Source organism: Prosopis cineraria, unplaced genomic scaffold (assembly GCF_029017545.1).
Source record: "Prosopis cineraria cultivar Desert tree isolate PC_DT_omini unplaced genomic scaffold, ASM2901754v1 PC3, whole genome shotgun sequence".
Classification (NCBI taxonomy): Eukaryota; Viridiplantae; Streptophyta; class Magnoliopsida; order Fabales; family Fabaceae; genus Prosopis; species Prosopis cineraria.
In genome coordinates, this window is record NW_026555334.1 from 45,502,571 (window position 1) to 45,572,935 (window position 70,365).

General features: G+C 33.3%; 7 protein-coding genes and 1 non-coding gene across 15 annotated transcripts in view; 5 read left to right on the top strand and 3 right to left on the bottom strand.

Annotated features, from left to right (window-relative positions):
- Positions 1–4,285: 4,285 nt before the first annotated feature.
- LOC129307047 (polygalacturonase At1g48100) lies at positions 4,286–6,550 on the bottom strand. The gene is made up of 6 exons (XM_054947905.1): positions 5,960–6,550; positions 5,703–5,870; positions 5,564–5,608; positions 5,268–5,475; positions 5,109–5,190; positions 4,286–5,020 (listed from the first exon to the last, which is right to left on the bottom strand). The coding sequence occupies exons 1-6, from the start codon at positions 6,344–6,346 to the stop codon at positions 4,519–4,521; spliced, it is 1,392 nt and encodes a 463-aa protein (XP_054803880.1). The 5' UTR covers positions 6,347–6,550; the 3' UTR covers positions 4,286–4,518.
- Positions 6,551–9,197: 2,647 nt separating this feature from the next.
- LOC129306453 (glycogen synthase kinase-3 homolog MsK-3-like) lies at positions 9,198–13,489 on the bottom strand. Its single transcript, XM_054947067.1, has 13 exons — positions 13,336–13,489; positions 12,462–12,716; positions 12,282–12,374; positions 12,092–12,151; positions 11,729–12,001; positions 11,520–11,594; positions 10,846–10,902; positions 10,616–10,756; positions 10,478–10,528; positions 10,190–10,285; positions 9,998–10,081; positions 9,558–9,660; positions 9,198–9,461 (listed from the first exon to the last, which is right to left on the bottom strand). The coding sequence occupies exons 2-13, from the start codon at positions 12,573–12,575 to the stop codon at positions 9,379–9,381; spliced, it is 1,230 nt and encodes a 409-aa protein (XP_054803042.1). The 5' UTR covers positions 12,576–12,716; positions 13,336–13,489; the 3' UTR covers positions 9,198–9,378.
- Positions 13,490–25,744: 12,255 nt separating this feature from the next.
- On the top strand, positions 25,745–29,085 carry LOC129306020 (probable protein phosphatase 2C 49). 3 transcript variants are annotated; one of them, XR_008592101.1, is made up of 6 exons: positions 25,745–26,083; positions 26,998–27,195; positions 27,287–27,522; positions 27,855–28,435; positions 28,725–28,863; positions 28,947–29,085. XR_008592101.1 is itself a non-coding variant. In XM_054946314.1 (5 exons), exons 1-4 carry the CDS (start codon positions 25,907–25,909, stop codon positions 28,429–28,431), a joined length of 1,188 nt encoding a protein of 395 aa, XP_054802289.1. In that variant the 5' UTR covers positions 25,745–25,906; the 3' UTR covers positions 28,432–28,435; positions 28,735–28,858. The 3 variants fall into 3 exon arrangements, 2 of the variants coding, with proteins under 2 accessions (XP_054802289.1, XP_054802288.1); XM_054946314.1 differs by lacking the exon at positions 28,947–29,085 and having other exon boundaries at positions 28,735–28,858; XM_054946313.1 differs by lacking the exons at positions 28,725–28,863; positions 28,947–29,085 and having other exon boundaries at positions 27,855–28,700.
- Positions 29,086–29,410: 325 nt separating this feature from the next.
- LOC129306021 (short-chain dehydrogenase reductase 3b-like) lies at positions 29,411–31,755 on the top strand. 2 transcript variants are annotated; one of them, XM_054946316.1, is made up of 3 exons: positions 29,411–29,548; positions 30,648–30,713; positions 30,803–31,755. In XM_054946316.1, exons 2-3 carry the CDS (start codon positions 30,673–30,675, stop codon positions 31,575–31,577), a joined length of 816 nt encoding a protein of 271 aa, XP_054802291.1. In that variant the 5' UTR covers positions 29,411–29,548; positions 30,648–30,672; the 3' UTR covers positions 31,578–31,755. The 2 variants fall into 2 exon arrangements, with proteins under 2 accessions (XP_054802291.1, XP_054802290.1); XM_054946315.1 differs by lacking the exon at positions 29,411–29,548 and having other exon boundaries at positions 30,575–30,713.
- Positions 31,756–34,754: 2,999 nt separating this feature from the next.
- On the bottom strand, positions 34,755–35,531 carry LOC129306384 (ubiquitin-40S ribosomal protein S27a). The gene has a single exon (XM_054946965.1). It carries the CDS (start codon positions 35,399–35,401, stop codon positions 34,931–34,933), a length of 471 nt encoding a protein of 156 aa, XP_054802940.1. The 5' UTR covers positions 35,402–35,531; the 3' UTR covers positions 34,755–34,930.
- A 14,353-nt stretch (positions 35,532–49,884) lies between these two features.
- On the top strand, positions 49,885–53,525 carry LOC129305999 (uncharacterized). 2 transcript variants are annotated; one of them, XM_054946279.1, is made up of 9 exons: positions 49,885–50,208; positions 50,295–50,360; positions 50,482–50,832; positions 50,903–51,152; positions 51,316–51,373; positions 52,393–52,479; positions 52,594–52,713; positions 52,844–52,982; positions 53,097–53,525. In XM_054946279.1, exons 1-9 carry the CDS (start codon positions 50,075–50,077, stop codon positions 53,323–53,325), a joined length of 1,434 nt encoding a protein of 477 aa, XP_054802254.1. In that variant the 5' UTR covers positions 49,885–50,074; the 3' UTR covers positions 53,326–53,525. The 2 variants fall into 2 exon arrangements, with proteins under 2 accessions (XP_054802254.1, XP_054802255.1); XM_054946280.1 differs by having other exon boundaries at positions 50,160–50,208; positions 50,487–50,832.
- Positions 53,526–67,458: 13,933 nt separating this feature from the next.
- On the top strand, positions 67,459–67,531 carry TRNAF-GAA (transfer RNA phenylalanine (anticodon GAA)). Its single transcript has one exon. It is a non-coding gene; the product is annotated as a tRNA-Phe (tRNA).
- An 80-nt stretch (positions 67,532–67,611) lies between these two features.
- The window catches only part of LOC129305854 (uncharacterized), a 9,100-nt gene continuing 6,346 nt past the window's right edge, over positions 67,612–70,365 (top strand). The window contains exons 1-7 of one of the 4 annotated variants that reach the window (XM_054946011.1): positions 67,612–68,070; positions 68,161–68,465; positions 68,590–68,710; positions 68,963–69,045; positions 69,293–69,516; positions 69,592–69,706; positions 70,102–70,184. In XM_054946011.1, the coding sequence (XP_054801986.1) occupies positions 67,950–68,070; positions 68,161–68,465; positions 68,590–68,710; positions 68,963–69,045; positions 69,293–69,516; positions 69,592–69,706; positions 70,102–70,184 (1,052 nt within the window). In that variant the 5' untranslated portion in view covers positions 67,612–67,949. Of the gene's footprint in view, positions 68,071–68,160; positions 68,466–68,589; positions 68,816–68,962; positions 69,046–69,292; positions 69,517–69,591; positions 69,707–70,101; positions 70,185–70,365 lie in introns of those variants that run through there. The other 3 variants (XM_054946010.1, XM_054946013.1, XM_054946014.1) reach the window with 3 other exon arrangements.

Sequence of the window (70,365 nt, forward strand, 5' to 3'; positions counted from 1 at the left end):
CAAGTGCTTGGCACTTTGTACAAGCTTTGTTTGACTTGTTTTACCGAAAAACTAAAAAAAAAATAGTCACTTCTCTTGTAGACAAGGGAAGGTTATGATTTTTTGTTCGGCCTGAGATAAGGGTTCCAGTTGGTGGGAATCAAGATAGGCATGGGCTCGCAGCAGAGAAATTAAATCCCAATTATTAGGTCCAATCCAGACGGAATGATGAAGCCTGACCCCGCCTTGACTGTTGCGGCTTTTCTGAAACTCCAGTGGTCTGATTGCCCAATTAAAGCCTAAAATAAAAAGAGTTGGGCCTCCTCATTGGGCTGGACTATAAAATCATCAGCAAATGGATCCACATCCATTACAATTCCATGCTTTGTATATATATTATGTTTGACCTGACCTGATTATACCTCTTTTGCATACATTTCAGGTATTGGATATATGTGGTTTTCGACCAAAAAAAAAATAGTGGTATATTATGAATTTAAAATCATTTCTGTTTAGGGCTTAATTTGGGAAGAGATTCCCAGTATAAGAATTGCAAAAACAAGAACATATACGGGGGTGAATGGGGTGCGTGCGAGCGAAGCCCATTCAATCAAATGCTGTAAGCACTATAACCCTTTTAGAATGCGTGAGGTTTTTGTTATATAAATAATAGAGTCACACTATGTTGCTTTTGATATGATTCTTCCATAGCCTGTCAATTTAAATAAAATAGATAAATAAACAGCTTGTAAACACTTAAGGGCCCTAGGTTTTGGGTCTTCGGCCTGTTGCGAACTAAAATATTTCGGGTTTAGATATTTTAGTAGATAGGCTTTTAATTTAAAGGAAGCCCACAGAAATCAGAATGGCGGAATTGTAAAAAGTTCAAAATCAAAGGTTACTGAAAAGGGAAGTTTTTTTTTTTTTTTAACAGAACTGAAAAGGGAAGGTTGAAGTGATTCAATTTGCAGAGATGGCCGGGTTGGACACGGGAGTCACAAGTACTTCACTTCGGCTCCCGTCTGCTTTGAATTTTGCCCTCCAACGGAACCTCCTCCCGTCTGTTTTCCATTTTTTCAACTGCGCTCTTACTTAGGAAACGTTACAACTTACAATTCCTCCGAACTCAGCCGCTGGAATGGAGAATCCCTAGGGAATTGGATTACACGCGTCATTCCCTAGGGAATTCTTCACCAGCAAATCACTCCATAACAAGATTCATGATAAATTACAAAATTGCCCAACCTATCTCCTTCGACAACGCGCTGTGCTTTTTTTTTTTTTTTTTTAAAAAAAATACCTTCACGGTCTTGTAATTTTGACGAGAGATGTTTCGCAAATCAATAAATATAAATATATGTGATAGATTAAAATAAAAATCAACTTTGACAAAGGCGCGGATATACCGTGGCTAGAGCCTAGATGCAATGGAAACCTGTCGAAGACTCGTCCATTTGTTCTTTTGAACGTGGCAACAATTGGACTTTATTTTTTAATTTTTCAACTTTTATCGTTATTTTGGTGGAAAAAAGAAACAAAAAGAAAATTTATTATTCGTGGGGAGTAATAAATATCGGACATGTCAAAAATATTGAATATCAATTGATAATAAAAAGAATCTCGAGCTCCCTTACACAGTTTACTCGAATGTAAAAAAATACAAGACTTTAGTAAAATAAGTGTTTAACTGAAATACGAAAAGTTACAAATCTAAATTGAAAAATTAACAGATAAAACTAAATGTTAAAAAGTATAAAATGTGAGTCTTTAATTGAGTGTTGATTGTCTTTCTTCTATATTTTTGTCTTTTATTTATAGTATTAGAGTAATGGTAACCTCTCCCTTAACACCTAGCACGTTTTGTCGAAGAATCAAGAATCTCGCAAAATTTATTGCACGGTCTTTATTTTGAGTTCTCCATTTTTAGTAATTAACCCGTCTCACAGAAATAGTTGAGCACGATGTCCATGGATTTAGGGATCACTCAAAATCTTGTCTTCTTGTTCCAACGATCCAATGTTTGTAATTGGCGGAATTTTGACATGTTTATTTTATCGTGGCCTTTTTTGGGTTTTGAGGTCAACCCTTTTGTTTTATATTGAGCCTAACTTTTTAGTTACTCAACTCAACTAGCGACCTATTTTAACTATATTTTATATTTTAGTCCAAAAACTTATAAAAAAAATATTAGCAGAATAAAATTATTTATTTTTAGAGATTATTTAAATTTTTAAATAATCTGAAATTAGAATTTGTGAATTTAAGCGAAAATTTTCTTTTTAAGAGAGAAGTAAAAACTTTTCGACATTATTTATGTCCACTCCTATCTCATTTTCGTCATTTTTTTGTACTTATTTTCATTTCATTTCATTAAAAATCTTTCCATTATACCAGCTCATATATTATCATTAATTATTACCACTTCAGTAACAGTAGAACTAAAATATACACTGTTAATCTTATAAAAATATATATATGCACGCACGCGCGCGCGCGCACAATGTTAAAGCCTAAAAGCTTTTCCCCAGCAATTTCGAAGGCTGCAAGTCGAAGGATGCTATTCAAGAAAAGTATTCTGGATATAATTTATTTATTAATATTTTCTAATTAGGTGCTAGGGGTAAAGAAGTGGCCTGGCGTGCATAAAGATGATCCAAGGCCTGATTTTGAGAACTGAGAACGGTAGAAAAAGCAGAGCAGAAGTACATGAACAAATGAAAAGCTAGTATTTATATATATATAGCAAAGCTGTTCATTTGTGGGCAAGCTATCTCTGTGTTGGTTGGTTGTTTTTATGCCCAGGAAGAGGAACAACCAGCCGGTGACCTGAAGCATCGTACCTAATGGATGAAGAAAGTGCAAATTGCTAGCTTTGCATGTTATTTTATGAGCATAAAGTAATAATAATTTACTATGCTGGGGCAAGAATCGGGTAGTGGATAAATGAGATGGCATTTAGTGGCCTAGATTCCCTTGTCTCTTTATCGTCAAGTCTGGACAGTCTTCCACACCCCATAATTCTTCATGCGACATTCTTCCATTAACCATTCAGCAGTAGGAGCTACACGCCTTTCTCTTTTTCCAACAAAAAGCACTCTTCCCTCTATCATCCGCTGTTCACCCACCACTCGCCTCTTTGATTCACCTTTTAATCACAACATGCATGGATAAACATGACGCAGTGATTTCAGTAACCGTCCCTTGCTTGTGCTGCAGAATATTGAATGGACAAGAAAGCATAGAAAAATGGGAACGACCCTTGAATATCTCATGAGTTCACAATGAAATGAGATGAAGTTGCTCAATTAAAAGGATTAGCGTATTAAGTGAAAGTATTTATGTTCTTAGTCTACGTAGTTGCAAGTTGTAACATTAATATATAGGGTAGATCAGAGAGAGAGAGAGAAAGGGAGATTGAAGAAGACGAACAGGCGCGGTTGGTGGGTTAGCATTTGGAACCGAGGTGGTGCGTGCACGACTGTTACTTTATAGTTTGTATATGGTGAGTGAGCTCATGAAGTGGAACACATATTTGGCGTCTTTTATTTTATGTATGCACAGTCTGACCCATCATTTCAGAGCGGCCACTGCACGTGCAGACCCTCAAATTAACTACTCCCTCCACTCCCTGCTTCGGAAAATCCTCTTCCAATTATCTCATCTGCACTGATTATTATGTCATTCTTTCATCCTCCTTTTCGTTTCCAGTTTCCCATCCTTTTCTATTTACGGGTATATTATACTTTATATCATTATCATCATCATCTCATAATCCTTGAAGACACCACGCATGCCAAGGAAATTATGGAATCTTACAACTTTCTGATGTTTCTAACAAATCAAATTATCATAATCTTTTGATGGCAGACAAAATTTATGTGCATTCTTTAAGCTCTCTCTTCTATAAACAAATTATAATCAAATTTGGCCAAGTATAGCTAGACTCAGTTTTGCTAAAACTGTGTCCCATGTCATCCTTGTAATAGAACAACTCAACAAAACAAAAACAAAAAAAATTCCATGTGAAAGAAACGGTTATGACCTAATGACATAGGTGCCAGTGATATAATCAATTATTGTCAGTGTCTCACAGGTCCACAAAATCTGAGAGGTAAATTTTGATTAGATCATGCTCTTTATTTCTTCAGTTTATATCATTATCATGATTTACATTTTTGTTTTGTATTTTCTTAGCAAAACGCTCCAAAACCAAATTGGTTTCTGAGTAATGGACAGACAAATGTTTACCAGCTATTTGGAGATACAGTTGTAGCAGTCACAGATAAAATTCAGTTTGACGGATAAGTTATGAACAAGCCCAAATTATAAGTTCCATTTCAAACCTGGGTAAGGGTGGGATACACAATTCACAATTAGGGAGGAGCATCTAAAACGCAAATCCTCCTCAACAATCACAACACAAGCTTCACGATGATGCTACATTATGAATCCCTGGATTACTTCCCTAGTAGTAAATTATTATGTACAGCATCAAACACACATTTTCTTTGTGGGATATGCCTAGCTGAATTATTGGACTTAGCAATGACCTATGTCATTGCCTTGCACGGACTGGGGAATTCCCTCCTGCAGGCAAGACATTGGTGGAATGGTTAGTGTTTGCAGATCTCCATAAGCATTCCAACAGTAAGGATCCAGAACCACATCTCCCTGAGCAGGAAGAAGCTCAATGTCTGAGAGCGTTAAGTTGGTACATGGGACAGAATCACTGCAGGCAAAGTGCATAGGTGGGCTCCTTATGTCATAGGTTCCTTTTATGTTTGTATAAAATATGTTCGATACTAACACTGCTGAGCTTTGGTTGGTGCAGTCCTTAGTGAGGCAGTAGAACTGGTCTATTATGATGGGGTTTCTCACTCTGTCCATGTGAATATTGCTGAAGGTTACTCCTGATACTGATCCTGATCCGCCTTGCCATGTCTTTATTCTGACCCCATTAGCTGTCACTTTTATCACCGAGTCTCTTACTGTTATGTTTGAAACACAGGCTTTGGAATTATGATTCCCCAGACTACCAATGCTGATCAGTTCATTGATAAGATGAGACTGTCATTGTTCTTGAGAATTAGTTAAAGTTCAGAAGCACAAGAAAGTTAGCTAGTAATTACCTAATGCCATGACCGGGCCCACATGTAATGTTCTTTATATCAACATCATAGCTACCGGACCCTATGGACACACAGTCATCACCTGGGGAAAAATTGAGCAAGTTAACAAGTTGGTGGCGTTGGTGAATTAATAAGCGAGAATTTGAGTTTGTGACTAACCATTCGAAACAACAGAGTTGTAAATCTTGACGTCGTTGGTATTCTCTATGTGAATTCCGTCAGTATTGGGACTTAGTGCTGGAGCTGTTATATAGATTGATTCTACGTGGACGTGTTTGCAGCCATCAAACCTGAAATGGAACTGGGGGCTATCCTTGATCCTGAGTCCTTGCACAGTTAAGTTGGAACTCATGAAAAACCTTATTGCCTGCATCATTTTCATGAACAACTATGTTCAATCATAAAGCAGATAGTCTAAGAACACAAGGTAGTAGAAGAGATTCTGAGGAGCTTACAATTGGGCTATCACAAGGTCCAGGCAATGTTGACCCATGAGGTCCCTGCAGTGCCATTGATCATGGGGATGAGCAGCTGTTCGGTTTTACTAAAATTGTTGTAACGATTTTTGATGAATTTTCAATTGACGATGAGTACCTTGCGAGGCTTACAGGGAAGGTCCCACCATTTTTGTCCCCTGCCATCAATTAAACCGCCTCCTTCCAGTGACATGCCGTCAATTCTGTAAAACACTAGCCATTGGCGTTTACTGTTGTTCTTTGGCCATGAGTCTGGCCCATCCGGTGGCATAACGGAGCCATCAACCTTCACCATGTTCAGTTCAACAGCAAAATATCAGCGAGCTTTACCTTACCCTTGCATAATCAAAAATTACAGCAGAGTTAGTACATTACCTTGAGTACCATGTCACCTTTACAAGGACCTGTGAATATAGTAGATTGAATCATGAAGGAGAAGCCACTGGGAACGAGGATGACATTTACTTCCTGATCACTCTGGCAGGCTGTGTCCCAAGCCATCTTGAAGGCCTCTGTGTCGTCTGATATCCCATCTCCAATGGCCCCAAATGTTCGCACATCAGAAAAACCAGAGGCATCGTATGGGGGTGTAGAAGGGGAGGGTGATGAAGCAGGAGGTAGAGAAATTTCAGATGACTTGTGAGAATGTGAGCACCTGTGTTTAGAATGGGAATGATGTCTGGCTTGGGCGCAAAGAAATAAAATGAGTAAAAATACATAGAATGCGGGTAGTGAAATATGGGAATGCTTCATCTTGAGCATTGTTTTAGTAGAATTGACACACAGAAAAAGAGGAGAATATGTGAACTTGTGGAGTTTAATTTCCACTGGCCAGAAACTAGAAAACCCGATGCCAAATGACTCTCTCACTGTCAACAACTATATGAAAAGACTTAATCAGTGGCCCTATATAGCTCCTTTTGAACAGACTGAATTAGGTTAGCTGAGTTTGGCAGTCGGAGTACATGCAAAATGAGAAAGCCCGAGGTGGTGTATATATATGGGTGAGCGTGTAGGACAAGTTATAGTGGAAGGCCTGCTAAAGTTTCATAGGGAATTATTTAACGGGGTTAAGAAGTGGGAATCGACAAATAGCACATAGGGAGTGAGCATGATTTGTTTAGAGAATAAGGAGCGAGCAAGTGACTGTTCTGTCCTCTGAAAAAGAGCAAGACGGAAGAACGAGAAAAAATGAGTATGACCGGTGTCCATTTCATAATCCTCCCATGTTCTTCCCGTCACTGGTCCCTCCTCTTGGTATTCCAACAGACCAACAAACACATGCATGTGTGTCAAAAACCTGACCGTGTTCGAGGCTCTTCCTGTCATGACTAAAACATATATTGCCCATTCCATCCTTAAATGAACATTCGAGTGGAATTTTGTTGAGAATTTCGCGTACATGGACACAGATTAGGTTGACAGTGCTGTGTAAATGTCCATGCGCTTATTTTGTCCGAATCTTTAATTTGCATGCGGTCTCCCATCCCATGTACTTAAATTCATTCACAAATGATTGTACTTAAATTCACGTGTGGTGATGACTGGTGATAATTCAGCTGTGCACTAGAGAGAGTTGGGGGTGGCAGGCGAAATAGAGCAAAAAAAAAAACAGAGAGAGAGAGAGGAAAAAGAGATGAGGAACCGTCCATCCACTGTGGCTTCCACCGCCCCAGGTTGAGGCCACCGTTCTCCCTCACTTTGTGGCCACTCATTCTCAGTTCATTCCTCCCTTCCCATTATTTTTTCATTTTAGATACCAACCAGTTCGTGTTAAAACCAGGCCGATCATTTTTTTATATTTTTCCTTCTTCGGATTTTATTATTTTCCACTTTTAAAACAAAGACAACTAAAACCGAGTCTTCTACATTTATATCAAGTTTCATCTTAGTTTCGATCAATAAAAGTCACTTGACTTGGTAAGCATTTAATTATAACCAACCCCCATGAAATTTGGCAAGCCCGCACTTGAGAGATCCAATTTTATTGACAATGTAAAATTTTTTTTGATAAATAGAGCCAAAAATTTAGACAAAATGTACTTATTCTGTCCGGGCTTGACAAAATCTAAATTTAATAAAAAAATTTATATAGTCAAAGCTTATGACCCAAATACTCTTAAACTTCAAATTTGTTTGGATAGTCCAAATACTCAAATTGTCATTTTTTCTCTATTTTTTCAGAAAAATCATTTTAATTTTAAAATTGATTATTTTTATTATTATAAAAAACATAAAATATAGTTTTTAGAATACTTAAAAAATGCAGAAGACTCAACTTTAAAAAAATTGTGGGTATTAAAATTTAAAAATAATATTAAAATATATTTTAAATATTATTTTAAGTTATTCCATAGATTAAAAAGATAAAAATATCAATATTTTAAATTTTCAACAAAAATATCTATCATCATATACTCAAATATATGGTCTCATAGTATAAAATAAGCTAAAAATTAAAAAAATTAATATTTAATATTTACTTTTAAAAAATGTAAATTACATTCAAGTATTCAGGCCAAGCCCAAATCTAATTAGACTTGGCCTGAACATAAAAAAGACAATTTTTTTAAGCTAGGCCTTAATATTTTTTTTAAACTTATTTAGAATCAACTTAAATTATAAGTTTTATAAATGGACAATCTGTAAATATCTTTATAAACATTCTTTAAGTTTGGAAATTGTCCTAGATGAGAGCCATGGACCCAACTTACTTAAATTTTTGTCTATAAAAAAGTTTTAGTTTTATTATTTTATATTTTATATTGATCTCAATTATTATTTTTAAAAAAATGTAAAATTTTAATTTACAATTTTTTTGAAACAAATATTAAAACCTGAATTAATTTTCAACAATTCAAATGACCGGAATCAGCACAAAATGTCAGACCAAAAAATAAAAATAAAAAATTAAAAGAATCAGCACCAAATGTCTAAATCCAATCCCCCTCGAGTGACCTGAATGCAGCAGCAGACATTCATCTATAATTAATTTAAATAATTGGGGCTTAATTTTTTTGATATAACGGAACAAAGTTTAAAATTCTTTAATCTCAGTTGCCACTGTGAAAATGGACTTATTAGGGTTTATTGTGTGACATGAGCCTCAGGATGGGGATGTCTGCTTCGGGAGGATTGGATCAATTTTTAATCTGGATGATGCTTTCGGCGTTTCTGCGCTCTCTTGTCTTCTTTTGGGCGGGCAAGTTGCTCCTTTGCTTTCACGCCATAAAACAGATTTACCAATTGTTGCCACATTTTACTGAAAAGAAAAATTCCAAACTGTTTAATAATGGAATCCATATCCCGTAATAGAGAAGAAAAGTGCATTCCCCAGAAAAAGCAGAGGGCACGCTTTGCATAATTTCTTCCCCACGTAGATAGATCTATAATGCTAGCCACCATCATTTCACCCCTCTCAGAAAACAGTAGTCGAAGATGACGATGCGATTTTCTTCCTTACAAACACGCATGCACCACTTCCTCCGAAGTGTCGACTACGCTGCAAAATGTTACCAGAACTAAGGGATAAGTGTCCATGAAGCGTCAACACTCTTACCCTCCTGGATCCATATCATGTGACATAATTACTACGATCTGCCAAACTTGAGGCTTAGTAAAACCATCGAATCGGAAAATCATATTATGGCGAAGATGAAGCTCCTCATCAGACAGCTTTTCACAGCTAGGGCCAATATTACATATTGAGGGGGACTAGAACAAATGAACAGAACGTGAACAATTTTTTTTTTTTTTTATTTTACAGATTTGAGATATCAACCACAGATGCTGCATCATGCCCCAAACAAAGCACATTGCTTTCTTGCATGTGGGGGAATAAGCTTCACCAGCATCTCAGCAGGCACTCCCTTGAGCTCTGCATCACAATAGCCGCAAGTACATCATAGCATTATTTGAGCCCCTTCTACACAAAAATAACACCACAAAATTCATCCGAGAACTAATTCTTTACCATTTGCCTTGAAGTTGAAGAGCGGGGGGAGGAAACGCCCGTTTGGCAACCGAGTGTTTGGGTCACGCAGCTCATCAAAGAATGGATGAACAAGAGCCTCGAACTGTATTCCATAAATCACAGTTAAAAATCTCTTACATATGGTTCAATTTCAATTGCAATGCCTAAGTTAACATGATCTGTAAAACGTCCACAAGAGAAGAGAAGAAATAAGCTGGGCCATAAATATTGATCACATGAAAATAGAACGCTTTGGTAACTTCCTCGAGGAAATTTTTAAAGCTAAGCGGGACACTGATAAACCAGCAACCATGCTTTGTAATAAAATCCAGAGAATGATGCATAGTTCTTATCCTATAAAAGTTTGAATACAATCACTTTTTTTATTCGTGGTGACAGAATGCAAGCACGTTTAGGTTGTCATGTATGCGTATACTCACAGCTGTGCTTCGAAGATTGGGAGAGTACTGTAGTAGTCTTGAGACAAGATCCACAGCATCAGATGGCATACGTTTGTGAAAGATCTAACGATGAAGGTTCACATGCGTTAATATTTTAGAATGAATTTATTTATCATAAATTTCTTTGAATAAATCTTTGTGAATAGATAGACCAAAATAACATTGCAGTACCTTGTGCCAAGGATGAGCTTTAATTTGCGGGAATTTGAATTCTGTGTAATTAGGATTCATGCACTTGATTTCTTCCCTTGTCGGTGTACCTAAAACCTACACAAAAATCCCACAGATTTTCGTCAGTGATGGAGGGCTATAAAGTAGCATCAAGAGGAAAGAATGAAATGAATAAACTTTATCAGGAAATAGACAAGATAGCGCTCATCATAAAGCCAGGATTCTATGTTTTAAAATGATAGCAATTCTCATCCAACAAAATTATTTATTCTCTATAACTCATCTAACCTTGATAATTTCAACAAGCTGATCTACTCCACTCTCGCCAGGAAAGAGAGGCTGCCAGAAATTACCAGTGTGTTTAGTGTCTGTATAGTTATGAACACTCAATTATCCAAATTAAACAGACATAAAGAAGCTAGATACCTGACCAAGCAATAGTTCACCAAGTACGCAACCAGCAGACCAGATATCAATGGCTGTAGAGTACTCAGTAGCGCCAAAGATGAGCTCAGGAGCTCTATAGTACCTAGAACAGATGTATGATATGTTCGGTTCCCCTTTTACCTGTCAAATTGATGCCAAATTCAATCATGAGAAAATATCAGATAGCCAATGACAACAAACAACATTGTTTTAGATTATAATATACAAACCAACACTTTTGCACTTCCAAAATCACATAGCTTCAGCTGCTGCGTGTGAGGATTAACCTGTTACAAGAAAACACATGGAAGGAGACATGCTCATATTAGTCTATCAGATAAGAAAGTAAGTTTAATGGACAAAACAAAGCCAAAAGGCCAGCAAAAAAACACTACAACTTCTGCGTATGTCCAAGTTGATGTGGATTTCATTTGAAAATTTCAAAAGTTGAATAATTGCGGAAGTCAAAGTGAACCTTAGCAGGTTCATATAAAGTTTCAAGATACAAACTCTTCACCGCGTTCAGGAATTACATTTGTATCCTCTACAACTTATCTGATCACAAGAAATCATTTCAGCATTCAAATATGCCCTCTGAAATCTGTTTCATCTGATTGACACCATAAAAGATAAACGCCAATTCGTTTGATTTCTTCTACAATAATATGGCAACTATGCACCCTTGCAATTTTGAATATTCCAAGTTGACATATTACATCCATCTCGACATCCAAATACATCTCCAAAGATGAAGCAGCATTATAAATTTAAAAAAAAAAAAAAACAAAGCCAATTTGTGATATCAATCTAGCCATATCATATTGATGGCTGAAGAATCGACAAGCTGGAAAAACCAAGGTAGATATTAAAGAACACTGATATGAGTTGCACTGCATAGACATACCAGTAGATTTTGAGGTTTTATGTCCCTGTGACAAACTCCAATACTGTTGTGAATGTAAGCAAGTGCTCTACATATCTATAAATTTGAAGAACGAAAAGGAGTTATCAGAACCACTACAATCTATATAGTTAGACACACACCTATAGATATATATATATATATATATATAAAGACACAAACCCGGTTTAATATATTACAAGGAAGTATACCTGGTAAAAATAAAGTTTGACATATATCAGCGGCATCCTTTGATTCATTTTATTATAGTGTCTGATGACCCGATGGAGAGTCTCAGGAACATACTCTAATACCAAGTTCAGGTAAAGTTCCTCTTTTTCAGTTGTTGAAAAGAAACAATGCTTCAAAGATACGATGTTAGGGTGGTCAAGAAGACGCATGGTTTGCAGTTCTCGGTTCTTGTACCTCTTGTCTTGAAGAACTTTTTTTATAGCCACAGTTTCACCCGTCTCTAAGCACTTCGCCTTCATAACAATGTCAAAACAGCAGATGTAACAAAGTTCCAATAATAGCCAATTACAAGCCGCCAAGAAACTGTAGAATAAAGGACCAACCTGGAAAACTACTCCAAAAGATCCATGCCCAATAACATGCTCAGCCATGTAGCTTATTGTCTTCAGTCAAGTGATGGTAAAAATGTAAGCATTATGTGTAATGAACGGAGTATGATTTTCCTCATATTCATTGAAGGTACAATAAAACTATGGAGCTGTCCAGTAGAACAGATCAAATGTCATGACTTACCTGCTTTGGCTGGCCATTTTTACCACCAATGGTGGTGACAATTATATGTCCTGTTTCAGTCCCGTTTCCATCTATAACAATTGCTTCCATTTCCTGAACATTTTGTTCATGTGAGTTTTAACATGTATAGAACGAATTATTACAGGAAGATAATTTAACTTTTTAGTCGTTTGTCTTTACCTTGTCGTCCCTAATTTTCATGTCATTCATCTCGGCAGGCAACCTATCAATGCCATTTGTTTTTGCGTTTACATCTATTAACTTAGAAGCATGTGCTGCACCCCCTGACGCCATCAACTTGAAAAAGAAGATCAGGTAGATTCTCTTGCTGATTCAACTGACTAGTGTATAGGTCATAGAGAACCTCTAAAGGGAAAATGACCAATAAGGAGCAACCTAAGGATTCAGCTGCAAGCTTCACTTTTCAAGTTTTACCTGTAATACATGAAAAATCATCAGTAGAATTGAAAGAAAATGAAACCGATGACAAGTTGGTCAGACAGAAACATACTTGAAGACGCAAACTCTTACTCAGCACAAAATTAGGGGGCCATGTAGCCAATATCCGAGAATACAAACTTTATGTGGCTTAATTACCATACGGAGAGGAATTCATGACACGTTAAAATGTAATTTCATAAAGCAGTGACCGATTAGATTGGTCGATGTTGAGCTATAAGTGAAAACATTCATTTACCCACTCAAGGCAGGGGAGAATCAGACTGCTCCTCACCCGCTTAGCCATCGAAAGGATAGGGTGAAAAACCGTCAATACAAAAATTCAGAATCGAGGAGTTTCATCGCTGCCACTGCACTTTCTAGACAACCAGTACAACTTTTTTTCTTTAAAAAAAAAAAATACAGCCTAATTAAGGACCTAGAATTCAGACATGAAAGTGAAAAGCCTGTTAAGCCCAAAATAGAGAAGCGAGAAAGCTCAGAAATAGCTAGACAAAGAGCAGGACAACAATGAAACCCTGTTGTATGGAATGCCAAGGAGATTCAGCCGAGAGAAAGAAAGAAATGGCCAGGAGAAGTCAGAAGAGAAACTCACCAGTGAAAGGGGGAATGCAGGGGAAGGGAGCGGAAATGGATCTACGGTGTTGAAGTGCTTGGGGTTAGTGAATCGAATCCTATCCTATCCCTGGGATTCAGAGAGCAGAGAGGAAGAGAAGGGACGAAGGCAAATAATGGACAGTGATGGTGTGTGTTGCTTCTTCTTTGGTTATATTTCGTATGGTGGAAGGTGCGTGATGTGATGAGGTGGCAGTCAACATAGGGGCCCAAACCTCTATGCATTTCTGCTGCTCCTCAATCATTCTTTCACTCTCTTTTTAACTTTCTACAGTCTCTTCTTTTTGACCGTTCAATCTCCTCCGTCCCATCTCCATGCTTTTGATTTCCTTTGTGCCTCTTTTATTTTACTTTTTATTTTAAAGGAATCACAACTAAGTATCTCATGATTAATGTCAAATCGATATCTTATCATAATCCTGTCCTTTAGTATTGAAAATCTTTATAACAAATTATTTGATATTATTTTTCAACGTTAAATCTTTAATTGTCACTCTCCTTGCTAATCATTAACCTGTGAGACTCGTGCGGTGACAAAACGATATAATCCATAGTAAATTATTGAGGAGCCTGAATAACCTCTGTAATCTATGAAAGAATTTCAATAAAAACCTTAGACTATAGTTATTTGAATTTAAAATATCTAAATTTTTAAAATTTCATTTCAAAATACTAATTTGATATTAAATTTTTTAAAAAATGATAAAATTATTCCTCATTTAAATTAATATAAAAAATATCATGTTTTACTCATTTATTTACTTACAAAATGTTATTAATTATCTTACTTCACTTATTCATTTTTCTAAAATGAAATCAAATAAAAGCCTGCTAATGACCAAGTAAAGTAGGACGATAAGTAGCAGTCTATAAGTAAATGAACAATATATAATATAAAAATTAATAAGTTGTCTTAAAATAATTTAAACATCTAAAATAAAAACAAGTTAGTTAGAGCAATGAACAACATTTTGCAAGTAAATTAATAAATAAAATATAAAATTTTTTTATTAATTTAAATGAGGGGCAATTTTGTTATTTTTATTAAAAATTTAATATCAAATTAATACATCTGATCTGCAATGAAATTTCATAAATTTAGAAGCTTCTAATTTAAATGAGTATGGTCCAAGTGTCTTTATTGAAATCCTACCATAATCATTTTTGAAAATTAAAATCATGGTTTTATAAAACTATATCCATAATCATTGCACTTGGATTTCAATTAGAAAAACTTGATATTAATACATGATGATGTTTTGATAATATTTTTAAAAAAAATTATTTTCCAAGTAGAGAAAAAAAAATTAATTTATGCAAAAGAAAGTTTTCAAGAACTAAATAAAGTTTGAGAAAATTGAGGGTGTTTAGTTAGCTTATGTGAAATTGAATTTGAGGAACCAAGTAGAGTTTAGGAAAATTGAGTGTGTTTAAATTTCAATGTTGTTTATATAGAAGTCTTTAATTATTTGGTCTAGAGAGTTATAATTTTTTTCTTAATATATTTCACATTATATATATTTGTTATGAACATATATCCTCCTATTAAAAGAATATTCAAGACATATATACATATTTTGTTATGAACAAATATCCTCTTATTAAAAGAATATTCAAGACAAGATCATGTATTAAATGTATGCATGTCTTCTAGTGGTGATTTAAATTTTATGAAAAATTAGCACGTTTTGTTACACCTAATCTCGTTGGTTGCAACATATATTTTTAGTTTTCACCCTTTATTATACTTTATTTGAATATAATTAACATTATATGATCGATGATAATTAAACATCCGCACTGCACATAGAATAATATGAAAAATATGTTTATTATTGCCTCCATTCAAAATGCAAGGTATTTTTTCATTGAATCTCACATCCACTTAATTAGTTAATTATTTTTAAACTAATTTTATATTTTTATATTTATTCTTATTCAATTAATAAAGTATTTCACTTAAGAATAAATATAAAATGGTTCATTTATCATGGAATTTTTAAAAAACCACATTAATTATATCTTAAAACACTAAAAATATTTCATATTTTTTAATATCAAACTTATAAAAAAATTAGTTTATATTTTTTAAGAAAGGAAGTACAGTTTATTGCTACATGACAGAGTTCTGTGAAAAAATTTGTCATGAATGATGGATGAGAAATATTTAAAAACTGTTGCACTAGTATATCACATATACTGAATCACAATAGTGCCGCACTAGTCGACATAGCAATAGAAAGAGCATTGGAGGATTCTGGCTGAGCTTGGTAAAAATAATATAAAAACCATTTGATGAAAGATAAAGTTGAAACTTGAAATAAAAGGATTTAAATTTAGTAACTATTTCGTACAGGCACTCTTAAGTTGTTGAAATTTAAATTAATAATTTAGATGAGTTCACTCGTTCATTAATCTCAAGTAAAATATAAATTTAAATTATTGATTTGAATTTCAATGGTTTAGATGATATAAACACTCAATGTATGTATTAAGTACAAGCATCAAATTCAAATCTTGAAGAGGAGGGTTAAGGGTCATTTTTATCCCCCAACTTTACCCGAAAGGTTATTAAGCACCCTAAACTTAATTTTGAGTTAATTTTATCTCTCAATGTTATAATTTTACTTCCTTAACACCCTAACCTTAATTATTCATTAGTAAGGCCTACATTTTTTAAATATTTTTTTAATAATAATGGGATTCACTTTATATTTTTTTAATTATATTTGCTCAGACCCAAGCTCTCTCTCACCTGGTCAATCGTTTAAACTTATTCATCTAACATTCCTTAATTGTTCAACCTCAAGTCCTCAACCTATCCTTACTAGTCACCACTGTCTAACATCTTTAATGATTCTTCTTCGTTGTTGCCATTATCCACTACACTCGTTGTAACATCTGAAGTTTTAATCTAGAATTTATTACTAATTAAATAAAAATTAGTTTAAAAAAAGTAATTAATTTGATCATGTTTTTTTATTGTTATTGATATTTTGGATCATTGGATAGCTCCAAAATTGAGCTAGGTCGAAGTTAGGTCAAATCAGGACAAGACAGCAAGATACAAGTGAGATTAGTCTCACTGTGTATTATGCCGCAACGTAATGCCCGGTTCTAAAAAAAAAAAGGTGCGTGAATCAATTTAGAATTTCATATGGGATTTTGTGAGAGTGGGGAGCACAAAGAGGGATCTTTAGTAGTTAAGCTAGGGCATTTAGGCAAGATTAGAACTTGATTTGGGTTCTTAATTATCTGGGTAAGCTTGCTAACTCCCTCTCTTCATTCTCTAGTCCATTTTTAAAGGGGTGAAAGATTTAAAAGTTTTGGGTTTGAGTCAGGGAAGATTATACCTAAACCTTAAGGATTGTATAGGATGATTGGAGCCTAATTAGAGTTTTCTTGAATTGGATAATTGTTAATATAAAGCCTAGTGTTATTTAGAATAAATTAGATGGAGCCCTGGTTAATTTATAAGATTTTAAATAATGACAAGTTGAGATATATAAGTTGTGATAGAGTTGGAGAGAAGCTTGAAGAAATGGTGTGAGCTAGTTGTAACCTTAACTAGCTTATTTGTTGAGGATAAGAGCGAGAAGTGTAACAGCCCTCACCCCACCCTCCATGAAGTCTTTTAGATTAGGTTCCAACACTCCTCACGGAGCCCGAACCAGCTTTTCCCAAAGTGATACTTAGGTTATTTCTCACCTCACCAAAGAGATCTTTTGGAGCATTTTCAGACTTAACCTCAACTTCTTTAAGGTAGTAGAGGTTGGAGGTTCAGGTCTTGGTTGGAGGATCAGTGGTATCACTTGGCTCAATGGTAACAGGTTTAGCCTCAACTTTATTAAGTATGAGAAGTTGGAGGATCAAACCTGAGAAGGCTCCCCTTATAATATTTATTGTAAGAGAATAATCTCACATACTACTGTAGGGAAGCCTTGTCTCTTGATGCTCTCTTAAGAGGGGTTGTCTCATGTGGATCCTAAGGAGAGGTGTGTCCAGCACAGCAAAAGTTTAGGGGAAGAGGCCCTTAGTAGGCTAGGGCTATTACAAAAAATGGGAGATTTAGGGCGATATAAGTAGTTAATAGGGTTCATGCTAATTAAAAATTAACATACAGTACTTATTGTTGTAAATTGAGGTGTGTGGAAAACTTATGGTAATCTAAGAGGAGATTTAGTACCATGAGGAATCCTTTTTGTAACAAAAGGGTTAAGATAACTGAATAATTTACATTATTTATTATATTGTATAAGTTATTCACAAGTTATTTTTGCATGATTAGTTGTATATACATTTATAAATTTTGTCAAAGCTAAGTATTTTAGAAACTACGTAAAGTGTTAATTTGTGAAGTTTTATGTTTTTAAAGTAAGTAGTAAGATTCATTATATTTGTTTAGAAAGTGTTTGCGCATGATTAAATGAAGATATATAGTGGAATGCGGGATGTTAGGGGATAAGACGTCACCCTAGTGAAATCAGTAGAGATTAAGTCCATATGGCACTGCTAGCACCTCAAGACGTCAGGTACAGATCATATTTCTCCTTAGTACTCAAAAAGGGTGTGGTGTTTGAGAGTTACTCTCCTAAATACCTAGAAGAGTACGGAGTTAGAGATTATGCTCCTTAATATTCGTAAGATGTGGTGTTGAAGTAACAACACCCCAATTACTTGTAATAGGGCAAACCTATAGTCTAAAAGTAATTTAAGATACTTTCACTGGATAGTCCTACCATGGATGGTGAGTTTATGGATCATACATATGGTTTGGTTTCGTGAAATAGCTTACCAGTTCGATTGAAAGTATTTAAAGATTGAATGATTAGCGATCATGTATTTTATTGTGGTGAATCATATATGGTGTGATTGTTATGCATATTTTAAAACTTGTTTATAACTTGGCATGTTAATCGATAATGTAGATTGTCTTAGTTACTGAGATTTTTATCTTACCTCGTGGTTATTATTTTACAGGTTCTGTCGCTGAGCTTGAGTAAATGAAGAAATCGGGTAAGGGCTAAAATATTTGATATGTTACAATTGCAATGCTCAATTTTGTTTTGAGTTGTGTGTATATAAAGTTAAATATATAAGAATATGAGTTGTCAACTAGGAATGAATAATATTTTGTTATTAGTACTTGTATTATAATATGTTATGTTGTATTCTAGCCCAATGTTGCATATGATATGAATATGTGATGATTTTTACGGTGAAGGACTAAAATACTAATATAAGTACAAGAAATATTGTATACATGCAGTGATAATGTATATGTGGTGTATTATATGGCAATAAAGGCCAAATAGTGTGTGATTATGATTTTATGTTTTTGGTTATATTGGGTGAAACTGGTCTTAAGTGACTTTAATTCATGTTTAATTTGTTATTGTGCGTTTAAATGCTTAACCAGATGTATATTAGCCCATTAGATTTGGTTTAAACCTCAAAATAGGTTAATGGTATAAGTTTTGAATTTTGGGTACTTGGATACTTGAAAATTGTTTTAAAATTTGACTTTTGCATTCGGATATCTAAAATTCTCATACAGTATCGGATCAAATGAAAGTTGTACCATTAGTTAACTTATCAAATAAGCTTTGCGTGAGCTCTTGAATCACTCTAATCAGACGTCAGATGTAAAAATGGTGCACGTCGAAAGTTCATCTTAAAAAGCTATTATGATAGCAAAATGTAACATCTCAATTTAAATTTTAATAGTTAATTTGGGTTAATAGAAATTTTGAAAAATATTTAGAGGTAAGCATATTAGTAGGAGATGATTATTAAATCTAACTTAGGATATAATTATAAATTATAAATTAAAAAATTAAAAAAATTAAATTAATTAAAAAATTTTAAAAAATAAAAAATTATTATTAAATTATTATTATTATTATGAAAAAAAGAGACAAGGGTATAAAAAATACAAACAAAACAAGAAGAACAAGAAAACTTTCGGCGTGCGTGTGTAATCATTATATTTATATAATAATAATAATAATAATAATAATAAAAGAAAGAAGAGAGAGGAAAGAGGAAAATAATTAAAAAAAATTGTGGGACCCACATTCATTTTTAAAAACCACCGTTCTCTTCTCATTTTTCCTTCATTTCTCTTCTCTTTCGTATGCGATCAGAGAGAGCGTCTGTGAGCCAGGTTGCCGGTGCGAAAGATCTAAATTTTTAAGGTGAGAGTTTTTGATAGGATATTTAGGGTGTGATTTTAAACTTTTCAAGACTAAGTATGTGTTCTAAAATTTTTTCTTAATCATCCTTTCTCTTTAGTTTTTGATTTTGTGGTAGTAAAAAATTTAGGATCTGGAAAAAGGGATGAATTTATGTTGAATAAATATGGTTTATGAGGTTGTTAGTAGTATAATAAATATTTTAGAGTATAAATTTATTGATGATTTTTGAATTTATGGCTTATGGATCAAATTCTAGACTAGATCTGAAAATATATGTTGATTTATTGAGGTTTATATGATTATTTGGGATGAGAAATGAATTATTATAGTTATAGGATTATGATTCTAAGCTGGAGGCTTAATTTTTAATTTTTGGATATTTTATGTATGAATTTATAAAATAAAAAGAAAATTTTGATAATAGAAATTAGTTTAAAATTTGATTTTTAGATTATTAATGTTTATTGATGAGTAAAAGAGGATTTAAAAATTTTACTTAATAGTGTTAACTCTAGATTTGTATTAAGATTGAGATTAGGAATTATGTTATATTCTTAATTCTATTATTAGAATTATTTTATTAGTTTCAAAAATTAAAACTAATATTTATAAATAATATGTTATTTGTAGATTGTATTATTGGTGAAGAATGTGGTGGGAGAGAAATTGTAAGGAATAATTTATTAAAAAAGCCACAAGGTAACCATACTTTTAATTTGTGATTAGTGTTATTTCATGTTAATTGGGTGATTATTGAGAAAATTATGAATTTTGTAATATTGTATAATTGTGTAATATTATTATGAATTTGTTTGATTATTGTGGGAGGTGTTGGGAGACTTGCTATTGTTGTTGTATTTATGTACCATGTGGTACACCCCTATTAGAGCTCAATAGGTGGCTTGTAAGGGCTCGAGCTAATCTACCTTTGGCTGGATAATTTAGCACCGAGTGAGGGCTACGGCTCGAGGTTAATGGAAGGATATAAGGATGGTTGTTTGTATGTATTGTAATATTTCTTATATTTGTTGGAATTATATTATTTTTAATTTTTACTTAATAAGCACACACTTAACTGTTTGTATACACTATCATAAATTGGCTTTGGTTACTGAGACTTTTGAGTCTCATTATGTGGTTAACAATTTTCAGGAGAAGAGCCACGAGTGACACGTGGAGGAGTCCCAAAGGCTTAGTGGCATAGATCCACTGTCTCTTTTGGGTATTTGATTTATGATTTATAATGTGTTATATTGCCAATATTAGGGCTTTTTTATTTTTTGTCAATTATATGAATATATAAATGTAATCATGCCTTTCAAACTGTTTCTATTTTTGGTACAATTTGGATGATTGTAATTTTAATATTTGGTTTACTTTGGATTGGTTAAAATGGCATGATTATAAGGACAAATAACTGGCTTGTGTTGAAAATTGACTAAATTGCTTATTTTACTTGTTGAGAGTATAAGGATAGATAAATGTGATTTAGTTTACTTGTTGGGAGTATAAAGATGGACAAATGTGATTTAGTTTAATGACATGTGGGAGGTAAAAATTTATCTAAAATGTTATATTGTGTGAGTTGAAGCCAATTATAAAATATTTTATATTGAAATTATTGATATAAAAATGTGTTGGGTGGCTGTAACCCAACTATGGTTAAGTTAAATTATTTTAAAAAAAAAATTTGGTGTGTTACACAAAATGCTATCATGATTTGGCATGTGCGCAACAGCATAAATTACATATGCCACGGCATATGGTACAGTAGTGAAATTGTGACGTATGGATCACATGCCATAGCACATGGAACACATGCTGCAGTATATGTACTAGAATGTACAAAAATAACATTTTTAGCCTTATTTTTAAGTGTTTCGCTTCCCAAACTTTTTCATGCTTCTCATATATTTAAAAATCATTAAGTTTAAGCTCAAACTACTTTTTTAGAGGGTTTTCTTAGGATCTTATATATTCTAAATTATATTTAAATACTTATTAGATTTAACCCTTGTGTGTTTGAGATGAGCTTATGAGTTGTCTAAAGCTCTTAATCACTATTTTTTATTGCGATTGTGTGATGAATATCAGTAATATCAAGATGAACATCACACTCATCCTCAATACTTCACTTCAAAGTTGTCTTATCCTCCATCCTCATAACAATCGTGCACTCTATAATCCATATCCTTATCTTCACTATGCCTCACCGTTATCGTTGTCACCCACCATCATTTATTGTCCTTAAATTAAAGGTGATGAGTATTTCTCCCATAACTTCGGAGACTAAAGCCTCGCTCAAAGGCATTATTGATCTAGTGAGTACCTAGAAAATAGGATTCTTGGTTGGTCTGTTCCAAGTTGAAGGAGGCATGTGATGGCAATCCAATTTAAATGCTTGATACTATACTCTCCTATTAAGCCCCTCGAAGCTTTTGTAAAGTACATTGCTAGACTTTCCATATTGGTTCCATAGGAGATCGCGACTGTTGCCTTACTCTCTTTCTCTTTATATGTAATAACTTTCACTTTTTGCTACACTCTTACTCTATTTCAAGAATCCAAAAAAGCCCTTTTCGCCACTAGTAATGTGAGCTTAAGCTTAAGCTCTCTTGTTTCTCACAAAAATGACAGGAACCAAATTCTCTAAGCAGAAAACCATCATAAGCAAGTTGGGTCATCAACAAAAGAGATGACACATATCATTCGTAGGGCTCCATCAATTTTTGCAGCTTATATGCCAATGACAATCATGCTAGGTACTACCTCCTTATCAAGCACCTTTATCCTTATAATGCTATTGATCATCCCTCATTCAGGTTCATACATGATTGTGTATCATAGTTCTTCAAACCAAATCTATGGCTAAAAAGTGCCTTTTTAATGTTCGCCCTCTTTCTTTTTAGAGTTTACCTCAGGATTGTTCACCCTCCCTCTTCTCAGAGTTTACATGGAGAAGAGGAAAGGTGAATAATGGCTAGAGCAATATGTGTATGAGTAAGGAGAGGGAGAGAAGTGAGCTAGGGAGAGCGAGAAGTAACATGGAGAAAGAGAGAGAGATGGGTAAAAAAAATAATAGGTGGGACTTATTAACATTAGAAGAGGGGGATTTAACATCAGATGCCAGAGATTTGAATTTTGAAAGTTGAGAGACGAAATTGACCTGTGATTGAATTTAGAGCATTTATCCATCTTTCGAATAAAGTTGAAGAATGAAAATGACCATTAAGATTTAAAAAAAATTGCAACAATTTAAACAATGTGTCGAAACATGTGTTTTGACCAACCCTTCCCACCACTTTTCTCTCTTTATGTCTCTCTTTATGTAGTATAATTACATGGTAAATGTAAAACACAAATCTAGGAACACTCTAGCATTTACTATAGTTTCTTAAGCCATAAATTTGGCACTTGTAATGATTTAATAGGATAAAAATAAAATAAAATAATTACAAATAGGTCTCAAAGAATAAACTTATTTACAAACAAATTCTATGAATTCATGAAACTACTATACAAATGTTAGGAACTTCAGTGTGAATAAACTCACATGCAAAATGTCCAAAATACCTTTCATCCACTCTATTTGACCAAGCATTGATTAGGTGTAAATTGATAAGCGGTGATGGTTTATCAAAAACGAGATTTATATTAATGACTTATTAGGACTACTGTTAGCAATGGCAATCCAACAACCAGCTCTCATCCAGTCAAATCTTGCTCACGAAGGTGGGGTGAGTGTTTTAGACATTTCACATGAGAATTTATTTACACTTAAATTCTAAGATATCTCACATTAGTTTTGTAAATTTGCAGGATTTACTTACAAGTAAGTTGTCTTCGATAATTTGTTTATAATTTTTATTACATAAAATTGCATGCAGTCCGAATCTTTTCAAGATTAATTATTTCTTTCTTGAATAGAAGGCTTCAATATAGATTTTTTTTTTGCCAACCCTAAATATAGAAAATTAACTGTTAAGATTTACTATTATTCAAGGTAAAAATTCAAAATCCTTAAATTTATTGGGCCCCAGCCTAATTGTCCATCCTCAGATATTTTTCATTTTTTTTGTAAAAAATTATAATGAAAGACTCGAAAAAAAAATAATATTTATTGGAGAGAATCTTAAAAATAATTATTATTTAGACTGACTAAATATCAAAACATAATTGCAAGAACATTACACTGCCTCTAATTATATTTCTTATATTTTTTCTAATAATATCCTGCCCTTTGTATTTAACAGTTACTAACAAAAACTCAATATTTGAGATAAAGCTGTTTTTTGTACAACAAGGAGAAGAAAAACAAGAAATTAAAACAAAGCTGACATTTTAAGAATTCTAGCAAGTTAATAATCTCATCTATCTTAAAAGTTCACGAGTGATAAATTTAAGATAAAAGCAAAAGCACGTTGAGATAAAAGGATATAAGAAGAACTGATTTCAAGAACCAAAGAAGGAACTACAAGATAAATGATGTTCTCCAAAAGTTGATTGGCCTTGTGGCTCTAAGAGGCAAAGTAATATGAGTTTAATTTGGATGCTCAGTATTTATTATGTGATGAGATTTGAATTCTTTAGATTTTAATTTGGACGATTCAGATTTAACTCATTATTATATATTATATTTTTTTAAATAAAAACTTATAAAAATTATAAAATAATTTTAATAATTTTTTATTTTTAATATAGTCTAAATTTAATTTAAAAGATCTAATTTAATATTAAAATTTTTATAATTATTATAAGAAAAAAAAATATCAACTAATGACTGAGTTGTTTATCACGATCACGTGTTTAAATAGAGGAATACTTGTGCCAGTTGGCTTCTCACTAGCCACATGACATGGATGAATTTGCAAAGTTGAACGCCCCTTCTCCCAAGTGTAGTGACATGTTAAATAAACGATGCTAGTATTAGCCTACTTTCACTTCTATCAAGCTCCCTCCCTCCTTCCCCCCCCCCCCCCCAAAAAAATGTTAGGCTAAGGTCAATTTAATTCCTTAACTTATTTTCTAACTTCATTTTTTTTATTTTCTATCAATTAAAATACTTTTTTTCATTCTCATGCATAGAAAATACTCTCCCTCTAAATTATAAGAGAATTTAAAAAAAATTATTATTTCAAAATATAAGATAATCTAAAAAATTAAAATTTTATTAATTATAGTTTTCTAATATTACCTTCAAATAAAGAAAAAAATTGAAATAATACTATAATATAGTAATTAAATATAAAAATATATTTTTAAAATTTTAAAATTTTGTTTTAAAAAAATAAATATGTGAAATATTATTATTGCATTTAAGCTATATTATTTTTAAAAATTAAGAAAAGGAAAAAATTTTGTGAATATAAATCATATTAAACATGATTTATTTAACTGTATTAATTTATATATTTTGTACAAATATCATAAATTAATATTTTAATATATTTAGAATGAATCATGAAAAAAATATTAAATTGAAACTTATTATTTAAGTATATTTGTTAAAAAATTTATAAAAATAAATAAAATAAATAAAAAATAAATTGATGGGTTAACTCATTTAGCTTGCTAATTTTCAAGAGTTAAGTTGAAATTTTTTTAACTTGTATAAAAATAAATTAAATTTAATTTAACTTATATTTCTATCCATTTATATGGAGCAACTTATATGAACTGGTCCCTTTTTTCACCTCTATTTCAAGCCAAACAGGCTTTTGTCCCCTTATCCCCAAGTTTATTGCAATTTTCAGATGGGTCTCCTGGCATGCGCGTCAGTACACCTGGGTGTTTTTTTTTTTAAGTCAGTTAAATTATTAGGTCGGCTGTAAGCAAATTTCCTATATTGCCATGGCCTTGCAACGACCTCGATCCATGACAACGGAAGTCAAACGGACAGCTCATACATGGAAGATACATAAAGGGCGTTTACGTCCTTTCGCCCTTGCAACCTTCCAGGCAGTGGAAAGAGCACGGCATCACGCGTCAACTGGAAAACTTTCACGTGTCGGTCAACTTCGCGTGAACCGCACGCTCTTCGGATTCAGAATCCAATCTATGGAGGGTAGAAGTCCACGTGTCCGTTACCCTAACAACCTTACCGGTAGCCACTTGTCCGTTGTTCGCCCAAGCTCCGACCCCACATAAAAGCGGTTCAACTCCGACTCTTGACCAGTCTTTTGATCCCTTCGACCCCAGTTTGATCAGAAAAGTGCGATAAAAAATCCCCTGCAAATCCTGAGAAGGAGCATCCTTCCTCTAAGATCATTCAGATAATAATAATCTTTGCTACCCTCAATTCAATTGGTCGATTTTGGTTTGTCGTCATTTCTCGAGAGAAGGAAGGCTATAGCTATGGTGGCCGAAGCAGACCTTACGTGTCAACGGAGCAACCCTGTGTTGGATGTTCAGTATTTGCCTAACGGGGCAAATATACGTGAGATCGAAGATGCCGCCGCCATCACGCCTCCGAGTTTTGACAGAGTTCGTGCTTCTCCATTAGTGTCTGCCGAGTTACTCAGCCCACAAGAAGTAAGATTGCCAACACCCATGATTTCCTTGTTCTTGTTTCTTCTTGGTTTTTCCTTTTCGATGATACCGAGGGTCATGGAAGCCTATCCAAAATAGTTTGTTTGATTACGTGAATTTGTTTGGTTTCTCAGATCGAGGTAGGCTGTAGAGTTTATTTCTTCATGCGTCATGCGAACTCTTTAGTTAGGTTTCAGGTATCAGCTCATCTATTGAGCGTATCCTCGTGAAGATGTTTAATTGCTATGATGCTTGTTTAGATTTGTCCCAGATTACTGTAGGAATGGCAACTCTCACATTTGGTGTTTATGTAGCTTGATTAACGGAGGAACCGATAGTCGATTCTACTGCATATTTATGTAAACATTAAGCATGAGCGGCAATTGTTGAATATCGGTACCTTTGAAACTACTCGATGAGATGTGTAGGTTGATATTACTTTGAAGGTGTAACATAGTTCCAGTTCGCTACCATGGGTTTTCCCCGCGGTCGTGGAGGTAGATTTTAGAGTGGTCATGATCCGCACCAAGAAGAAGAAGGACATTAATTATCAGTTCTATGCAGGAACGGGTTCTTTGAATAGTTGCAAATATTCATAATTTTGCCTTAGTTTGGGCTTATTGTGCATGCCTTTCCAAACTTGAAATCTTTGAATTGGGATTCTTAATGATCACTATGGGTAAATTAGTTTTCTCTACAAGCCATGCTGAGATTTAAGAGTGAAAGGAGGACGGCTATACTTAATTACGAAATGTTTATATCAATAATGAAATGCATCAAACTCCTTTCATGAGAATAGATACAAGGTTTGCAGAGCATCATTAGTCTTATGAGATCATAAATGCAAAATTTTGCATCAATACCTTCAATATTCTGTGTCACACTTATTTCATCTGTATTTAACTTTTATTTTGTAGGATATTAAAGCTGCTGACAGAATATCAAATGATGCTCTTGATTCTGCTGTTCTTCAATTTGTCCCTAGCATCCGCTCCGGCAGTTTTGCCAACATTGGCCCCCGGAGATACATGGAAGATGAACATATAAAGATAGATGATCTATCTTCTCACATGGGATCACTATATACATTTCCTGAACCAAGTGCCTTCTACGGGGTATGTATCTTTTTAACCTTTAGCTTCCACGATGTTTTGATTTTTGCATGATAGTGTTGTCAATTTAATCTAGGCTTACTTGATAACTCAGGTGTTTGATGGTCATGGAGGACCTGAAGCTGCAGCTTATATCCAGAAAAATGTTATGAGATTCTTCTTTGAAGATGTTAGCTTCCCCCAGACATCTGAAGTAGATAATGTTTTTTTAAAAGAGGCGGAGAACTCCCTCAGAAAATCATTTCTATTGGCTGACTTAGCTTTGGCTGATGATTGCAGTGTGAGCAACTCATCAGGGACCACGGCTCTTATTGCCTTGATATTTGGAAGGTATATTAATGCAGTACGTAGTAAGTTCCCCTTTCTATTTGTAAATTGCGTTTGTTTCCTCTTTGGTATGTTTTTTTTCCCTTTGTTGTTTTTCTTTTGGGTTTACATTAGGAGGGTTTAAACTTTAGGCATTACTCAGTATTCCACTCTACTCGGACTATTTGTGCTAGCCCCAAATAGCTTGATCTAATTATCTATTTTACTTGATCTAATGTTGCATTTTTTTTATTTCTTCCTCCCCTAATTTATAAAACCCAGCTTTTCAGGCAAGATGTTTTAAGATCTATGGTCCTTTACCTGCTGCTGATTTCTGTTGTACTTCTTGTTTGCAGGCGTCTAATGGTGGCCAATGCTGGTGATTGCCGAGCAGTTCTCTGTCGTAAAGGAGAGGCAATTGACATGTCTCAAGATCACAGGCCTGTTTATCCTTCAGAGCGGAGGCGAGTTGAGGAATTAGGTGGTCACGTAGATGATGGTTATCTTAACGGGGTTTTGTCAGTTTCTCGAGCCCTTGGGGACTGGGATATGAAGTTTCCACGTGGTTCTCCCTCACCTTTGATTGCAGAGCCTGAGTTTCGTCAAGTGGTTATAACAGAGGATGATGAGTTCCTTATCATAGGTTGTGATGGAATTTGGGATGTTATGACAAGTCAGCAGGCAGTTAGCCTTGTCCGTAGAAGCCTGAGGCGGCATTATGACCCAGAGCGATGTGCCAGGGATCTGGTCATGGAGGCACTACGCCTTAACACGTTTGATAATCTTACAGTGATTGTTGTGTGCTTTTCTTCTAATTCTATTGATCACAGCGAGCCATCCCCTTCTCATCAGAGGAAATTGAGGTGCTGTAGCCTTTCTGCAGAGGCGCTTTGTAGCTTGAGGAACTTTTTGGAAGGCAATGCAAGCAATTGAACGCGTAATACGGTTTAATCTAATAATTTTTTTTTTTTTTGGGTAGAATATTTACACTGTTTTTGGCTGCTTCAGTTATGACAGGAGAAAAAGCAGCCTTCGATTTTGTGGTTGGTTAGTTGATGTATGTAGCCCTATGGATGATATTGATGAAGATACATGTATCCTGGATTATGTTGTAATAATGGATGATTCGTGATGACAGTCATATTCATAGCATCATTCTTGTGTATAGTTATATATTCATGAATAAAAGATTGTTAAGAATATTCTCTTCATCCATGTGCTGTCAGGCGAATCCAGGCTCTTGTGCGTGAGGCTTGTACAAAGAATGAGTTATACTTTAGACGAAAATGTTGAGGAATGCCAAAGAACGAAGTTATTCTGGTTGGGAGGGACTCCAGCATTTAGCAAGCAGCTGCCTTTGCATGGGTATTTTCCACGTACCTTCTCACTTGTCGACCCCATTGTAATCATTTCTTGGAACGTAATTAAACCCTTGTGAAACTAGACAGAAGAGGGAGGAATCAGGAAAAGAAATAGGGAGGGTGGTGGTGGTAAGCAAAAACTGGGGGAGCGAGCAAGCAGGCTTTGGAATTTTCAAGCGCATAAATCACAGCGTCCACTTTTCCGCATTTTATTCCCCTTTCTCCGCCCTACTGACAGTACATTCCCTTGGGTGACGTGACTACTTCACTTAGGCTTTTGCCGTCCTTTATTTCTGATATTAACATTCTGGTCATGTTATTACAGTATGGTGGTTAATTTGGCAGCTAAACATAGCCTTCTTTCGTTTTCATCATTTTTCTCAGTGCAGGAGGATTCCATTTTACACCCCTGCGCTGGCAACCCAAGGCCGATCGAAGATTCTTATCAAACATCATCTTCCCATTTCTAATGCAGACCTAAGCTGTCGCACCCCTCAATTAATAAGCAGATAAGCACCGTTGGATCAAGCTCCAGCATGGGGCCCACGCCCATTTATGCGCCAGAAAGCCCTGCGGACCCGTTCTTATTTTCCTTAAGAATTCAGGGAAGTCAACCGCAATTAATTAAGCTTCCATGACTATACTCTTAAAAAAGTTAAAAACGTGCCTGGTGGTGGAGTAGGGCACAGGTAACGTCTAAATTTGATTTGCGTTGCTTCCGCAAGTCGAAAATGCTTGACCGTAATGCAACTCGTAACTGTAATGAAAACTCGATGGAAAGATTTTTTAGAACTTTATTTTCGAAGGCTATGGACTTAATAATCAGAGAAGTGAACAGCCGTCACTGTACAAAGGCCTTAATGAACTGAATATGCCGCTGACCTAGTTTAATTTTTGATGTTCATATATCACATGCATGTGTAATTTGTGTTTAAACAATATGATTATTAGATGTGCTAGACACATGAAGTCTCAAATATGATATGAGGATCCCTGAATTCTCTTATTTCAATTTACTTAAATGTGAAGATGCAAAAATGATGATGTAAATATGATCTGGTCATTAGAATTGAAATATGAAGATGCAATGATTGCATCAATGGAATTGAAATAACAAAATTTAAACCTAAGTTCAGAATACAAAGTAAATTTGAGTCAAAAACTAAACAATGAGTGTATCCTTATTTCATCAGTTACCTAAAGTTTAAAATACTTAGGTGCTTGAGACCGTTGTGTCTGAAGAATCAAGAGCTTGTATACGAAATGTCCACTGTTACTAAATATGGTTTAATCCACTGTTACTAAATATGGTTTAATGAGATTTGGGGTTATTGGATAACAATCCCACATTATTTTAACAGTCTTTTATGCTCAATTGCTCCAAATTTCAAGAGTTATGCTTCTTATCTTAGCACGTGTTCAATAGGAAACCTTATTTAAAAGTGAATCAAACCTTGTTTTTAATTGATTATTGGGTCTGACACTTTTGATTCCTTTCTTTTTTCTGTTATTCTAGGCTTTTGTTAATTGATGCCTATTTTAGGTCCAAACAGTAATAAATTTTTACAGCCATATATCACGCCATACCAAAAATAATAAAATTTAAGAGTCTTGGCTCGCAATCACAGTTAGTCTAACAAGGATTATACATTACCAACTGTTAAATGAATATAAAATTTGACTAATTTCCATGGTAGAATTCCTTGCCCGACGACCAGTCAATGGTCCTTTTTAAATTTGGGGACACGAGGCAATATAAACGTCACACCCATGAGCTTTTACCTGCAGGTTTTGAGGAGTCCGTGTACGAACTATGAATCAAGGAAGCAGCTCACTGCAGATGCCGAAGCAAAGGTAAAGGGTTTTCATAGATCCGCCACCACGTAGCCAATATTTCACTGATTATATCCAATGATCTCTTCTCCTTCTATGAACTGGTATAGGTTGGAGGGGAAGGTGGCTCTCGTCACCGGAGCTGCCAGTGGAATCGGGGAAGAGACTGTGCGACTGTTCGCTGATAACGGTGCCTTCGTTGTAGCAGCAGACCTTCAAGACGAACTGGGTCTTCAAGTCACGGCTTCCATAGGCTCCAAGAGAGTGAGTTACCATCACTGCGATGTCAGAGATGAACAGCAGGTCGAGGAAACAGTAAATTACGCCCTGCAAAAATATGGCAGCCTAGATATCCTGTTCAGCAACGCCGGAGTACTTGGCTCACTATCCGGCATCCTCGATCTTGATCTGAATGAGTTCGACAGCACCATAGCCACAAATGTTCGTGGCGTGGCCGCAACGATCAAACATGCTGCTCGTACTATGGTCGCGAGGAACATCCGCGGATCTATCATTTGCACCGCCAGCGTGGCGGCTTGTGTCGGAGGAACGGGGCCTCAAGCTTACACCGTATCGAAGCATGCTCTTGTCGGACTGGTACGATCCGCGTGTAGCGAGCTTGGGGCTTATGGGATTAGAGTGAACTGTGTGTCCCCTTTTGGAGTTGCCACGCCTCTTGCATGTTCGACCTTCAATCTTGAACCTCATCAAGTTGAAGCTAATAGCTCTTCCAAGGCTAATCTCAAGGGGATCGTGTTAAAGGCGAGGCATGTTGCAGAAGCAGCTTTGTTTCTTGCTTCTGATGATTCTGTTTACGTCAGTGGACACAACTTGGTGGTTGACGGTGGCTTCTCCGTGGTTAAAAATAGTTTTTCTCCCATCTAATTTTTTCTATGCCTTCTCAAGAAGGCAATAATATACCATCAATCAGATGACTTCTTTCTATTCTCTTTCAAGTTGGGACCAAATTACCTAATTTTTTGCGTCTCAATAGTCACTGCTGCCACTTCCCATGTGCATTTCCTCCTGAATATTAATGAATTACGTGTTGTCTCTCCTTTTCTATTTCTCTCATCATAAATTCAACCATCTTTGTTTTCTATTACTCGATTTATATATATAGAGTATGTTCTCGGATAGTTGCAGTTGCTTCCTTCATGTTCGGTTTCGGTTCTTTATTCTTACTGGGTCTAATTTGCTCCCTTCTTGAATTAATGTAGTCAGTATCGATCAGCTGCTATTGGTGATAATTAGGTGAGTCTCTCTAGCAAGTTAAAATTGTCATTTTTACCTCAACGAAGTTGACCACTGAGAATCATGAGTTGATAGTGTTGAAAATGTTTGCTCAAAAAAAAAAAAAAGATAGTGTTGAAAATGAAATCAAGTGGCTCGAATATTCATATATAGCTCAGAAGGGAAGGATTATCACATCAGATTTTTCAGTTTCACTCTTATGCGCGAGCCAGACCAGAAGGAGACCATAGTCATGTGGTTCGAGGTTATTTAATTGCAAAAACATTGGGAATGCAAATAATATACATGCTCCGAGGGAGACCAATCATATATAGTTAATATGGCCGGTCTAAAATCCATGTGCCTCGTTCATTCTGCCCCACAATCTTCACATTCTCAACGCCGTAATTATCCTGAATTTCCCTCAGTTTGAAATATAAATCCTCAGGACGATTCTCATGCAATCGAATTCGAAACAGAAGGTCAATATTTGGCACTGTGGAAAAAGAACAATAACTTACGCTTCCTTCATACGTACTTAAAAATTAATGACCAACCTGTGCTGCTGGATCTAACGGTGATCATTGCAGACTCTTACCCATATATGTATATTATATTATTATTGATCATCCGTCGCCCGTGATCCCACAAGTTCAGGAAGAAATACGTGAACTTCCAAGTATAGCGAAACGGATATACGTCCTCCTCTAATCCTATTTAAAAAGAATACTTTAAAAAAAAATTTTAAAACTTATTAACTACATCTGTAAATTTAATAATTTTTTAATTTTACTCCTATTAAATATACACGCATTAACTTATTTTCTCTTTCAAATATTCAATGAAAATCAAATGAGACAATTTAAAATAAAAATTTAATGAGATCATTTATGAATAGAATAAAAAAAATACCTTTATATTATAAATAAGACTGAAGAGAATATCTTCTCTCTTCCAAACACCATATAATACAAGCTTCCCTTGATTAATGTTGAACCTTCTTGAACTTCATAACTGATCTCACTCACATTCACATTATATAATATGCTCCCTCTGAACCACAATTATTTTAAAAAAAATGAAGTAAAACTTTAATTTCTTAAAAAAAATTTATATTTTTTAATTATATTCTTGTTGAATGCTCTATATAAATGTTTTAATAATAACTTCAATGTATTATTTTTTTTGAAAAAGAGTAATCAATAAAATAGAAATATAATTAAAAAAAACAATTATAAAAATTACTTAATGTCTCATATTTTGACCTAAGCAAGACTTCTAAAAAATATCATATATTATGGTGCAAAGAAAATGATAAACAAGCGCCCCAGATACAATGTTATCAGCCTAATAAAATGCAATGCATAGAATAGTTTCGTAAAGCTGGGTTTAATTATTACTCAGAAAATTAAACATAAATGCATTGGATCTCAAACTCAACCTAATTCAATGAAGAGAATATCACAGCTGTGGGATACTGTTGACTTTGTTAAAAAATAAATATACGAGAGTACAGTGCACAATATGCAAGTCACTCGCAGCTTTAATTTTTTAATTTGATTTCACATTTTAATGTGTTACATGCTACTGCACACATCCTTGATATCTACAAGATTCAAGTTAAAAAGTTATAATAAAAAATATGCTATGGCATGGTATAAAGGAGAGCTAGCACAAAAGGAAACTAGTAAATATGGTAATTGGATCGTCATAGCTACTCATGATAATGATAATAATTGTGCTATATTTACAAATCCTCTCTCCTGAGCTTAGAAGATTGATTGAGATAAATTAAAAAAAAAAAATTTACACTGTAGTCTTGTGTGACCTGATCGTAACCTTACTTCCGAAACAACAACAACAAAAAATTGACCACCAAATGCATGATTAAAAGGAAATTTTAACAGGCATGGCCTGCTATGTCAGACGCCAGTCCCTGAATTTTGATATCGCACTCAATGATTATCTGATTCCCAAGAAAACAAAAATAATCACTTCACAGACTTGCTCCTTGAACATTTGAACGGATCCTTCCCTTCAAGTCAGAGTATGAAAGCCATGGAAAGGCTTCAACAATAATTTCAGATGAGACACTATAAGCAAAGCAATCTATTGCTTCACAAACACTCCAACTATCTTACTCCACTTCAGTCGTATACTATATATAAGTTGCTTTTAACTTGCAGAACCAAGTTAAGTTAGTTGAAGAAAAAAATTGCCTTAATATTGAATCACTTCACATTTTTGCCCATCACCAACAATCAGTTTAAATAATTGAAATGTCTCTCCACAGATGCTGGTGTCTGGCCCAATTGTAAGATTAAATGCTTCTTATTATAATTGCTTCAAGCATCTCTCTCCAACGTGGAGAGAGAATGGCAGAAGAGAGAAACAAGCTAAACAAAGGGAGAGGATGTGCCAACGTGAGATCCAAAATGAGTGACTTACAAATGTTTCGAGTGCAAAATCTTCTATTCAATAATTCGTTCTCATAGTCTACGAAACCGAAACGACTAGAAGCAGAAAATTTCAGTGACTATACTACAATGACAATGGGAATTCAATGCCCGATCAGCAACAGATATGACACAGTAATTGTGGGATTCTGTGCCGCAATGAGAACGTATCCATAATGTCATACGTGTGACAAAAGTCTTACTCCATCGAATGGCAATTAGTCTAAGAAACGGCATGGCATACATAATAAACCATAACCGGACTTCAATTGCGTAAATTATATGAGAAAGAAATTCGGTCATGAAAGGAAAGGGAACCATACAACAAAGTTTACTAGAAACTGAAAAACCAAAACAAAATAAAACTCAAAAATGTTAAAGGGGATATAAAATTGAAAACCACAAAAAACTACAAGTTTCAGAACTTATAGATGAAAATCCTCTCGAATATACCACATATTATAAAACATAATATAAAATAACGTCTGAAAATCGGTCTAATGACAAAGAAAATGTAATTGAGGAACAAGATTCGCTTAATAAGTTCGTTCAGTCACCGCCGGCTTTCTGATAAACATAGGTAAGGCCACACTTACCACAATAGTGCCTATCAAAGTGATTGGCCATAAAGGTGCCAGCTCCGCATTCAGCATTCGGGCACTCCTTCCTGAGCCTCTGAACCTTCCCAGAGTCATCGACCTTGTAAAACTGTAGGACAGCGAGCTTCACCTTCTTCTTCTTGTGCTTGATCTTCTTGGGCTTTGTGTAGGTCTTCTTCTTACGTTTCTTGGCACCACCGCGGAGGCGAAGAACAAGATGTAGGGTGGACTCCTTCTGGATGTTGTAGTCAGCAAGGGTTCGTCCATCCTCGAGTTGCTTGCCAGCGAAGATGAGGCGCTGTTGGTCAGGAGGAATGCCTTCCTTGTCTTGGATCTTGGCCTTCACGTTATCAATTGTATCTGACGACTCAACCTCTAAGGTTATCGTCTTGCCTGTAAGGGTTTTCACAAAGATCTGCATCTTCGGATGCAGATAGGGAGTGATGGTGCCTGTCAGATGTGGGGGATTTAGCTCTCTGGGCTTCGGCGAGGGTTAGCGGAAGGGATGAAGGGGATTGTGATTTTTAGGGCTTTGTTGCGGGGGCGGGGCCGGGGAGTGGGGTGTGGGGATGCGGCCTGTAATTACGAGATTGTCCCTGTGACTGGGGAATATTAGAGAGCTGAATCTAAAACCTATCAGGTTGCGTTTGATTGAAGAAAGAGGAGGATTTTAGTGTTACTTCGTTTGGTTCAAGAGAAAAAAAAAAATAATTATATATAAATAATTTTATTTTTATTTTATTAATATTGAGATATTAAAAAAGTACATTATGCATCTTTTAAACTTATCATGGATGGCATATCAATTAAGGTGTGACAAATTTTATCCCTTCTTTCTTAATTCCCTCCAATTTTTCAAGTCAAAGAGGGAGGGAGGTAAAATCCACCCCTCTCCCCTCCAAATAAACAGCCCCTTAATATCTTACATTTTGTAAAGTGTACTAGTTGTCTTTATATATATATATATATATAATGGGTTTTCCTCTTTGCCCTTGCTATTTTTAAAAATAATATTGGTGCTCGATACTTCACTTCTTTCTTTTTTTTGTATTGCACTTTTTACTATTCATTTAACAGTAAATTTCCAACCCTACCCTTTCAATTCTTCCCAAATCGTCTGAGCTCCCCTTCTCATTTTTCCATGTCTCTAGGATGCCCTTCTTTCTTATGCCATTGAAATTATCAGTAGAGGCTTGATGGGTTAACCAATCTATGCATTTGTTCGCTTCTCTAAAAACATGATCAAAGATAACAGTGCAGTCTCACATAATGGGATATCTAATTTCATTGATAGTAGTAGAAAGTGGGTGATTGGTAAAAAACTCATTATAAATTAATGAGAGAGCTTCAGTAGAATCAAAGTAGACATTAACTTTGTTAAGCTTTTTAGCCCAACAGATGTCAAGTCATTCCAAAATACCCATAAATTCAATTGCTGTATTCGAATGATATTCAAGACATTTGGAGAAGCCTTTAATCCAATTGCCTTGTTTGTTCTGGATGAGATCACCACAAGAGGCTGCATTAAGGGAGTTGACTAAGCCATCTATATCTAACCTAACCCATCATTCCTTAGGGGGATTCATTTAGCTTTAGTTATATCGTTGTTTTAAGTCAAAAAGTCACTTTTATATTAGAGGTATTGATCCCTAATATCCTAACTACCGGTGAAAACAATGTCTCTATCATGATTGTCTTCTTTGGAATAGACATTTTTGCATCTTTCTTTCCAGATGTTCTAACACACATGGTCAAAGAGTCTCTGCCAAGAAATCTTCCTTGCCCAAGCATTGTCTACATCATTATCGACATTCCAAATTAACCAATCTTGTAAATGAAGAGAAAAGAATGTGTTAATTTTAAATTGTTCGAATAATTTTAACTAAACCTCTTTTGATTTCTTGCAATCTCTCGAAGTATATATAGTTAAATCCAAAGAGTTGCAACCAAAAAGGCATGTTCTGTGACAAGGATTGCCCCCATTAGAGTAAGTGAATTTAGGTTGAATACGATCTCAAGCAGCTTTCTAGGGAAACCTTTTCCTCCTTTCATGCCCATGCTACTTCTTCCTTCAATTATTTTAAAAAAATAATATTACTCAAAATAAATTGAGGAGGCATATGTACAAAAGTTCAGAAATGAAACCCTTAACGTGTTTCTATAATTAGAATAAGCATAATTTTTTATTATTTTCATAATTTCATCATTTAACATAAAAAAAATTAATGATGCCCTTACCTATTACTTCTTATGTTTTATGCTCTTATGATACATTTTTTTAGTCTTTTTATTATTGTTAAATAATAATGTAGCCCTAAACTATAGATTTAGAAGCATTTGGGACTTTAAACTTATTTTTGATGTAATGCTCTCCTTTAACTTTTTAAAATACTGCAATCTAATCCCTACTATTAATAAAAATTAAATCTAACCATTAGTTAATAAAAAGACATAAAGTGACCAAAATATTATACTAAGGAATCTAAAAATTATAAACAATAACCCAAAAATCACATACAATAATTGATAAATTTTTTGGTCTCTTTTGTAATTTCTAGAGTTATTTCCTATCATTTTTTAGTTAATTAATGATTAAAGTTAACCTTTGTTAATGGTAAAAGCTAGATTGTACTGTTTTTAAAATTTGAATAGGAATATCATACCAAAAATTAGTTTTAGATGTAAGGTTGCCATTATTATTCAATGCTTAACTACATACTCTAAAGGTAATCATGGATTTAACCTAAAAGAATTACCCTTATATTAGAAAACCTCTACGGTTATTCAAAAGTCAAAATATTTAGAAATGAGATCCAAGGTTTTCAAGCTTTTAAAACATAATAATTAAACTTTATAAGTCAAAGTTAGAGTAGAAATATTCATGGAAGCATAGAATACCGATTAGTTTTAAAGCATTTGCATTTAAGTTGAAAAACAATCCTTCAATATAAAAACAGGGGGATGTGTCGTGGCTTGTGGCATACGCATCATGGCTTGCTTCTCTCTATACCATGCGCTGCAACACATTACAGAGAATTGATAGAACTGTTGATGTCATTTGACAGCAATAAGGGAAAACTTCCAACAAGCCTTGAATTTCCGTCCGACATCTGATTAAAGTAATTTAGGTGACAATAAGCTCTTTCAAAGCTCTAGTTAATGGTATTAGTTTCAATCACAATTCATTTATCAATCAAAAGTTAGAAATCCACTTGCAAACTCACTCCTCTTCACGCATAAATTACAATTAAGACATCCAAAATCATAATCAAGTGCTGGAAGCTCACAACTATCCCTCGACCAGACTCAATATAACTTATACAAAATGTAACATCTTAGAGAATTTAACCCCCTAATTAGTTGAATAAATGCAGTTAATTGAGTAAATTAATATGGTGCATGGTTATAAAAAACTAACAGTTGTTATGGGTTGTGATTTTAACCCTAGGATTAAGTCTAGAGAAAGTCTGGCCACTTGGATATTAAAAAGTGAAAAAAAACAAAGAGAAAAGGCTTTGTGCCATATGCCTTAGCGCATGCACAAGATGCCATGGCACACAGGCCAATCAAAGCATAAACATCTCTCTCTGTATCACATGCCACGACACACGGTAGCATTTTTGCATAAATAAAGTTGTGAAACTAAAGGGAAATAGAGGTAAAGCAAAAGGGAGAACTAAGAAGCTCATGGAAGCCTCTGTTAGGGCTTGAAGGATTTAAGTATTAGGAGTACTTTGGAGCTTCTAAATAATAGAGGTAGGTTTTTTAAGCTTAAATCTCTCTTCCTCTTCTATTTTTCTTGAATATAAAAGTTAGGGTTTAGTTGAGAAAGTTAATTTTTGGTTCATAGAGGTTATGAATTTAAACCTTTTGACTTAAATAAAGTTAATAGGAGTTGTTTAGGTTATTTAAACCTATTATTTATGACTCTATGCATTTGTGGTTGTTAAAAGTCAAAAATATTTGAAATTCCACCATTAATGAGGTAGATGGAGTAATGTGATTCCATTAATAATTGTTTAGGAGTTCAATGAAGTTAACGAAGTTAAAGAAAGCTAATAAACCTTGTGGATACCTTTATATATAATGATATTGAATCGAGAAAGTATTAAAGTGTAGAGATAGATATTGATAATTATTTAAAAAGGGACATTGATGACTTATATTGTAATTAAATGTAGTATGAACATATTTGGTAGTATTCAAGCATTGTGAAGGCTTTAGAAGTGGTAAATTGAGGGGTAAACTTTTGACTTTTCAAAAATTTAAGGTAACCAGGAGAATTCTTTATGTGCTTTTATATATTAATTGAAGCATGTAAAATTATTTGAAATATGAGTATGGCATAAAATATTTAAAAATCAAATATTATGCTTTTTGTGGAGTTAAATGATTTTGTTAGTGTGAAGTTCAATAAAATAGTATTTAGGGAGTTCAATGATGTAATTTATATAGAGTTTAATGATGTATAAAATAGGGAGTTCAATGATTATTTGTTATGTGTTTGTGTATTAACCGCATGTGGCATGAGTTCTATGATAACGTTAAGCACACTGTTAATTGAGTATTTTACATACTGTGTAATATTGCATTTTTATGCATTGTATGCTCATGAGAGGCAGGAGTTCATCTAAGTAGAAGAGTAGAGAATTAAAATTCACATAGTAAGGCTACTATTAGAACTTAATGGTTTGCCTGGATTTGTTTATACTTATCGTCCCACTTGTTTAACGATGGACTGTCTTACTTGTTCTATGAGGACTCAAACCTAACTAATATTTACACTTGTTCGATGATGAGCTAGTTTAAAGAGAATGACATCTCATAGTGTGAGATTTGAGAAAAACTGTAACCCACAAGTTAGGCAATATTGATCGGGTAGCCCCTCACACATGAATGGCTAGGTAGTCTTATTTCATAGATGTTCCCAATGTGTTATAGCCCACGGTTTCATGTCAGAGTCATAAAGAAGTTATAAGGGAGGTACAATCATGCATATTGTGATAAAAAGGATACCTGGTTATCTATATTGCGTCCTTTAAGATAAAATAATGTGATTAAACTTGTATTATTATTATGAACATTAATTTTCATGGTATTATTTCATCAATTTATGTCATTAATAATGAAAAATACAAATATGAGCTTGAATATGTTAATTTGATTTGAGTATGATAATGTTTTGCCACTTTCTTTTAAATTAATTAACGTGCATCAGTATAAGTTAGATAAATCTTAGTTACAGAGTGCTTGTACTCATCCCTTTCTTTTCAATATTATAGGAGCTAGTTCAGTGGATCAGGATTAAGGCATAGCATTACTATCCTACCAGTAGGCCGCACTTCCATTTTGATTATTATGTGTATAAATTGCATGATATTGCGAACTAAGAAAATACATGCTTTTGGTTTACTCGTACAATGAGAATGTTGAATCAAATTATGTATTTTAAGCCCTAGGATGTATATATATTAATTGTGAGTTTGGAAAGAGCCAAAGTATTAGTGCAAGTAAGGAGTGAGAGGAATGTGATTGTTATTAAATAACTATGATGATTATGCATTTAAGACTGCCCTTTCTATTCTTGTGATTGAAGGGGTTAAGCATTGAAAATATGTTTAATGTGATGAATTAATGATATGGTGTACTACACAGGTTCGATATAGTCTATTAAATATGGTTTAAGGTGTAAATTTGGCTTTTGACACTTAAAACGTGTATTGGACACCCAAGTTATATAATATGATTAAAAAGGAGAAAGTTTTGAAATGGGTGCCTAATTTTTTATTGTAAAATGTTATGATTGTAAAATCAGTATCATTAGCTAAAATTAGGAGAAAGCTCTGTGTAGACATCTAGATTGCCTCAATCAAATGTCGAATGAAGAAATGAGACATGTTGAAAGTTTACTATTGCAGCTGTCAAATGACAGCAATAATGCTGTCAAATGTGTGCAATGCGTCGCGGTGCGTGGCACCTGAGCTACAATTCATGGCACAAAGACGCTTGTGCCACAGCACATGTTTCTTTTTCCTACACTGTTTTGTTGCTTCTACTTATTATGCAAATGCTTTGACTCATAAAAGACCACATGCTTCCACATACCATTTGCACTTTGATTTATATACATAAAGGTGTTTTATCATGTTGGAAAACTTTAAAAAACTTGGGATTCCACTTTGATAAATGTTACAACTTGAAAATTCTTATTTGGGGTTAATCATTTGATTTCCTTGAAATTGGAGTTAACTAATAAATAGCAAAGGAAACCTTACACAAAACACCATATCACTCTAATAACATATACAACATCTTTTTAATATTCAACCCTTTAATATAAAAAATAACAGGGGGAGTCAAATTTTACATAAACCATCATAATAATTATCATAATATTGCATTTACACATTTTCTTTACTTGCACTAATATTTTAACTCTTTCTAAATGCTCACATTCATAGCATATGCAACCTATAGCTTAAAATACAATTTTCAACATTCACTATAAATAGTGCGAGTAATATAAAAGAATGCAACTTTTAATTAGCATTATCAATTCAAACACGCATTATAACTAAATTAATGAAGGCGTACTACAATTAGGAATGACATTCCAAAAGCTTCGATGCTTTCCTTCAGCCTTGACTCGAGCTCGCTCCTGTAAGTATTGAAGAGAGAGGAGCAAGTGCAGCCACTCAATAATTAAAGTACAACTAGCCTAGATAAATACAAGTTAATCAATTATGTTAGTGCAAGTGATAAAACAATAATATGACATGTGTATACAATTACTTCAAGTACTATCCTTAACCACAATATTAATAACCATGTGGCCGGACACAATTATACGTTATATTTCACATTATTTGCAATCATCAAGTTATACAAGGGACACGATACTAATAGCCATGTACCTCCATCAATGTTATGCATGACCACGATAATAACAATCATGTGGCCATAAAATGATGTGCATAATCCCATCTTTATATTCTCTTAATACCTCTAATATGAAACCATGGGCTATTCTCTAAGGAATTTGTTCATGTGATTAAACTACCCAATCCTTCTACTCGTAAGGAGTTACCCAACCAAAACTACTACACTCACTTATAAATAATAATTTTTCATAAATCTCACATTATGAGGTACCATACCCTTAAGCTAGCTTTCTCATTGAATAAATGAAAACTAATTATGTTTGAGTCCCTTATTGAATAAGTGGGACAGACCCTCATAAAACAGGTAGGAAGATAAAATGTAGAGGTAAGCCATTGAGTTTCAAATGAGGGCCATACCATATAGATTTAATAGCTCTACTCCCCTCCCCAACCGGATTCCCACATTTTATGATCATGCAATGTAATTCAGGCTTAACACCTATCGTGCATAATCTCAATCATGTTCTTGCTGCAACATATATGTGCATCATATATAAAACATGCAACCTTTTGTAACACCTTAAAATTTTCAAACCAATTTTTCGTAAATTATTAGTTCAATGAAATTACTTTTTATTTTTTTACATCATCAAACTCTTATCATGGTAGAAAAATTTTTACCATGATAATAAATAACTAAACTTCTTTTCAAAACTCTACTATGGTAGAAAAGAGTTTATCATATTAATAAAATATTTTACAAATAGCCTATCATAGTAGAAAGAATTTAACATAATGAATAAACTCTACCATGATAATTGAAAATACATTTATAATAAAATTTTACCTAACGAAAAATAATATAAAAATAATTCATATAAAAAATGATAATTTTTAAACCAGCATTTAGTATAAAAGCCTATCTTAAGGTGGCAGAATCCCAAACAATTTCTAAATACATTTTTTTCATATTGTTATGTGAACTAAAAATCAATTAGAACCATGAGGGACAGACAGGATCCTCATGACATGATATTCAAGTCAGTTCAAGAATCAAGAAGGACAGACATGATCCTCTTAATCATAATAAATACAGTTAATAAAAAGAATTAGAGTCTATATGCTCCATAAAATAAGGTATGTCCTAAATTGGCACTAAATACATTGCATGATCCAAAATAAGAGGCAACATAAAAGATGGTGTCTCATGCACCAAGGTTACGCATCTGGTGCTTTCTCGACCGAACTCACTCTTGTAAAAATATTAACCATGAGGGATGAGACTTAAAAGTCTCAATAACCAAAAATTAATATGTAATGATGCATATGGATGTAACTAATCATGCGATTGCTAAGTGGGCACACAAAAACGTTTAACCGAACACTATTTTCAATCAAACCAAACAAGTATTTAATTGCATGACTACACCTTATATCCTCCTTTCACCATGCCTGGATGCCAAATCACCTGGCCAAAGGTGAGTTGGACCAAGCTACATACCACTCATTGGGTCCAATGAGGGCTTACCACGTAGTAATAATTAACCAAACAAAAATTCTCAATAATATCATATATTAAAATACCCTGATAAGTCATGCATCATTTAAATATCCAAACAAGAATATAACTAAATAATAATATCTCATCATGATAAACAAAAATAAATTTTGACCTATTTAGCAATAATTCCAAACAAGTATGTAATAGTATTTAGTAATTCATAATTTTTCCAAGCAACAAAATAACACATAATCAATCACATACACACCCATCACAACACATTAATAATGGTTAACTTGTGTCTTGAACAACAAGTTCCCCTTCACAACTCCTTTTTCACCACTCTCTTTATCAATACAATCTACATAATTATTTTATAATACTATATATTAATTTTACATTAAAATTAATAAATGACTCTAATTTAAAGAGTTAGAAAGTCTTAGGCTTAAGATCCACATTAATACTAATTTAAGGTTCATGCCTCATTTAATTTTTCAAATTTTTTTTCTAAAATTATCACACCATAATAAACTATTTTTAAGCCTCAAATCACCTCTAGTATCACAATTTCATCCTTTTATATTCAAAAAATTTTATCTAAAAATAAATCAAAAATTTTAAAATTACCCTGAAGCCTCAAATCAGCATTTTATAACCTTAAAAATATATATTCATACTTAAATAAATATTTAATAATGAGAGGTTTAGCCCTACATCTCGAATTCAACATAAATTCAACCGTATAGATCTAGAGTTTAACTCAAAAATTCTTAAACATGAGTTTTAACCTTAAAAAAAATATTTTATAATATTTATTATATTTTTAAAACTTCAACGTGTATTTTTAATCTATCATATCATCAAATTAACTATCCTATAGAAAAATTCTAATCAAAATATTTGCTCTACTATACAAAATAATTATATCATCAGAAAGCTAATATTATTTAAGAAATAACTATGAAATTAATTTTGTAACTAAATAATTTTTTAAATGTTAATCTAAACAGGAAAGTTGGAGCATACCTGAAAAAAAAAAAGAAAACAAATCCCTTGCGCAGAAGGTAGAGCAACGTGAGAGGGAGAGAGGGAGAGATGGCAAAAAATAATATAAAAATAAAATTATGGGTCCCATAATTATATTAAACAAAACTCTAGGTTTGAATTTAATTATTTAAACTCTTGGGCCATAAGTTATAATTTCCTTCAAATTGTATCTTAGTCCTTCATGTTTCCTAACGCACGTACCTTCTCCTTTTATACATGGAGACACCTTTTTTCTTTCCATATTTAACCAATGTGGGACCTAAAAAAAATAACCTTTCACCTTTTTTTTTGTTCCTTCCACCTTCTCTTTTTTTTTAACTAACACACACATAAAAAATTATTTATATATTCTAAATTTTAAAATTATATTTTAACTAAATACTTCTTATGTGATTTTAAATTTAAATTTTTAATTCATAATTAAATGCCTAACCATAATATTATTTTCGAATAACCTCAAATAATATAAATTCCTATTATTATTATTTTTTTATCCTCAATAAAACCTAAATTTTATAATTTTTTATTATCTAAAAATCAGGATGTCACCCCTTTCATAAATCATATCCATCGCATCATTAATCATAACACATCACATTTTATACAAATCGCCTGTATATCTCAAACTCACACCATACTCATGACATTATTACCTTTCATATTTCTTTACATTACTTTATAAACATACTCTATTCAACATTATTCACATACCAACACAAGCCAATCCACTTTTATCTAAATTACATAAATCACGTACCTTATGTCACACTTGCACTGTATTCATTTTCAAAAGCTTATTAATGTTCTTAAAAACAATTTACAAACAATTATAAACAATTAAACAAGCAAAGCATAAACTATAATTTTCTCGACTATCTTAAATCTTTTAGAAGTTAAAGATTTATCTCTTAATTACTACTACTTCCAAAGCTCACATGAGCTTGAGTGGTGCCAAAAATGATCAATTTGCAGTTAATTAGATAATCAATACCACCATTAATGAATTTACAACCTTTTTTACTCAATACTTTAAATCTCTCACAATTTCAATCTCTTGCATATGAGCCTACTGGTTAGGTTTATTAACTTTCTTGAGTTCACATTAGCTTTATTAAGCTCTTACATTAATGGCACTTAAACACTCTCAACAACCCTATTTATGGCTATATTTGGCTATTAATAGCCTTCCAACAACCAAAACCTCAAAATCATAACTATTAAATTTAAATAACCTAAACAACTCACATTGACTCTATTTAAGTCAATGAGTTTAGACTCATCACTTTCACGACTGAAAACCTAACTCAAAAACTTAAGAAAATCAAAAAAGAAGGAAAGGAGGAAGCCTAAGAAACTTACCTTAGGTGTCAGCAAGCTTCAAAATACTCTTAAACCTTTAAATCCCCTTGCCTTAGCAAAGCTATTGAGTTCCTCTTTATTCTTTCTTTGTTTCTCTTATGTTTTTCAACTAGATTCATGACCTCTTAAGTTAGATTTTTGACCATGTATTGTAACATGTGGTATAAAAAGCTCTTCTCATGTTCTTTTGTCTATTGTGGCACAGTGTATGATGCACACACCAAGGCATCTAGCACAAACTCGCACTTATTTGTTTTTCTTCCCTTTTGAGGTCCAAGTAATCTAACTCTACTTTGGACCCAATCTTGAAGTAGCAAAATCACAACTCAATCAGTTCATTGGTGCTCTCTATTCATCCACACACCATTTATTCCATTAATTCATTTAATTGCTCTCATCTAACTTAATTAATCAGGGATTAATTTTCAGGATATTACACAGAATCCTAAATACTCCTAAACCTATAGTTCATGGGCTAATTTATTCTTTTATCCTATATTATTTTATATGGGCTACGTAATTTCTTCAATTTTTGTACATCTAGGTAGGGAGTTTGAAAAAGGAGTAATCTCATGGATTAAGAATGGAGTGGAAACTTAGTTTTTAAATTCAATATGCGAAGTTACTTTCAAACAAGGTCAATTAAATGTAACATTACGATCATATGGATACATAGTTGGAATAAATCAACAATTTTTCTATTGAACTTTATGTGAATGTTATTATTTTCTTTTTGCTTATATAGTGCACTTGGATTGGATGAAGGAGAGCCTTATACATTTGTGAATATTGTGCAGCATTAATGTGGTTTAACGAGTCAAATCAAGCCACAAAAATCAGGTGCGTGCACTTCGCCCCATTCTTATACCAAAATAAAAAACCTGATTCAAAAGAATTTTACAAGGAAAAAAATATATATATATTTTATATAAAATTTATCAAAATATTAGGTAATAAGAAAATTAATATTAAGTTATTGAAGATTTGGTTTCTATTTAAATAAAAAATCAATGTTTTCAAGCTTTGCTAACTTCAAAATATAGCATTCCAAGAACCTAGTTGATTGTGAAGTGTATCATCGCACGTGCCTGAATTATGTTAAATTATTAAAATCACTTTTTTTAATCTACTCCTAGAATTTATCAAGTTATTCATATTATCCTTAAATGATTGATTGTTCCTGTGCATCGGCACGGGTACAAATCTAGTTTGTTATAAAGGACTATAAAAGTTAAAATTAGAATGAAGGACAAGGTGAGGAAAATTTACTATTATAATCTTCATTATAACATCTGTCAGCCCGCATGCCTTTTCTCTGACCCATTTTCTTGCGTCTTCACTTAATTAAAACCCTGTCTCCCTAAATACATGTAAATTTTTTCCTTGTTTACATAGTTTAGGTTCTTACTAGTTCAATTAATCAATCATCATACGTTCTCCTAAGCAGTCTCGAATAAAAGAAACATGGTATAAATTGTTCAACACTCTAAACGTCTATTATATCACAATCGATTATGAGTGTTGCCAAGTATTTCAATTGGTAGAAAGGACGATAACATGGTGGGTGAGGAAGAAATAGAGTATGGACACTGTCATGGAGTTTTAGAGATTGAAGGATATGTGTTGTTACCTTGTCAAGTTTTGTGAGAAGCGTGAAGAATTTTTACATCCGATTCTCTTTGTAGAATACGGAATGCAGGAATGCAAATTGACCAGTAACCATTGAATACGCGGGAGATATAATCAGGAAAGACGGAGGATTTTAATTAAGGGCAATCTAATATTTTTAAATTCATATTTTAATATTTGGTTCTTCTAAATAATTATAATTTTTAAGATCTTTTTTTAACAAATATCATTTCCACTAGGTCCTTTGTAATATTTTTCCCTTGTAACTCTTCTACACTGTTTTTTGGTTTAATTATCTCTGGCCCGGATTTTTTTTTTTAAAAAAAGGAGTCCGATCAAAAGACCTCGTGTTCTTTACTGTTTTAGCCCGGAGAAAATATTACATGGCAACTATAAATTGCCATAAACTTTAACATTATCGATAAACTTCTATATTGCACGTTCAAGAAGTTATTTCAATAACGCTAGACTAAACAATTAGGGGCAATTTTCAAAGAGACGCATTGGATAAAATGCTCATGACTTAAACTTGTGAATGAGTTCTAGCAACAAAAACACACTACAGGAAAATAAATCAAAAGCAAAATCAGCAGGTTTACTTCAAGCAGTCCAAAAAAAAAAAAGAATCTACATTAAATAAGTTGTATGTAAATATATAAATTAGATAATATATACATGAAAAAATATAACTTTAAATCTCTGTATTTTGCTCGAATTTTACTATAAATTCCTTCACATTTTTTTTATATTCTAGGTCTCTACACTTTATTCTTTTAGTATTCTAGGTCCTTTCATAAATGGTGTTATAAGTATTTATAATATCAAAAAATAAAAGTGTGAAGACCTATAATAAAACTTAAATAAAGTACATAAACCTAAAATTAGATAATATTTATGTGGAAAAATATAATTTTGGATCCTTACATTTTGCTCGAATTTTGCTACAAATACTTACATTTTTTTTTATATTCTAAGTCTCTATACTTTATTTTTTAGTGTCCTGGGTCCTTCCATAAATGGTATAATAAGTACCTATAATACTGAAAAATAAAAGTATAAGAACCTATAACAAAACGCAAGTAAAATATATGAACTCAAAGTTATATTTTTCCTATATACATTAATAATTTCTATGCAATTAGTCTTATATTTTATTTTGTTACAATACATAACTTTCTTTCTCCAAAATACTTCTATATAGGAGAAAATTAATCATTCAATCTATGTAATTTTGACCTACTTATAATTTAGCTTTTAAATTTTGATTCAATGTCACTTAGTTTTTATAATTTTGACTCACTTTAAGCTTTTAACTCAATTTTCATAGTTTTAACTTTTAACTATTTAAAATATTAATCTTTATATTTTAAAAATAAAACTACAAAAATTAAAATTATGTTGACATTTAGCAATTAATTTTAAATTACCAAAATTTTTAATTTGATAAATATTATAAATATTTGATCCTTCTAAATTTATTTTTTAAAAAATATAAATTAATATTTTAGATGATTAAAAATTAGAGTTGGGAATAAAAGCTGAATTTGAATGACTTATTTAAATAAAGGTTCGAATTTTGGAAATTATAATTTTTTAAAATAACCGAGTTTTAGGGTTTAATTTTAATAAGTTTTGTAAAAAGAAGCTCAAACTCGAGCGGTCCTTCAAACTCTATTATTTTATTATCAATTTTTTTTTGTAGAATGTTGCATTTGAAAAAGGAACCCTACTGAACTTTACGTTTACTCGACTTCCTAAAGATTAAAGAACTCAAATTAAGCTATCACCTCTTGATTTTTCTTGCCCCTCTCTCCCTCATACCCTTAGCTAGTCAACCACTCAACCTCACACCTCTCATTCCTTATTTCTAACTTATGGCTCATGCCCTACCCATGAGTAATTTGATTGATAATAACACATTTTGATTACTATTTATTGCTGGTGATGGAGAAGAAGTTGTAGAGATAATTGTTACTAAACCTTCACATCCATATTCAACAAGTGGATCTATATATGAGTAATTTAATGTTATATTTTTAAATGATGAGAAAAAAGATTTATATTTACATTAATAAAAGTTTTAATTTTTATTTTAAATTTAAACTTTTAATTTTTTATTAAATTTTATGTGAGACTTTGATTTATTTTATGTTAAATTTTAAAATATTATATTTAAATTAAAATATTAATTTTTTTTGAAAAAGAAGATTTATGAACCTAACTCTAAACTCTTTAGGTAAGGACCTAATCTTAAAATTAAATCAAATCTTAAATAATTAAGTTTTAAAGTCCAAGCCTTTAAGGGCCGCATTTGCTCGAATTCTCATCCTTATTAAAAATAGAAGTACTTGAGTTTCGGAGAGTTACAGCCAAATGAAACTTGAAAGCTGAGTTGTAATAAATTAAAATTTAAAAATTAAATCACAATTAAGTAAAAATTACATGATCTCCATCTATATTTTACGAAGCATGGAACCGCCGAAAAAACGGAAGAGGAAGAAATCAAGAAATTCAGAAATTGTGAGTGAGTCTCTCCTCCGCCTGACACACCCCGTGACTGTGAGGGCGGGGATCGCGGTCCTCGCTTTTTATTCGGGAGAGGCAAGCGAATAACGAAGGAAGGAAGCATCGCGACTCACATATACTACTGTGCCTTATTTTGCCTTCTCTTAGCATGGGGGAGCAAAACCGTCCCGAGCATGATATAGGGCTCGAAGGCGAGAAAGGCGCTGACATGGAGAAGCGCTGCAATTTCTGGCTCCCTAGGAAAAGCAGATTCTGTGCAAACTCGCGCCTCAAAGATTCCTTGTAAGTTCGATCCCTGTCTTTTTGTTTTCCGTTTCTGGAACTTCATTCGGCGCTTCTCAAATCTTTATGCATTCATACTGAGTTAGATTCTGCGGCAATCACAACTCAAGGTCCGAAGGCCAGTGGATCCCGTGTCCCATAGATCCTTCCCAGTAAGATATCTACAACATCTGCCGTATAACGTGCTGTAACAAACATCTGCCATCTCTGTAGTTCTGCTTTTGTATCCCTATATCTGATTGTTGCTGCCTTGCTCCTTTCCTCATTTAATAGCTCAGTACTTAAGCAAAACGTGGAAGGACATGTTAAGCGATGCCCGATACTGAAACAAGTTCAATCGCTGTCTCTCCAACCTTTTTATCGAAAGGGCATTAATGCTGGCAATGAAGATGAAGAAACGTTAAGAGTTCGTGATTCAATATTGCCGAAGACCGTCACGATGCCTCTGGATAACATTTCTTCGGAAATGAAGAGAGATGTTGTTCATAATATTAGTGTTCTTGAATTCTCAAATTTAATTGGAAAGATCGAATCTGTTTATGAATCGTTCTCCAAGGATATTCAAGACTCGTATCAGATTTCAGAGGTTTGCAGTCGATGGATTAAATGTGCAGGAGAGGAGAGGTAGTTATTGGCGGCGTAAAGAATTTAGTTTTATGGAGCTGGTTCGACTTCCAACCTGGTTTCTTTGCAGGAAATTGCCATTTCAAGAGAAACATGTAATGCAACAGGCATCTATTCTGGGAAACCTGGAAATTTTTGGTGTGCTAAGGAGTTCTCTAGGAAGGAAACCATCCGAGTGCAAGGAGGAGGAGGAGGAGGAGGATGGTGTCCCAGCGGTGATTGAGTTTGGAGCCGGCAGAGGATACTTGACGCAAATGCTTGCAGATTGTTATGGAATTAAAAAAGTTTTCCTAGTTGAGAGAAAGTCTTATAAACTAAAGGTTAGCCTTGAAAGTGCTTTAACTGAGTTGTAGGACATGATAGCTAAATTTGAAGAGTTTCCCGAGTGTCTGGTTTCATAAAGATTCTATTTATTTATTTATTTTGTCGAGCATAGCAATTTTAATTTATTTGCTGTTTATATCACGCCACTATTATTTCTAGGCTGATCGATCCTTGCGACAGAATGAGGGCTTGATGTTAGAGCGTTTCAGAATTGACAGTAAGGGTTATTGGAAACGTTGTTGTAGAAGATATGCTGTAATTGTGCTTGTAGTGTTATGCTGCATATTGAGATAACTCTTTCTTTTAGGAGGAGATTTGGTTGTTTAACTGCGGAATTTATATATGTGGTTGCTATTTGAAATATTCAATATTTAGCTTTGCATTTTAGTTCTGCTTCGTTGTGTCAATTTTAATCCAAACAAGGCCACATTTTTTAAAAGCTTTCCCTTGGAGGTGAAAAGAAATGAAGCGCATGATTTAGCATATGCGGTCCTGTGTGCAACTGGTTTTTACTGTTATATGCATGTATTAACTGATGACTGATGCGTTCTGTCAAGACTTTCCTTTTTTGCTCATTTATTCCTTTTCACATTTAGGCACTTTTGACTTCGAACTATAAAGTATCTCCCTGCCCTTTTGATGTAGCTTTTGGTAGTACTATGTTTCTTTTAGTAGTTATGAGGACAGTATTGGATTTGGAGCTGGAGAGAAGGGATTGGGGTAGTTATGGACATATCACAAGGTAGTTTGTCGTGGTTGCTTTGGTTGTAGGAGAAAAATCATGAGGGAGTTAGTTTCCTACTACGTAGGCATGGACCTCTCTCTTGCACCTTTTAATGTTCTCCTGCTTCACTTCACAAAGCACAGTTTCCTAAGTCTTGTTGATATGTCTGCTCTATTTAGTCCTAGCTGTATTTAGACTAAGCTAAAGCTCCACTTGGATTTGGCTCACCTCAAAGTGGGAAAAAAAAAATCACAATTCATGTATGCCTTGAATTGTTTAGCTGTTCTGCGCCGATTTCCAAAATTTTAGTATGTTTCAGAGTGTGTTGAATCTAGCAAGATTTCTAATGCCTGATATGATTCTTTTATTCACATTTCTTGTCATATCTTTTTTCCTTGAAATTCGTATCATTGCCTAATTTATTTGTAGGTTAGGATGCTACTATCTGTATTATATTTGCTTAAACTGCAGACTTTGAAATCTTGCAACATTGTAAAAACCAACTTTTGCAGTTGAAGATTTAGATTTAAATGCTGTTGAGTCTTTGGAAGGAGTTCCTTTTCTGGCGATTGGTAAACATCTATGCGGGGCTGCAACAGGTTATGTTTTGCTATTTAGACAAATGTTCTAATGAATTCATGGCAAATGCTTTATTGAGGCAAAGATCTATCATATAAATGCTGGCACGTTAGTCTTTGTCTTTATTTTTACAGACTTGGCTTTGAGATGTTGCTTTCCCGAAAAAAATGACCAGTGTGATGCTAACAAGAACTTCGGAGGCTTGGCCATCGCAACATGTTGCCATCATCTTTGCCAGTGGAAACACTATACAAGTAACTTCCTGATCCTCCACTCCTTACGAGTATCACAGCTATAGCGTCTATAGTTCTTGATATCTTTCCCCGCTCTTGGGATGTGAGGTCATATTAAAGGCGGGAGCCTTCTGTTTTCATTACTCTGCAGATAAGAAATATTTTTTGGACTTGGGGATAACAAAGGATCAATTCCATGCCATCACATGGTTTACCAGCTGGGCTGTAGATGCTAATCATGGTTCAGAAATTTCAGATATTACTGATTGTGCTTCAAATTTACTGTCAATGTAATTTCTTCAATTTTGTAGTCATTATCTTGAATATCCTACTCTTTGGTACTAGTGTAATTTTTTTTTTTTGGGGGGGTTACTGGTGTCTTTCTGATTCCAAGTTTTGTGCAGTGACAGAGAAAATGGTGACCAGCACGCAAGCGGAGTTGAAAAAATTCTTACCGACATGAAACCATCTGAAAGGGCAGCGCTGGGTTTTAAATGCAAGCGGATGATTGACATGGGGAGGTTGTTGTGGCTAAGGAAACGAGGCTTGGATACGCAGCTTGTCAGATATGTTCCCTCAACCATTTCTCCCGAGAATTATTTGCTAATTGCCAAGCCTCATAGTCGTATGTGATGTGTGTGTGTGGGTGTGTTAAATTTAAATTTTGGTAAGGACTCACCCCCTTTTTTTCTTTCACCATTTTGTTGGGCTGAGATTGAGACGTTTTCTGTGCTTTTCTTCGTTTCCCTTGTATGCTGAAGTTATACCAACGATTGAGGATGCCGAGCTTGAATGATATTGCAACTCTTGAATCATTGTTTTTTCTGGTTGAAGTTTTCTTCCTTCAAAGATGGCATCTACTCGTCATTATGCTGTGTATGTTGTTAGAAAATCGCCCTAAAAGTTAATATCAAATATAATATTTATTTACTATACTTGTAATAAAATGTGTCTTTTATAATATTGGAAAAATTACTATCGAGTCCCACAAAAGCTTTCTAATTCCTCAGAACCCATGAAATGAAGAAATTAGTTGAAGTCAATTTTGGGGTAAATAAGTTCTGTTGCTTGATTACTAGATTACCCTCTAAATTACCCTCTTCCATTTTCGAAACACATTCTCTCTCCACTTTGTTTCCGTCAAAAACAATGTTCTCCGTGCTTCTAGTCTTCGACGAATGATGTCTCAGGAGATCAGACGATGGAATGAGTGTGTGCTGGTCCGGATAGGCTTGGAAGGCGACGCTATGGAGGGGAATTTTAAAAAGGAATGGCTTGGTTGATAATTGATTGTGTCAGACTACTCCTCTTGGCTTTGCTTTAATCGAATATGAGATTGGAAGAGAAGTGCTCCTTGAGTCTTTGACTCATGAACTCATATTTGCTTTGTACTTGCTGAACCAAGGAACCCAAAGATTTTTATTTGAATCTCCAATGATCAACAATGTGAATATCCGAGCCTTTTTCATTTGGGTTTGGGGCAGATAAAACCACATGCATAAACTCTTGGAATTGCTCAGAAAGATAAATCTGGGCAACGAGAATAAACCATCTTCATCTTCATGGCGTTTGTGTCCTCTATCCATGCTATAATCTTTACCCTACTTGGCGGTTCAATTCCCTAAGAAACTTGAAGAAAATGATTTAAAGGGCAATCTAATAATTAGGCAACTAAACTTATTTACCCTAAAATCTTGGGGCTTTAAATTAACTTGAGTTAGAGGGCAAGAATGTTTTAAAATTTTTTTTCTAAAGGTATCTATTGTCCTAAAAAGCGAGCGATTTTGTCTTGCCGTTAGGGTGGATTGTTTGTTATCAATTTATTTGATTTTATTTGCCATGTGGTAGGTGCCTGACATTTTTTAAAATGAAAAAAAAGAGAGAAAAGAAATAGGTGGTGCCTCTTTCTGACTTCTTCTCTCTCTTTCTTCTTCTTTCTCCCTCTCCCTCTACCTCTCTCTATTTGCTTCATCTTCACCCAGCAACAACCATATAGACCAGATGAAACAATCGTAATGGCCAAAACGAGAACATCATAATCTTTCATTTGCTGCTTCTCCATCGTTCATCCAGAATACAATGGCTTTAAAAAATCAACAAATCAAGCATTCAAATACCACCCAAGAATCATCAATTATATATGAGAACCAGATTGATCGAGACCCAAATTATTAACCAATTAATAATTTTTTGGAGATTTTAGCTAGTAAACCAATTAATTAATTATTCAGCTGTCAAAACACAAAGAACATGCGAAAAGATTGGACCAAAATAACTCGATTAATTAAAACAAAATGAAAGAGATCAATAATGGGAGTGAGAGTTTGGGCATGATCACTCGCCGGTTTCATCTCTGGAACACGGGAACCAAAACGAAGAATGGAGAAGAAGCGACGAACATGGGCATGCTTACTCGTCAATTTTACAGTCGCGGACAAGACTCAAGAAGAAGCAATGAACCCGAACGGAGAAAGCCCTCGTCTTCGACCTAACACAAGACCCACCAAGACTCGAAATCGGCCCGAAAAATGCATCTTTGTCAAATGGGTTCAATCTGAGGAGTTTGTTCGAGATTGGATTTCACCAGGGGCTAAGAATTTGATCTCTAATCTTCTAGTCACTGACCCAAAAAAGAGATATTTGATTTCCGTAACTTCCTGATATTTAGATAATAAAAAAATTATAAAACCTAGATTTTATTAAAAATTTAAAAAAGATCAAAATTCATATTATTTGAAAGTTTAAATTAAGGAATGAATTTATATTTGAGGTTATTTGAATTAATAACATGGTTTTAGGCATTTTATTATGAATTAAAGTTGGCTTAATATATTTATTAGATTAAGTTAAGAGATATTTATTAGATTAAATTAGGATATAATTTAAAAATAAAAAATAATACAATATAATAGGAAATAAAATAAATGAAATGTGCAAAAAAAAACAAAACACAACAAGAAAAAAGAAAGAAAAAGAAATACTGAGAGGTAAAAATAGAATAAATAAATAAATAATTTAAGGGGGACCATGGCTGAAGGAACAAAACGAGAAAGTAAATAAAAAAAAAATGGACGGCTGAAAAACAGATAGTGGAACCCACATGATTATTAAATATCCACACCTTTATTTGCATTTGCAGCGTGCTCTCTTCTCTTCACGCCGTGCCGTCCGCCATTTTCAAGTGAGGTTGAGCTTTTTCATTTTATTTAGGTACACAAAATGACTCTCATTTTTGAAATTTTTTTTATAAATATTTTTTACTCATCAATAAGTATCTAACAGTAATATTATTTTAAAGAATAGAGTAAATTTTTTTATTAAAATTTTTTTATAGGATAGTTAATATGAAGTTATAATAATTTAAAAATGAATATTGAGGTTATTGTGGGTGTAATAAATGCTATAAAACATTTTTTTAAAGTTGAAATTTAAATTTAAGAATTTTTAAGTTAAACAATAAACTTATATGGTTGAGTTTATATTTAATCTAAAATGTTGTGATGAATTTCTAATTATTAAATATTTATTTGAGTATAAATAGATATTTCTAAGGATGTGAAATGGTGGTTTGAAGCTTGAAGATAATTTTTAAATTTTTAAATTATTTTTGGATGAATTTTTGAAATATGGATTAATGAAATTATGATATTAGGAGTGATTTAAGGTTTAAATATATTTTATTAGACTATAAGAATTTTAGAAAGGAATTTTAAAAAGTTAAATGAGGCTCTAACTTTAAATTAGTGTCAATATGGATCTTAAGCCTAAAATTTTTTAACTCTTTAAATTAAAATTATTTATTAATTTTGATGTGAAATTAATATATCGTATTATGAAATAATTGTGTAAATATATTGATAAAGAGAATGGTGAAAGAGGAGTTGTGAAGATAAATTTATTGTCCAAGACACAAGATGACCATTATTAATGTGTTGTGATGAGGGTGTGTGCGTGCGTGCGTGATTGACTATGTGTTGTTTGTTGTTTGATAAATTAAAATTTGTTTGGAAATAAATACTTGTATATGTTTAGAATTATTGCCAAATAAGTTAAAAATTTATATATATGTATTGTAATGAGAAAGATATTATTGTTCGATTGTTTAAATTATGCATGACTTGTTAGGATATTTTAACATATGGTGGTGTTGAAAATTTCTATCTGGTTAATTATTACGACATGATAAGCCTTTATCGAACCAAATGAGTGGCATGTAACTTGGGTTAACTTACCTTTGATTGGGTGTTTTGGCCTTCAAGCATGGCATGATGAGGGACATAAGATGTGGTTATGCAAATAATTATTGATTCAGTTTGTTTGAAGGTATTTGTTAGGTTGAATATTTCAGTGTGCTCACTTAGCGATCACATGATTAGTTGCATCTACATACATCATTACATATTAATTTTTAGTTACTAAAACTTTTAAATTTTGTTTCCTGTTATTAATATTTTTACAGGAGCAAGCTCGACTAAGGAAGCATTAAAGGTGTAAAATTTGGTGTATGAAACACCACTTTCTTATCAGCTTACTTTGGTTTATACAATGTATATTGTACCAATTTAAGACATGTATTATTTTGTAGAGCATATGATCTCTAATTTTTAATTCAATGCATCTATATAGTCAAGAGGATTATATCTGTCTCTCTTGATCCTTAATTTGATGTGAAGGTCAAGAGAATTATGTCCCTCTTAATCCTTGATTTGATGTTAAGGTTATATTATGAGAATTTTATCTGTTCCTTATATTATGCTTGACTATGAGGATCTTGTTTGTTCCTCATAGTCTTAATTGCTTTTTAGGCTATTATTGACATAACTGATTCACTCATAGGTGTTGATTGGTTAGTAAATGTGTGCTTATGCTATGGACAATTATACATCCTCTAGCTATTTTTAATTGTGAACAAGTGTTGAACTATAGTGAATTTTGTGTAGACCCACTTTAGGCATTATTAAGTATACTATTGCTTAGAAGATATTACAAAATTACAGAAATTTATATGATAATGATTATGATGTATACTTAGATCATATGGTCACACTCAAAACTTAATTTTTAGTAATTGTTTGGGATCTTGTTACCCTGAGATAGGCTTCTGTGCTAAATTCTAATTTCAAAATTAATTTCTTTATGTGAATGATTTCATATTGTCTTCCATTAAGAAAAAGTTTATTATAACAATATCTTAATTACTATGATAAAGCTTATTTATTATGTTAAATTTTTTTTATTATGGTAAGCTATTTGTAAAATGATTTATTTATATGAAAGTTCTTTTCTATCATGGTAACATTTTAAAAAAAAGTTTTATTATTTACTACCATGTAAGTGTTTATTAACTTTGGTTTTAATTAAAGAATGGTTAGTTTATGAAAAATTAGTTCGAGAATTTAGAGTGTTACAATCCTAAATATCATGAAGGATCTATGGTTTCAAATTGAGTTCAAGAGGCTAATCTCATCTCTGCCAAATGGGTTTGATTTGAGGAGCTTGCTCGAGACACGAAAGAGATCTCCGTCAATCTTTTTATCAAAACTTTCAGCGCCAGCAGTGGCAGTGAAGCTAGAGATGGTGGCAAAGAAGTTGAACTTTGATCACCGAGAGGAAGGATTTTAAGGTGAGGATGCAGTGAGAAACTGAGGGAAGGAAAGGAAAGCTAGCCATATTAGTGTAGATGTTTGAGGTAGCACTGGAGGTGGCGACAGTGTAATACTCCAAGTCGGCTAGTGATACACTTGAAGTAGTAGAAAGAAAAATGAACTTGAAGGGGAAAGACTATGAAAGCTTAGCGACATGAGTCGAAGAACACATGTAGGCTCTTTTTTTAATTTTTTTAAATGCCATACGGTTGCCACACAATAGTCAAAGTCAAACACGTGATTAACTAATAGTCAACCCTGATGGCTACGCAAAATTACTCTCTTTTTTAAAAGTTTAAAGGCAAAATTGCTTCAAATACAAGTTTAATGTACTAGGCGCCCTTGGAACAAAATTATAGGGTATTTTTTCCTTTTAACCCAATTAATTTCTTTATTTCATAGGATCTTTAAGTAATTAGATCACTTATTTGGGACTCAATAATGATTTTTCCTATAATATTTTCTTTCTTTAAAAAATATTTGAGTATATAGTTTCGATGGGCAAAGTTCTATCATTCCAATCATGATCCTCCTTGAAGGTGTTTACTTGTCCCACCCTACTTTAATTAAAGTCATAGTAATCTTGCCCCGTATGGTTTAATGGGAAACATAAAAGGTGATGTCATTATGTAACTTGCTTCTTATTAAGCTAAAATGCCATGTGCTGTTTCCAACACCATTTGTAATACTTCACTCATTTTTAAAGAATTCCAATTAGGTGAATGAAGTGGAAAATTATGGAATGGAAAGCATATGCATCTATATATTTAAAAATGATATAAAATATATGAAAAAAAACTTTGTAAATCCATGCAGCCTAACTCAACCCACGCCAAACTTCAAACCCCACAATAATGCCAAATATGTCCCAATTTATCAACCAACCTTCTTTCCTTATTCTCTACATTTCCTTAATGAAGAAAGTGGGACCGAGCAATAGGCGGGACGGACTTGTAGTAATGGCAGTCAGCGATGGGAAATGGCATATTTGTAATTAGAACAAATGGCATCCAACTACCAGTAACAAGCAATAGATCTAGCAAATCAGATCTACACAAAGAGGAGAGAAGAGGGGAGATGAATAAGCTATTTAAAGGCAATGATAGGCTATGCATAAACTTGTAGTGATGGCAATCAGTGATGGGAAGCATGTGCGAGCGAACAAGAAGCAGTGACGATAACTGTAATATCCTAAATTTTAATCCTTAGATTACTAAGGAATTAATTAAGTTTAAATTTGATAATTGAGTTATTTGACACGGTGTGTGGCTAGGGAAGTTTAATGAATGTGTTTGGTTGCATTTTTAGCCCTAATTATAGGTACAAAGTGAAGATGGGCCATCTCAACATCGAAAGGAGGAGAAAAACAAAAAGGAGTATCTTTGTGCCACACGCCGCAGCTTGTAGTACGTCCGTTACAATGCGTATATGACCACTGAAGTAATAGGGCCTCTTATGCCATGCACTGCGGCACATAGCCCATGTTTTGCATAATTTAATCATGAACTGAGGCTAAAAATAGAAGAGAAAAGGCAGAAAATGAAGAACCAATAGGAAGCTCTGTTAGGGTTTGCCATATTAGTGTTTTGGGAGTATTTAAGTGTTAGAGAACACCCAAGATAAGTACCATACACCCTAATCTTCCATTCTCTTTCATTCTCTTAAAGTTTTTTGTTAGGGTTTGATAATGGGAGATTATTTTCGGCCCATATAGGTTATAGGTCCGAATTTATTAACTTATATACAATTGATATGAGTTAATTGGAGTATTTAAATTTAGAAATAATGAGTTTTGATATCTTTGATTGGTAAATATCATTAATATCTGAAAATGACATTAATGAGGGTTGTTGGGAGAGTTGTAATGCCATTAATGGAGGTTTAATGGTTTATTAATAATATTAAGAGCTAAAAATAATTAATAAACCTAATGGACAGGCCTAAACATGAACAATATGGGCATTAAATAATTTAAAAGTGAAAAATAAGAGTTGAAAAATGTGTGTTTGACATTGTTGATGAGTTAGAAATTTGATTAATTATAGATCGAGCATTTAAGCACCATTGTGACTTATGAAATCAAGTTGGAAAGCTAAAATATTGAGGGATAAGCCTTTGATCTCTTAAAAGTTTGATGTAACCGAGAACCTACTTTGGGTAGTTATTTATTAAATTGCAATGGAATGTAAATATGTGTTTAACATATGAAATTGTGATATGTGAATATGTGTTAGCATGCTATTGAGTTTATAGGTTTGTACAATTGCTTGATTCAAACCAAAGATACAAAAGTAATTTTGAAATGAATTTCAAATTACAATGTGGTGTGAAAATGAGTAGTTGATGATGAGTATGATAAAGATGGATGTGTTGAGATTGCAAAAGATTAATAATTATGATATAAGTGAAAATGGAATTTGATGCTCACTTGGATAATGCATGGTCATGAGCCCAATATATTCATTGTGAAAATAAAATTTGAGAATAATGAGTGGGCATTGTATATGGCATGATTAGCAGGCGAGAGTTCACTTAGGGAGAAGAGTAGATAAAATTCATATGGTATTTTTAGCTACCTTCCAGTGCACGAGGGTAAAGCCTTATCTCATAGTTTATCGAGGGCTAAAATCTAACTATTTTTACCAGTTTATCAAGAAGGTTAGCTTGGGATATTCGACACCCTATAGATTTGAGAGTAGGGGAAGACATGGTTTGAGAGTGAGTCATGTGATTTTTTGATCAGGTCACACCTCACAATTAGTGAGTTTGGGTAGTTCAATCACATAAATGAAGCCCTATTTGATATTATAGCCTATAGTTTTAGTCAGAAAAAATAAGAAGGGTATAAGAATAGTAGATCACGCCTATGTGATTGCATGACATGTCATATGATTAAGCTGTGGCAAGTTATGTTAATATATCGGGTCATAGTCACATGTCTGAGTGTCTTGTAACAATATACCTTATGTTTGAGATGAAAATGAGTTGACTGAGAAAGGATAAGTTGTGAATTATGTGTTAATGTATGCTTTAAGAAAATCTACTTCATAACCATGTGTTTATTTCAATTAATATGCAACTGCATATGATAGGCTAATTTTGGTTACTGAGTGGTTAAAGTCACCCCTCATTTTTAACATTTTATATGCTCTGACTTTAGTGCAGAGAGGGAAAAAACTTTGAAGGCTTAGGAATCTGTGCATTCCTAGTGTATACCTATAAGAATTTTTTATTTTGTGTAATAGAATTATATTGCCAATTACAGTGCATTTTTGTTTACGCTTATACTATATGATTGTCTGTGATGTTTGGTTAGTATTTTAGGCCCTGAAATGTGATTTATGAAAAGTTGTAAATGTTGAAAGAATTAAAATACTAGTGCAAGTATATAATTATTCATTTGATTATATTGGTGGATATTTTCTTAAAATGCAATGCAAAAACCTCCTCCTTTTGTTTTTAGTATTTAAGGGGTTGAAGAGTAAAATTGTGATGTAATAGTGTATGTGTGCTTGTGGTGTGTTGTATAAATAGTTCTAGGTCCAATGAACATGATTTAAGTGTTAAAAATGACTTTTAGCACTTGTTTAGGGTTTTAGACACCCTTTTTCTTGTAAAAATTGAGAAAAGTGATAAAATTATGTTTGGATATCCAACTTTCTAGTGTGACTTATTTTGGAAAAGAACCATGCCATTAGCTATTTTATGAAAAGAGCTTTTTGTAGACACCTAAATCATGTCATTTAAACGTTGGATGGAGAAATGGGACACATCAAAAGTTACCCGATTTCTACTATAATTTGACAACAGAATTGTTGTCATGAGCGTGCAATATGCCATTGCACATATAGAGGGTGACAAGCCACGGCACAATGCGCATAAGCTATGACGTACTACTCTATTTTCAATAAACTTGACTACTTGAGATATTTCAATAGTTTTCAACTTCTTTCATGCATCTAAGGTATCTTATCGTAACTCTATTTTACTCTGATTAGAGGTCAAATTTATGGTTTTGACTTGTTTTAAAATATGAAAACTCGGAATCTCATTATTTTAAAATTATAAACTCGGTAATCTTTTTTAGGGTTAGTCCTTTGATTACCTTATATTATGGTTTTAATTGTGTGTTATAAGGTAGGATATTTCAACAACCCCTACTCATAAGATGGTGGGCAATAAAGGGTTTTCATTGAGGATTGAAGAAGTAGAATAAGAGATACAAAGTGATTGAGTAAAAGACGAGCATGAAAAGTGACGATGGCTGACTATGAGAGACATAGTTGAGAGATGAGAATTATCGATAATGAGGTCGAGACTTGAAGTAAGTAAGGCATTTTTTTTCTTTAGAGGGAGAGGCGATATTATATATATATATATATATATATGAACTTATAAATAAGTTGGGATGGGTAACCTATAGTCTACCTTCCCCATTTACGTTAAAAACAAGCTAGCCCGTAAAATCACCCTACTCATTTTTTATTATTAACGGGTTGGTTTTAACCTATCAATTTAGTTTGAGTGTGAGTAGCTTCAACGAGTTGTGGGTTATTTGCTTACCCCTATTAGAAAGAGAAGTTTGAATAAATTTTTATTTTTATGATCTTAAAAGATATTTTTTTTAGTAGGAAAAGCATAGTAATAGTAAACATGTTCTTTTTTTTTCATGCTTAACAAAGATCAATGACAAAAAAAAACCATTATGTATGATCCCCCATATACAACACGGTAATCAATATACAAGTTTAATTTGCACTGAACTAAATGTTTTCTTAATTGAATAGTACGTGTAAAGAAATCAATCCTCATCCTTGAATGATTTATAAACAAAGTTCACTAAATTGGCTGCAATATCACATATGCAACAAATTAAAGCACTATAGGGGGAAAATAAATAGGATTTAATTGCAACTTTTCTAGTTTGAGGTAAGGTATTCTTCACGAATACAAAGAGAGCTTTTCATGAGTTCAGATGAAGTTTGCAATTCAAAACATGAATGAAATGCCCAAAAGCCATGTCTCGAGGAGCAAAGAATCTATCACGATGACAAAACAAGAATAATTATAAGGAATTATGGTAAACTAAGTTGTGAAATATGAACCACTGAAGAATTTCAAGTTTTCAATGCCAATCAATGCTATTTCTATCCTCCTTCTCCTTTAGTTTTTATTTACTTTTCATGCAAGGCTGATGCATCAAGCCATTCAAAAAAGAAGATGAGGCACTATGAGGTTTATGCTCTTTTACACGAGTCCATTCTTAAAATATTCTAGCATTCTAGGGCAAGGGAAGACTATCAATCAACATAAAATCAACATTCACATAATGTGCTTCTATTTGAAGCAAGATTTTTCTTCTGCAAATACATTGTCATATGAGACAAAATATCAACGTTTCTCTTATCTGCTTTAGCATGTTGCTTGAAGGGCAACCTATGGTATTTTAATTTACTTTTTTATGGTATCTAATGCACACATTCATTCACACCCCACGAGCTAAAATGTTCTTATTGCTTTTAGGGAATAATTATGTAAAGTCAACTAAACTCAATATTATAGCCAGACAAAAATAGAATAATAAATCTAAAGCAATTGGCTCATCGAGATGGCTTGCCCTAAATTGAGTAATTTATGAAGAATTTTTTTAAACTATATATTATTGTCATGGTGTCAATTCACTTCCCAATATTTAAAAAGATTCACACTAAATCAAGACAGGTCTTACTTTCTTTTTTCTAATTTAAAAAGGTCACTTTTCAAATATCTTTCAACGAGCGCCTAAAAAATAACAGCATACAAAACAAATCAACTATTGTGAATGGAGAATGTAGTCCAAGTTAATATTATCAAAAAGGTTTATGAAAGAAATTCAATGATGATTGAGGAACCTGAACTTAATTAGAAAATTTAGGAAAAGCTAATAGTGAATAAGAAATTTGTCAAATTTTGTGTATTTATTTTACAAATTAGTGGAATAAAAAGGATAAAGATCTCGCTAAGACATGATCAAGATGAATATCTTTGAATTCTTGAAGTCTTTGTTTTGCTAGTAAATAAAAGCACATCGTGTGAATACCCCATTTTATTCGGGCTCCCACAAAAAGTAAATGAATAAATAAAAAAATTGAAATGCCTTTTTTAATAAAATAATAAAAAATGAAATTAATAAATAAAAATTAAACAAAAAAATTCCTAAATTTATGCCCTGATACAAGTCTTCAATTAGAAAAAATAAAATGGAGATTTAATTCTCAAAATTATGTCTTAATTTAAAATGGTGAAGGTCCAATAAAATTAATCACAAATTGTGATTTGATTAAATTCAACCTTTAAAGATGAAAGCCCTAATCATCATCTATAAAAGGATGGAGATCAAGGGACTAGGAGTAAAGAAAAAAGGCAAAAAAAAAGGGGAGAGGAGGCAACAAATAAAGGAGCTTAAGAGAGTTTGTTGTAAAGGTACAGAGTATTTATTCTCTTGCATCATCTTCAATCATTATAATATGGGGTTAGGGATGGGTAAAAAGATGCCTTAAGTAGGATAATGTTTGTTGCTTATTAGTCTATAATGCCATAAGGAAAGCCAATCCTCTCATACTTGTGATCACATATGTGATCTACAAAAGTGTAAAAGTCTGAGAGGTATATGATTAATAATTATTTAATTCATCTTTTTATTTCACATTCCCTCATCGATTTTAATTTTTCCCATCATGTGTATATATATGTATGTTTGTGGTGCGTGGTGTTGATGGTTTTTTTATCTCTATCCCTCCCCCTCCCTCTCTCTCTCTCTTTCCTTTTCTTTGTATTTTATTTTCCTTTTTAATTTCTTTTTTATTTTCTCTTTTTCTTTTATTTTCTTTCCTGCCTCTGGATTACTTTTCGATGAAGGAAAAGATCTCTCTCTTTTTTTTTTCATTTCATCAAAGAGAATCTTTTTGAGCACAAGAGAAGGATGTGCCTTTTTTTTTTTTTACACAAATACATATTCATCTCTTTTGTTTGTTGTGTGTGGGATGAACTTTGGAATAGTCATCAAAATTGTTGCTCTAAAGGTTTGATTTCTTTTTTATTTATAAGCCACTTATTTTATTATGCTCTCACGTAGCACACACTACATCAATAATTTGAGACTTGTGTGTGTGTTTTTTTTAGCCATATCGTGTGAGATTTTTAGAGTCTATGCAAGCAACTAGTTGATTCGTATGCCGTGTGTGGCCATAGGCTACTGTAGGCACACTAATCATGGTACTTAATTTATTTATTTTATCCATTTTTTTAAAAAGAGGAGCATTCTTTTATAAATATAAATAGGTTGGGAAATAATTTTTATGCCATGTGAGATTTTAAAATTTTTACAGGCATAAAATAAATTAATTTTTGTGTGAGATTTTTGAAATCTCCACAAGAATTTTAATCTCTCTTCATTTTTTTTTTAAAAAATTCTTTCTCAAATAAGGAAATAAGTCTCTTTATAAATTAAAAGATACAAATCCAATTCAAAACCCAGTTAAAAAACTAAAAATTTATTTTTTAAAAAATACTAACAAATTGACATGCATTTTTATTCTTAAACTACGTGAGCTTTGATCTTTCTAAAAGGTGCATAAGCCTTAAAGTTTCATCCTAGGTCAAGTCCAACCTCTAAATAAATACTTTTTTAATTTAATTTTTTTATTCTTTACTTTTTTGTTTTATATTATTAAGGGTCATTAAATCTCATTTAAGGTCATACTAATTTTGTTTAGTCAATTTAGGGTAACCATTATTATAGACGGGTTATATGGGGTGCCTAACATTTTACCTGTGCATAACTGACTCCCGAATTCAATTTTGATCATTATAGATCATTTTATTAATTTTTTTAAAAAAGGTTTCTAAAATTATCCTTTTAAAATTTTGATTGCGACTCCTACATTTATTAATTTTCCTTTTCGAAGAGATCATGATCTAGACGCGACACATAGAGTCTCAAAAGAGCAAATTAACCCACATTAATTTGCATAAATGATCAATAATTGCTCTCACTTAAGGGAAACTCATCCTTAAACTTAGAGTTGCCTCGCATGTCTACTTGCTCCTGCAAGTTCAACTAGAGTCAATAATTTGGGTGAGATCGGCTCAATCCAAGCTGAGCTTAAAGTATCTTACTTTTTCTAAAAGCTCATATAGTCAAATCTGGCTCTAACACCTTTAGATTTATTTAGGCCTGCTTGAATACTTTAAACTTTTTTAAAATATTTTTTTTATTTTTTGAATCAATTTTAATTTTTAAATAATATTTTAAGCAAAAAATATTATTTTAAATTTAAAAAATAAAATAAAAATAATAATTTATTAACTTTATACTTAAGTAGCTTTGTTATTATTTGTTCAAAGTTTTTAATAATTTTTCAATACACTATACTTTTCATTTTTATGAATATGAAAAAAATAACTATCCTTATATAAAATAATATCATTTAATTATGAGTAAAATATTTTTTGTTTTTGGAAATTATTTTTTTAAATTTTTATATTATTTAACATCTACATATAAGGAATATTTACTCTAATTTATTCTTAATTTTTAACCAAATCTGACGTAAACAATAACTAAATAATTATTAAATAATATTATTCTATTTATTATTTTTTAGTAGTAGAGATGAAAATTTGTACATACTCAAAATTAATTTTAAAAATTAATTATATTATTTTATAAAAATATATAATATATTTTTTTGAATATGCAAATGATGTACAAGACTCAACTTTTTTTAAAAAAGTAGGTCTTAAAATATAAAAATTAATATTAAAATACATTTAAATATTATTTTGAGATATATTGATTAAAAATAATATAAATATGAAAAAATAAATAGTTTTAATTTTTTAAAAACATAATATAATAATGCACTCAAATATATAGTATTTGAGTATAAAATGACATAAAATTAAATAATTAATTAATTTTTTTAAATTTGATTTTAAATTTTTTAGATAAATTCAAGTTGGCTCATTAGATTTGGGTCAAATTATTAACTTTACATTTGATTAGGTTGGCACATAGATTGAAGGGGAGCATATCGAGAACTTACTTATAAATACATATGAAGATCGTTTAACCCTGCGCGCGGGGATAGCTCAGTTGGGAGAGCGTCAGACTGAAGATCTGAAGGTCGCGTGTTCGATCCACGCTCACCGCATGTTTTCCCCCTTTATTTTTTCAATTGAAAAGCGGGCGAAGCCCAGTGAGAAAATGAATCACAGACTTGACGACTGGGGCTCAAGCCCGTTATCTTTCTGGCCGCGGATTTTTTCATTTTTCCCGTCTGCGTAAATATCTCCCCGCGGGATTCTTTCGACCTATTACTTGTCAGGGTGATTACTGATCAGGTTTGCGCCCCGCCCAATTCTGGGGAGCTGATGGTCCATTATTCGTCTGGGTCATTAGGTTCGGGTCGAGTTTGGCCTCTGTTCGGGTCGGAATCTGAAATGCCGCCTCCCCTCGTCAATCGCAGTCGAGAATCCACCGCCAGGTGAACACAAAGGCCTGGGAAGTCAGCTCTGTTGGGGGGGGGGGGGGGGGACGACATACGAAGTGAATACTACCATCAGTCCATCATGGTGGATCGAAGTTTAAGTGAATGGCGGATCCGTCGTGGTCCGTACCTTGGGGAAGTTTCAGCCCTCTGTTTTCTTCAACTTCCTTCTCATTTCTCCTCTCTTCCTCTTCTCCTTGCTGGTATTCATTTCTGGCTCTTTCTAGTATACCTGTTCACTTCATCTGAAGCTCAGGGCTTTATGCTTACTACTTCTTGTTACTTGACAACAGGAATGGGTTCTGAAATTCGGGTGTACGACTTGGAACTGGAAAAGATGATAAGTTCGCTCACAGTGTTCGATGGCATTCGCGTGCATGGACTTGCGTCTGGTGTCATGTGTAGCACAGAAGAGACCTCTGCCATTAACTTTGCCACTAAAATTGCGGTCTATGGGGAACGAAGAGTGAAAGTATACACCTTCTCCGTTGATACTGTCTCTGGATACCCAAATAAATCAGGATCACGCCCACAACTGACTCTGCTTCATATATTGCCTAAGCTTGGTCACTGGGTTTTGGATGTGTGCTTCCTCAAGGTATTTTGTTTCCTTCCCTCCCAGATTTTTTTGTATATGTTTGGAGAAAAATTACGGCTCTCCTTCTTTTTTTTTTCCCAAAAAAAAAAAAAAAATCCACGTTTTGGTTTACGGTTGCTGGTAGGGCTGCTTGACTCCTCCCAATGAGGAAAGCCATTTCCTTGCGGCCATAGGATGCAGCGATAATTCCGTTCATATATGGGACGTCTTGAAGTCTGTTATGGTTCTTAAAATTCAATCTCCAGGTTAGTGTCTGCAATCGACAAGGACTGAATCGTCTCAACTTCCATTTGAGAAAATTCTCAGGGCGGGGTGCTTGCTAAAGTTTACTTGGTGTTGGTGGTTCAGTGGTGAACTTCCTTACCCGCTTTGTTTTAAATGTTATAACATGGTTGTTTACAGTCATGACAATATGTTGGATTCCTGCACATGATTGTGTTTTTGTGGTTCATTGTTGATCGCTTTACTGATATCTGCCTCTTATTATTCAAACATAGTACGGTGCCTTTTATACTCAATGCGATTGTGGGGTGACAATCTTGAAGTTCTCCGTATTGCATCTGGTACTATATATAACGAGGTAAGAAATCTACAATGCCATTTATCATGCTTAACTCCCAAGATTTCACTTATCATTCTTAACTCCTACGATTTGCAAGTGTGCTGATCTGTCGTTTGTTTATATATCTACATGTATTTTAAATAGTGTTGTGTTTGGTTTCCTTCACATACCTAGTCTGCTTAATTTGATTGGCTTATCAGTCTGTTAGATCTGCCCCCCTTTTTCCAAGAGTTATTGAGTACTATTAAACATTTGGTTTTCTCAGATAATTGTTTGGAAAGTGGGCCCTAAGCATGATGCTTCTTGTTTAAGAAGTGTAGTGGAAGACCCAGATCATCAGAGCATTTCATTTTCCCATTGCTGCTGGCTAAGTAATCAACAGTATGAGGCAGTTCATGTATGTAAACTTGTTGGACATGAAGGTTCAATCTTTCGAATAGCATGGTCTTCCTGTGGATCTAAACTGGTATCAGTCTCTGATGATCGCAGGTGTGTTAGTTTTTTAATCTTTGACTGTTCCATTTATTTGTTAGTTTTAATGATTTGATTTTTCTTTCATTACAGCGCACGTGTCTGGGCAGTTCCTAATAAAATGAAAGAATTGTTGGGCCATGATCCTGTTGCCGTTGTCTTATTTGGTCACAGTGCTCGAGTTTGGGACTGCTCCATTTTCGATTCTGTAAGCCTATTACACGCCTACTCTTTCTAAAAGTTAAATTGTATCTTTCAGAGGAAGAGGGGGAAAAAGATGACTGCTGTTTAGTGCTTATTTAAGTTTTCATCCTCACAAATCATAAGTGCAATTTTTTGCTGGCAGGGTCTAACTTTCTAGTTATTATGGCATATTGATTATTATGTTTGATTTGTCAAATTATCTATCAAATTCTGTTACACTGACACATTTGCATTTATTTATTTTTGTTTATATAGCAACTTTAAAGTATTTTCCCTATTTTATCATTTTGCTTTACTTGGTCATGTAGTTTTCTTGCCTTAGGTAATTTAAAGGTTTCAGGGTGTTAAGGGTGCCTTTCATCACTTGTTTAAAATTCCTTTTCTGATGAGTTTCTGCAGTTGATTGTCACTGCCAGTGAAGATTGTACATGTCGCATATGGGGAATTGATGGTGAACAGCTTCAGATCATTAGGGAGCACATGTAAGTTGTTAACATGAGATCTTGGCTTCAGAGAAAGGAGTTACGAATTGCTGAATTTCTTGGATATTCTATATCTTGAATTAATTAATCATAAATGGTCATTGATAGTCCAGACTCCATATATTTTTTGAATTGAATTTCTAAATGGGATGATCATTGGTAGTATGTTGTTGCAGGAATC

Coding starts and splice junctions, on each gene's coding strand:
- LOC129307047 (XM_054947905.1), bottom strand. CDS start 6,346: ATGCTCAAGATGAAGCATTCCCATATTTCACTACCCGCATTCTATGTA. Junction 5,476..5,563: donor GACCTTGTGATAGCCCAATT/GTAAGCTCCTCA, acceptor AAAATGATGCAG/GCAATAAGGTTTTTCATGAG. Junction 5,191..5,267: donor CAACTCTGTTGTTTCGAATG/GTTAGTCACAAA, acceptor ATTTTTCCCCAG/GTGATGACTGTGTGTCCATA.
- LOC129305999 (XM_054946279.1), top strand. CDS start 50,075: ATGGGGGAGCAAAACCGTCCCGAGCATGATATAGGGCTCGAAGGCGAG. Junction 50,209..50,294: donor TCGCGCCTCAAAGATTCCTT/GTAAGTTCGATC, acceptor ATACTGAGTTAG/ATTCTGCGGCAATCACAACT. Junction 51,374..52,392: donor AGAGCGTTTCAGAATTGACA/GTAAGGGTTATT, acceptor CAACTTTTGCAG/TTGAAGATTTAGATTTAAAT.
- LOC129306021 (XM_054946316.1), top strand. CDS start 30,673: ATGAATCAAGGAAGCAGCTCACTGCAGATGCCGAAGCAAAG. Junction 30,714..30,802: donor CTGCAGATGCCGAAGCAAAG/GTAAAGGGTTTT, acceptor GAACTGGTATAG/GTTGGAGGGGAAGGTGGCTC.
- LOC129306384 (XM_054946965.1), bottom strand. CDS start 35,401: ATGCAGATCTTTGTGAAAACCCTTACAGGCAAGACGATAACCTTAGAG.
- LOC129306020 (XM_054946314.1), top strand. CDS start 25,907: ATGGTGGCCGAAGCAGACCTTACGTGTCAACGGAGCAACCCTGTGTTG. Junction 26,084..26,997: donor AGTTACTCAGCCCACAAGAA/GTAAGATTGCCA, acceptor TTTATTTTGTAG/GATATTAAAGCTGCTGACAG. Junction 27,523..27,854: donor ATTGCCTTGATATTTGGAAG/GTATATTAATGC, acceptor TCTTGTTTGCAG/GCGTCTAATGGTGGCCAATG.
- LOC129306453 (XM_054947067.1), bottom strand. CDS start 12,575: ATGGCGTCAGGGGGTGCAGCACATGCTTCTAAGTTAATAGATGTAAAC. Junction 10,757..10,845: donor TTGGAAGTGCAAAAGTGTTG/GTTTGTATATTA, acceptor TCAATTTGACAG/GTAAAAGGGGAACCGAACAT. Junction 10,286..10,477: donor AGCTTGTTGAAATTATCAAG/GTTAGATGAGTT, acceptor ATTTTTGTGTAG/GTTTTAGGTACACCGACAAG.